Source organism: Nelumbo lutea, chromosome 1 (genome assembly GCF_056320005.1).
Source record: "Nelumbo lutea isolate HS-2025 chromosome 1, American lotus-T2T, whole genome shotgun sequence".
In the NCBI taxonomy this organism is placed as follows: domain Eukaryota; kingdom Viridiplantae; phylum Streptophyta; class Magnoliopsida; order Proteales; family Nelumbonaceae; genus Nelumbo; species Nelumbo lutea.
The window spans coordinates 4,917,690-4,989,778 of NC_142684.1; the positions used below are offsets into that span (position 1 = coordinate 4,917,690).

Here is a 72,089-nt window from a genome sequence, read left to right on the forward strand (position 1 = left end):
CATTGAAGCGCTTAATGTAGCTTCTGATCAACTCTCCTTCTCTGTGAACCACATTGAGAAGGATTTCCTGCGACCTCAGGCACTTCTTGTTGGTGATGAAGTGCGAGGTAAACAAATCTACGAATTACAACCAGCTTTTGATTTATCCCAGTGCGAGGTTCTGATATCAGGTTCGAACTACCCCTTTAAAGGTAGTGGAGAAGGCCACACACATACAAGACTCATCAACCCCAGCTAGGTGCATCCGGGACTGGAAAGAGTCCACATGGTCATTAGGACCGAAGGACCCGTCGTACTTGTCTAAGGGAGGCATCTTGAAGTCCTTAGGCATCGGGGTCGCTAAGAGCTCGGGAGACAGAAGAGACGACCTGGAAAGTAGGGGAGGAGCAGACTCTGTAGCTACTGAGCTCGCTTCTTCCTTACCTTTGGCTTGCCCTTCTTGCTGGTTCGGCTTTGCTAGCTGGCTGTTCTGAGCCGAGGTATGGTGTGCCTTGCGACGTCTCCGTTGTTTCCTCTTTACTGGCTCGACATTGTTGCTGCTGATTTCGGTGTGCTCCGGTACCGCTCTGTCGCGAGGTAACTCCTAATTCCTTGTGGGATTCTGGGGCTGGCTATTACGGACAGAGAGGCCCTGTCTCGAGTTCGTACCTTGAACCCTGAACTGGTTACCTACTAGGGAACCATCATTTTACTGCATTGAATGCCGAAGAAGATTGGTCCTGTGAGGTTGAGTATCCCTGGACCTGTTTGTGAGGCAGGTGGAGTAAGCTGCTCGCCTCTTCTCCCACGGGGTGAGGCCAGACTCCTAGGAGGAATCGAGACTTGGGAGGTCTCTTCGCCTCGGTGGGGAGATCGAATGATATTCTGGTTAACCCGAGGCTAGTTCTGGTTCTGATGGCCCCTGGGTGTCAAGGTGGAACCAGCTATTGGTTCTGCGGCAGTGGAGGCAATTGATGCTGGTACTACTAGTAGAAGAAATACTGCTGGTACTATTGGAATTACTGAACCTGCTAAATCTGGATCTAGATAGCTTGGACGCACTGCACCAGGTCGTTGAACTGGGACTATCCGACTCTGGGGGGAACCACAGAAAGCTAAAAAAAAGTTGTGCCTACCATTGAGGGAAGTAGGGCGCTCACCTGTGTGGTGTTTGGTGGCACGGTCAGCGTTGGAACTCCAGTCACAGTAAACAGGATGGTGAACTGGCCGATGCACACCGAAGGGAGTTAGGGTTGTCCCCCGGAGACGTTCATCTCGCTGATTTTTCCGGTGTGACTGGAAGATGCCATTGACGTAGAAGTAAGGTTGATAACTATAAAAAATGGAGATGACTTCTTGGTCGTTTACCACAAACGACGCCAATTGATGTAGCACGATCTAGCTACTCCCAATTGGAGGGTGATCTGGCTTCCAATCGAGTAGTGAGCTGGATCAATCTACAAGACAATGGATCAGAGAACCCGGGGTGGCTAACCCAGCGAGGTCACTCCGATGCTTAAGTTAGTATCTGCGAGCTGAATGCTTTGAGAACTTGAGAGTTTGAGAGCTAGAGAGTAGAGTGATCACGTGTACCTGGGCCCTGGAGGGGTTGTTGCTCTTATATAGTTGAGCTCTCGTGGGTTTCACGGATCGGTTCCAAGATCTTCGTCCTGAGGAAATCCATTTTCTCTTTAATCGGTGAGTAACATATCAGTCAATAAAGTCTATCATTTTCGTCTGATCCGGGCGGGGAGAAGATAAGGCCTACCGTTACGCGGCATGATCCCGTGAGGTTTGGAGTCTGCTGGCGAAACTTCCAGAGTCGTTATGTGGCAGTTCGGTTCTTTAGTTCCTAGCTGGATTGAATGCCGAGGTGCCCCGACGCTGAGGTGACCCTGTGCCGAGGTGACTCTAGGCCGAGGTGACTGAACACCCGAGCTCAAACGTTGCGAAATAGGCTTGCCAAGCTGAGCTGTCATCCCTTAATCAGGTCGTGTCGACGTGTCCCCTTCTCGCTAGGTCGCGCCAAATCACCCTTCATCAGGACCCGATACCTTCATCCCCTGGCGCAGTAGTCCAGTCTCCGACCGGCCCTGGTTCTCAGTCTGACTATGAGATTTCAATCAAGAACGGCCTCATCAAGCAGGCTGCCTGTGCTTACCTCTTGCCTATGTCTTCGCTCGTGGACTCCTCTGGCCGGCATTTCTTCCGGCGGATATAGACCAGGTTTTCCGGCGAGTACTTGAGGAATGCGGTCAGTGCATGTATTGGGTTCATTAATCGGAAATTTATCCCAAGGATCACGCGAGTCTTTGATCGGTTGCTCGACAACATTTGGGTAGGATGGAGACATGAAGGGCGACTTTAGTAATGGTAGCTACCTACCTCGCTGACGGTGATCGGTGATGGTAAAGGTGATTGTTACGAGCCTTAGTGTAATTGACAAAATAGATTTTGTTTTCAGTGTGAATTTAATACTTATACTTTTGTTCAAACTTCCGTTTTTTAGGTGGAGAGAGATGCAAACTAATGAGAAAAAAAATGAAGAATTAACTGTAATTAATTGGAATAGAAAGAAGAAAATAACAATCTTTGGGTTACAATTTTGTGTTTTTCTTTCTACATTTTCTTTCAGTTTTCCTTCTGGGTTTAGCGTGGCCGTCTACGAAGAGTTTCATCCATAGTTGTTTGATGAATGGTGTTAGCGTCTTGTCTATAACCGGACTCTGAGCTGGTGTCGGAACCCAGTTTTGGGAACCATGCGCGAATCGCGAAACACCGGCAGCGATGATGTCGAACAGTCGAAAATGAGATGGGCATTTGCGTCTTTTTATGCCTTAACCGTTGGTGAATTAACGCTTGGTACTGGATTGTCGCAAATTGAAAGTTTGTGAGTACTAGATTATTGCATTTTAAAGTTAAGGGACCAAATTATCTCTCAAGTCAAAGTACATGGTACTGATTGGGAATTTTTCCTAAAAAGTATCTCAACCAATGAAAATCTTATATAAAAGGCACTTGGGTGCTTAATGGCATTTTAGTCATAAAAATATATTTAATAAGGCTGATTCTCCCTCAAAGATCACTAACGGTGCTCTAACGAATGGTGAATTTTAGAAAACAAAACCTCACTGATATAGGGTTTGCTGGATGTTTTGAAAGGTTATGGTGAATTTAAGAGAATTGTTAAAAAGTTATGATGAGTTTTAGACAATTTTCAAAAAATTAATAATTTAAACATGTTCTTAAAAAATCAAGGGAAATTGTTTAAAATTCACCATGAGTTTTCAGCATTTTTCTTAAACTCACCACAACTTTTCAAAATGTCTAAAACTCACCATGTAACTTGACGTTAAACAGACTAATGGGCGTTAATATATTACGATTTTAACCTTTATAGAAAAATATAAGATATATACAAAATAACTTAACAGTTGCTAATATATTACCATTTTAATATTTAGACACGAAAAAAGGAAAAAGTTCAAAAAATATTTTTAAATATAAAATACATAAAAACATAAAAATTACAAAAAATATAAAAAAATATAGAAATTGCAAACAAAATAAAAAATTATTTATAGAAACTATAGAAATTGAAAAGCAAAATCTGAAAATAAAAAAAAAATTGTAAAAAAAACACCAAAAATTTATAGATTGTAGAAAATAGAAAATGTAAAAAAAAACAGAAATTATAACAAAACATTAAAAATGCAAAAAAAAACAATAAATTTGAAAACTGAAAAGATCATTTTTCCTCTAACTCACCATTCAAGGGTAATTTGGTCATTAAAATTGTTATTTATGTGGACACCTCTATTCAGAAGCATTAACGATGCACTAACGGGAGGTGAGTTTTGGAAAATAAAAACTTAATGACATGGTGAGTTTTAGACATTTTGAAAAATTGTGGTGAGTTTAAGATAAATGTTGAAAACTCATAGTGAGTTTTAGACAATTTCCCAAAAATCAAGGATAAAATACTTATAGAGTTATACCTCCCCTAACAGTTTCTGATTACTTAAAACCTCCCCTCACCTTTAAATGTTGCAAAGAGCTCCCCTAACAAGTGTAAAATATGCTTATTGACCCCCTTTTGTTAATTCTTGTGGATAATGCTTTTGAACCATCGTTGACCCGGACGGTCGGACAGTTCAGCCCGGAAATCGTTTGGACAATAGGTTCCATTTCACCCATAACCCGTTATTGTGTCAAAACCCGTTGACTTCGTCAGAAAACCACTGACACAGGCAATCGAACCGTTGACTCGTTCGACCCGGTCAGTGGTTTGCAATATAAAGTTACAGAGAGAACTCGATGATTTCGAACTCATATCTGGGATCTAGCATGACGACGATGACGAAGAAGAAGAAGAAGAAGAAGAAGAAGAAGAAGAAGAAGAAGAAGACACGAACTCAAATCTTCCCAAATCTCAGATCTGAGATTCAAGAAGAAAAAGAAGAAGACACACGAGCTCAGATATGAGATCTGAGATCCAAGAACTCAGATCTCATATTTGTATTTGTTGTCGTCACCGGTGAGCATCCAATCATCCTCATCCTCTTCATTCTTCTTCCCTCCTTCTCTCCTTCCTTCTTCTTCTTTCTTTTTTTCTATCTCAAACAACATTTATCTTTCTACTCTCAGCCAACATCTCTTATGAGGAACCGTCCGAACCATTCGACCCGAATGGTTGAACCACTGACCCGAAAACCGGTAGTTAGAATGGTTCGATTTCTAGGTCGGTTTTTAAAACCTTGCTTGTGGATGAAGAGTGAAAATTTCCCGAATTACCATTTACTTATCATTACTTATGAAATCATTCCCGTTGTGTTCCTGTTTTCAAGTTCCGTCCAACTCACTTCTTTTCAAGGATTTTGCAAAAAAATCCTTTATGCAAAGAACAAAGAAAACCTATTAGTTGCAATAAGTATATTTTAGGGAGAATGATAGTTCAGCCTAGGGGCAGATTAGTACAGTTGGGGTAGATGCTAGCTCGTAATTGATGCCAATTCACGGGTGGGCATTGGTGTATAAAATGGGAATTTTTGACATTTTGAATATTTATAAATTTGTAGTGGAATTCAGAAATCTGCATTGGGCTTATATCTATAGTTTTTTGTATATTTTACACCAAAGGTTAGGGGAGGTCTTTGTAACATTTAAAGTAAAGGGAGAGGTTTAAGTATTCATCAAAAACGTGAAGGGACTACCCAAAAATTAATAACATGTGAACCTAGTCTTCAAAAAATTAATAACTTTAACCTTCACCTTTGAAAAAAAAAATAATAAGCTAAATGATAATGATACGATCACATGGTTATTACTAAACAATAATTCTATCATTCAACCTAGGGGTGAGCAAATGAGTAGGTTCTACCCAGAATTGAATGGAATCGACCTCGAACTTGCCTTGAACCAATCCTAGAATTCGTTACAGGATAGGGTCTAGTTTCAAATTTTTGGAACCAACCCTTACCTAAGTTAGTTATAGGGTCTAAGGGTTTACCCTACTTGAACCAACCCGATGAACCAGCCTTGGAACCGAATTTGCCTTGAAATAAACTCCAAATATTTTTTAAGAATGTGAAGGTTTGAATTCAAGCACTCATTGTTACAAAAATCACGGTCTCACTTGACCATTGAGTTACTTAAGTAATTTGATCATTTGTTTTTATTTTAATATTTGAATGTGTATAATAAATAATGTAAAAAATAATATTTATAAAATTTAAATTATAATATGATAAATTTGGAAACATGTGTTAATATATTTACATATTAAGTTACTCAATTTAATCAATAAACATAAAATAAGTTTTAAATTATATACATCATTATTAAAAATCAAAATTTTAAAGGACATGTTTTATTTTATTTTTTTAAGATGGAGATTAAACAACGAACAAGTTCTATGGGTAGACCTTGAAATCGACCCCAAAACCACCAAGACTAGAACTGGCCCTAGAACCAATCTTCATAGGGTAGGTTCCAAAAACTTGGAACCGACTCCTATAAGATAGATTCCAAGTTATGCTATAGAACTAAACTGACGGACCCATAATCACCCCTAATTCAACCAATACAATCTAAACTAAGTTGCCTTGTAAAAAAAATTAGAATTCAGAAACCTGCATTGGGCTTGTCCATATTTTTTCGAAAAAATTAAGGCTAGTTCTACGGGTCAAATTGTAGGAATGACAGCGGGCGAGGATCATATTCCCCGTTCCCATCCCTCATTTCCATCTGGGATAAAATTTGTCCTCCATCCCCAATCCTTGACGGGGACCCGAATCCCCAAAAGTTTTTTAAATAATAGTATTTATTTGAAAAAATACTTAAAATAAATAAAAATTTTAAATTATAAATAATTTTTTAAATATGTTTTGATATATATTATATATATAATAATATCTATATATTATAATATATATAGATATATATTATAATACACAATTTTGATGTATATATATAATATATACATATTCGGGTCGGGGACCAAAATCCCATGGGGATTATTAATCCCCGTCCCCGACCCGCCAAAACAATCTCCATGCCCGGCTTTACACAGTCTATAACAGGTAGGGTAATAATATCGGTTCGAGGTTAGTTCCGAGTAAAATCGACCCATTTGCTCACCCTACTGGAATCTCTTCAACACTCTCGAGTCGAGGCCAGGTTGAAACGAACGAACAAAAGTCTGTATTTGTCGGCGCGAACTCCAAAGTTTTTTGTTCGGATCGATATGTCAGTGGAATAGGCAACTATTTCCAGGTCGAAGAAGAAGAATGAAACAATTAGAAAGAAGAAAGATCTTAATTTAATCCAATCATACTTCAGTAAGTTCTCTCTACAACATTCTCTTCTTGTATAGCTTCTACATGTGCACAGACGGTAAAGGAAAAGCTCTCCCCTTCGAAGTTTTTTAGATGCTTCCCTCTTCATCACCTTGTTTTGTTGTTTGAGTAATTTAGGAATGTGTAACTCAGAATTTATGTGAATCTGACAAATAATAATGGAAATGTTATATACAGTGAAGGTATTGTTTCAAAGTAACAAGATTTTGGAGCCTAGAACTGATTTTGAAATTTTTAATACCCTCCGTTTTTAGGGATTTCACTTTAAACTTTAATTTTTGTTTGTAGGGGTTTTACTTGAATTATGAGTTTCGGAAAATTTAATACTCTAAAATTTTAGGGTGTTTTCTTGAATTTCGATTTGTCCTGCTGTCAATTGGGAGAAGATCGATTATGGTGATGTCTATAAAGCTTAATCTTGTTTATCAGTTTAAATGCTCATCAATTTATACTATTTGTGCTCCATTGATTTGCAGAAATGTCTGCAGGCCCAAATCAAAAATCGTCTCCGTCTTGTGGTGGTAGAGAAGGTGGTCTTTTTGATAATTTTCCGGGTTTGGACATTGAAAAGGACCTGGCTGAGGATACCTCAGTGACAGAAGATTCATGTGGGAAGGAGTTCACTTCATCTAACATGGACGTAAATCTAGAGCCATATGTTGGAAAGGAGTTTAAATCTGAACAGGCAGCCAGGGAATTCTATAACGCATATGCCAGATATATGGGGTTTAGTATCCGAAAGGGTGCTATTTATCGATCAGCACGGCAACAAGCTGTTACGTCTCGCATATTTGTGTGTTCGAAAGAGGGATTTAGACCTGAATCCTCTGATGTAAATGAGAAAGGGAATATAAAACGCCGGATGGCAATCACAAGGGTTGGTTGTAAGGCACAGCTATGGGTGAAGAGACAACCATCTGGTATGTGGGTGGTGAAACAGTTTCAGCGGGAACATAATCATGAACTGACTCCGATGAAAGTGCATATCCTTCGGTCCCATAAGAATATATTTAGGAATCTTAAAGAATATGTTGAAACTCTAAAAGGTGCTGGAGTAGATGCTAGCCAGATCCAGAGGTTGCTTCTGGAAGAAGCTCGTGGAATGGGCAACCTTGGTGCCAGAGATAAGAATGCAGAAAGTGTAAGCTGCCATCTTCCTGTGTTTTTTCCACTTTTTTGTGTAGTTTGCATGTTTGGTTTCTTATTTCTCTTTACACTATGAAGATAAAGAACCGTTGGCCAACATGCATCTGAAAAGTATCTTTATTGAAAGAGATGTATAGGTTGATCAACATAGATTCTTTATGGAAAAGAATATGATACAGAGGTTCTAATTTTGCTGTACAATGTTGTGAAACTGTGTTCATTTATTGTAATAAACCGAAACGGGAATGCAACATTAATAGGAAGTTCTCTCTTTCTATAATGTTGGTGTCTGTTCCTCTGTTTCAAAATGGCATTTAAGAATGCAGTGGCACAATAAGCTCTATCAGAGGTGACCTAAATGATATAGTATTGCAAGCTAAATAGCCTGTATTAGAGGGATGCGGGTTATCAGTAAGATGCTTGTGGAAAATTTATTATATAGAAGAAAGGTCATTGAGGGGCTATGTTGGCACCTAGCTATGATTTTGGTAATAGATAAGGTGGCTGTTGAATTAAGAAAAAGTAACAAGTTAACATGAGAGTACAACCCCATCCCCCATCTACAAAAGTTGACATGGAAGCAGTCAAGGCAATCCGGGATTGTCAGGCATTGGAAGGGTCTTGAGAACTGGGGAGAGCAATATCTTATCACTGTTTTCAGGCCCGATGGGAGTAGGTGATTCTACAAGGACTGAGTTGCTGGCTGCAGTACAAGGAATTCAGATTGCCAACCAACTTGGGGTGGAGAAATTATTGATTGAAGGGGACTCTAAGGTGATTGGGGGTTGGTTGCTGAACCCAAATTCAGTTATTTGGAGCTATAGGGATCTCATAAAAAAGTCAAATGGTTAACAAGACACGGCAATTAGAGTCGTCCAATGGGTGGGTTGGTTGGCAGATGCTTTTGCTGACTATCTTGCCAAACAAGGGTATCTAGGGAAGAGCTATTTTGGGAAGTTTGTAATTTTTTTCTTGCTTTTCTTTGGTTAATTAAATTATCTTTCAATTATCGGGAGGGGGGCGGGGGGTTTCTGCCTGGCCACATATTGGGATGGTAAGCTTACTAGTGTATACACAGAATTCTTTTAGTGTATGACCATGGATGACTACCAACACACCTGGATTCTTTTCTTGTGCATTCCATAAAATTGGTATGAATCTGAAGTCTCACTTACCCATATAGACTTACCAAAAAACATAATGAAAAAAAAAAGGACTGGAAGAAGGGATTGTCCTCTAATTATAAGAAACTGGGGAAGATTGAATAATCTGTTGAAGTTTCATCCTTATATTATCAAAGGTGATAGCTCTACACTCCTTAGAGCTATCAAAAGCTGACTTTGTGCTTTTTGTGTTTTTTGTACTTTTACTTTGTGTTTTCTAAAAATAAAAAAAAAAACACAAACAAACGTGTTCTAGTACTTTTTGTACTTTCATACTTCAGAGAAAGAGACCCAACTATTGTCTATTTCCTAACAGATGTGCCCTTTGTAAAGTTGATGGGGAATCTGGCTACCACCTCATGGTCTCTTGTAAGGTTACTAAAATTGTTTGGGAGTGGGTTTTCTCCCGTTTTGGGTGTTCTTGGTATCCTCCAGAGACTGTCCAAGGTTTGTTTTCTCATTCTTTTTTCAGTTGGCCTAAGAAACGAGGGAAGACTATGTGGAGGTGTATTAGGGCAGCGGTATGCTAGTCTTTGTGGGAAGAAAGAAACTCACGCATTTTTTCTGACAAGGAAAGAACATTGGAAGATTTGTTAGATCGAATCCTTTTAAGAGCTAAAATCTTTGGAGTTGTTTTCAGATTTTCCTATGGATGACTTGCTAAGAAAGTGGAAAGAGATTGCTTCCACTGTTAGATGCAAGAGGACTTTTTGTCCGTTCTGGTCCCCTCCCCCCTCGGGCTTTATAAAGCTGAATTTTGATGGCATCAGCATAAGGAATCCAGGGCCCTTTGGGATTGGAGGAGTCTTCAGGAATGAGAAAGGGATTGTTACTGCTTTATTCTCTGGCCCTATTGGAGAAGGTGACTCTCTTAGGGCTGAGATCCTTGCAGCACTTGAAGGTATTCGAAGAGCAAAGGAATTAAATATTAGTCGCTTGATTCTGGAAGGTGATTCGAAGGTGGTGGTTAGTTGGTTGAAGACAGAGGACAGTGGTTTGTGGAACTTTAACAATGAAAAAAAAAAACAGTTCTTATGGCTGGGTAGGGACATTGAGATTCAGTACAACTGGGTGAAGAGGAGTGCCAACTCATTTGCGGATGGGTTGGCCAAGCAAGGAGTGAATAGGGAGGCTGTTTTTTGGGCTATCTTTTAATATTTTTCTTTGCATTCCCAGTGTTTTCTGTTTTTGGGGAGCTAAGTTATTTCATCTCCCCCTTTGTATACTTATTCCTTCTCGTCTCTTAATTTAATGAAGATGATGTTATTGATAAAAAAAAAAGATGTGTGGTCTCGATGTTTTAAAAGGTGTGCCTCAGGCATGTCTAGGCGCATCGGTGTGCACCTTAAGGGGGACACACCTAGCGTGCCTTGCACCTTAGCCTAGGCACATGCTTTTTTGGATGTGCTTTTTTTGTAGATTTTTATGTGCTCAAGTAAAATCACAATATATGCCCAAAAAAGTAAAATCACAATAACATGTTTATATTGTATAAATATATAAGGCCATTACCCAATGTAGCTGCTCTCATACTCAAATCTGCATTCTCACACTTGCTAGCCCAAGATTTTACCAATACACCAAGTGATGGCTCCTAACTCTTTTTATGTACAAGCCAAAAATTAAGGACATGGGTGTTGCCCTAAACCTCTATGTGGACTTGTTTGGGCTTTTTGAAGGGATGAGATATCCATCGTATGGACGCCCGAATCTTGCGGAATAGAATGGGCGAATTTCAAAAAATTTCTCTCCATCCTACTGGGAATTGTATTCCCTATTTTAGAAAAATCATATTTTTCAAGGATCAATCTTGAACCATGAACCGAACTTGATCTGAACAAAAGCAGTAGGAAAGGGATATACCTGATACAGAGAAATAGTATCTCCCAATGGAGGTGTTCACGCCCAAGGAACCAAAAACTGATCCCACTGAAGATGGCATAGTGCAGGATGGAGCAGAATCAACAACATTCTTTAAAAAAGCCAGATCCTTCGCAAGAATCAGTTGGACGACATGTGAGCACTACTTTCAATCAGCCCTATCACAAAGGACTGATATCAAGATCCAATCTTGATCACTGCTACTGAGAATAGAAGATCGAACTGGCAGATATGGCGGCGGCAAGAAAGAATTTTCGCAGAGGTGCTGAATTCTTTCTTCTGTGATTTCAGCTCTAAAGAGAATGTGAATATGGATATCTCTAAAGGCTGCCGCCCCCTCCTCCTTTTATAAGCTTAAAGGGATCAACTCCTAATCCCATTAGGAGTTGTTGATCCAAATCATATTTGGATCAGAATTCCCTTTAAATAACAAGGGTAAACCCTTATCTTATCTGCTGATTAGATCAGCCCTCTTCTAATCCCATTAGGAGGCTTCTGTAATATAATCTCAGAATTCGCCCCTTATTTAATTGATCAAATCAGCCCAGTTCGAAATGGGCTTTAGGCCCAATAAGGTTATGTGCTCACTTAGCCTTCCAAACTGTTGCCCAGTTGGGCTTCCTTGTATGGCGTGGGACCCAAACATTGATCTACACATTAGTCACATGGGTTCAGCCCAACCTTTGTTACAAGGCCTGGCCGAATACACTGTTATGGATAGTGCACCCTCTGAAATCCATCACATGGGCTCTACAGGCCCAACACTTATCCTAAGTGGTCATTGGGCCAAACCACTTTGTAACACCCAGGGACTGGGGGCAGATGCAAGATTAGCCCATCAGGTATTATCCTCAATGGTCTTACACTTAACCTCTCAGCCCATAATGATCAAACACTACCTGACAAGAGAGGACCTCTCCCTCGACTGCAAGGAATAGTGTTGCACTCTCTACTCACATGGATCTCGGGAATTAAAACCTTTTTGCAAAACGCTTGGAAAACGTAATATATATATGTATATCAGTATATAAATATATTTTGCAAAACAAAATTTCAACGATTGAAATCGGCTACTGGCAGTCTTGGTTTCCATCAGAGAGAGAGCATCCCCGATCATTACCTTTGTCCGACAAAGGGGCTGATCTTGTCACTATGATCACCCACTCAGATGAATTCTCAGACTGTCCCAACATACCCAGGTTTTGACCCCCGTTGAGGATCTCACTGACTGGCATATCAAAGACTGCCCAATCCGACACCTAGTGCAGTATCATAATCGAGTCTAGGGATTAGGTGTAACTTTCCAGTTTTGCTCATCATTCTCCAATGCCCAGGACAATACTGGAAATCTGGTCCGGTTCAAAGATTCAATTAATCCTACACTGCATGTGCCTTGGGTCTCACCTTGGCGGATAAGACAGGCCACCCCAACATTTGGTAGCACACCAGTGTCAGCCTTGGCAGGATAAATCTCCCCAGACTTATCCAATGGCTGTGAACATTCTAAACTAACACGAGTCTCATAACTGTCCAGTTTAAGGGTATTACACAGAAACACACCATAGGAACATGAATCAAATATGTACTTTATTCATTTACAATAAATTCATAATGTACATCATTCTGATTGGAGCTAAGGGCATACAACTGTCTAACACTTTTTGCCTCAAGGGGCCTTTGTGGACACTGAGGGTCAATGGATTAGGAATGCAAGATATTGAGCATCATGCTAGCTACTGGAAGTAATGCAACCATCTTCGCAGAAAGAAATGGAACTCTGATATAAATAACCAAATAGAAAATTTCACATGTTTGAATTGTTGAATGCTTGGAACTCTTTGGTACGATCCACATGTTTTTGCTTAAATATGTATTTTAGTTTGATCCAATAGGCTTTTTATAACATCCAATTTCTTCTAAAATTCAAGTTTGTATTTTTTATGTATCATTTTTCCTACGATTTTTTCAGAAATTTGTGCCTTATTTTGAAAATGCATGAACCTCACCTTGCATCTTTTGCCTTGGCTGCCAAAAGGCCCTTGCACTTCTAAAAACTGAATGGTTTGCAAAAATCAGGTTTTTAAAATATATTAACCTACAGGAACAGAGATTCACTTGACAAATAGTGAAGAATCAATTTTGAGGAAGCTCAAATTACTTGTATGTGGTAGAAAAAATATTGTCATGCCCAATTTGAATATGAAAATCTCTCTCTCTCTCTCCCTCTCTCTCTCTCTCTCACACACACACACACACACACACACACACATATATATATATATATATATATATATATATATATATATATATATATATATATAAGTTTTTTGGTTTTTGGGTTGTGTTTGGTAACATTGCCGTTTCTACCTGAAACATTTTGGGTTGATTGATAGAGATGCGTACACTTATTTGAGGCTAAACAGTGATACCTTAAAATGCATGTATGGGAGACTGATTGATGGGAGAGCATTGGTGATGATACGGGTTTTGGAAGGTATTTTTAGCAATCATCTCTGCATTCCTAAAAGGGATTGTTTTTCTGTCCCTATTGGGTTGTGATCCATAGTCCACTGGGTTTTCTACTAGGTGCAAAGCTCATATTCTTTGATGGACATTTCATACCAATTAGTGTACCACCAAGTGGATTTCTTTGAACCAAAAGCTACTGCTTCAACTGAACAATCTAATGATTGTCTATGCTTTTAAATTTTTGTAGGATGATAAAAGGAAAATCAAGGAGCTCTCAGCTGAACTTAGACGTGAAAGGAGGCGATCTGCCACATATCGAGAACAGCTGCAAATGGTTTTGAAACATATGGAAGACCATGCTCATCACCTGTCAAAGCAAATTGAAGACATAGTTAACAACATGAAGGAAGTTGAACATCAAGGAAGCTAAGCTCTCTCAGCATACAATTTTTTGTCAACTTACCGTGAATATTTTCCCAGCATTGCTTTATGCTGGGACGGATCAGTTCCTGGGGATCCCTTTTATTTTTAATCAAAACCTTCATATCTGGGCTGTATATATTTCAAAATATATAAGGATGTCCAAGTTTACCAGTGTTTTATTGCGTCCAAGAAATATTTCTTCATGTATCTTCATGTGGTTGTAAAGCGACTGTGCTAGCGGTCTTTTTAGTTTTTAGGAGAGTTCAAGGGAGCACTTGGGGCCTTAGTGATGGAAAATAACATTACAAGGTTATAGGAGGGATCATAGTTGTAGATGCCTGTCATTTTCTATTTCAGGGCTTTTTATTTTTTATTTTTTTGGAGCTTCATGTCCTTCGAGACTTGGCTGTGGATCACAGGAGGTTGTATTTGGGGTGGCCTCTTGAAGCCCGTGGATTAACTTAAATTGGCTTTATGTGGAGGATGGTGAAAGAAAATTTATGGCTTTCTGGTAGCAACTAAAGGAAAGATGGCATCAAATCGTTGACGGGGCATTAGGCACATACCAGGGACGGATATATTGCCATCTCGTTTCTGTATTTTTTGATTTTTGAAAAGAGTAAACTCAAGTATCAAATAATGTATAGGCCTGGTTTTGCACTTGAAACCAGACACCCATTCTAGCTTCTCCTGATTGTTAACTGATTATTCAATTCATTTATTATTACTCTTATGGCCTCCATAGGCAGAAATGTAGACAAGAGCTGGCCTTTGGGAAAAATCTATGATGCCAGAAAGACATGGTATCAACCCTTTTGTAAATGGACATGTGTCCTTCCTTGAGTGGGAGGACACCTGAGGGTACACACACAATAACAGAAACAGACGATCCTACTCCAAAGACTACAGCCTAGTCAAGCAATTAAGCAGAAGGCAGCTTCTTAATTGTTAATTGACATGTTGGGGAGTTGGGGTTGGGTTGATCACTCACTCCACCCCAAATTGTTTGAACCCAATAAATCCCTTAAGCACCCCAACCCATACATCATCCAGCCCACCCTGACTACAATAGGATCACTGAACTTGCCCGACTTGTGAACTGATCAAGCCGGCTTTACCATTTAACCTAACCCATTGACATCCCTATTGGCTATTTATATGATTATTGTACTTACCAAAAGACAAATCCATCAGGAAACTATTTTTTCCCAAATCACCCGGTTCCAGGTTTCAACTAAGAAAGTGCCACCTAAATCTTGATCTGGGCGTCCGAACTCTAGATTGGGATTTGGGGGTCTCTTCTCTTGTCCATGTTTTGATTTTTGAATACAGGGGTTTGGTTTACAGTTGGAATTGGGCTGGGCCATCATAAACACTCCGTATTCTCCTTTGGGCCATCCATTATCCATATACGCGTATTAAGAGTTAAGACAGTCCGTATTCTCCTTTGAAAAAGTTCAGGGCTTCAGCCGTCCGCTGTCGTTTATCCAACCACTAGATAAAGGCAAAGATTCTTTTCTACTGCTGCTTCCTCTCCCTTGACAAAAAAGCAAAAGCCCTAGATGAAAATCATATACATCGCCCAAATAATGCTGCAGATCAATTCATGGAAGAAGAGTAGGTCTCCGTCTCTCGCTCTCTCTTGCCCAAAAGCGCTCAAGGACGACTAGATCTAATCATGGCGGAGTAAGTTCCCATCGTCTCTTTCTCCATCTATCTACTTACCTCTTATTAAAATGGAGATTTTTCATTCCCCAATCTCAGATTCGTAGAATACCCAAAAGAATATGACGATCGAGTAACCAGAAGAACCAGCTCAATTTCACAGTCGTCGTCGTCATCATCATCGACCAGCGTTCATGTCACAGCACTGGATGGTCTCGTGAACGTCAACTCCCTCTTCACCATAGCCGTCTTCGTTGGGTTATCCTTTACCACACCAGGCCAGCACAGCCTAGAGAACACAAACGTATGCGATGCGGGACTCGACATAGAGAAGAAGCTCCTGGTCTTCGAGGTGGTTTCTTTCAGTTTCTTCCTCTTCTCAAGCTTGGTGGCTCAGGGTTTGAAGCTTGCACTGAATCTTCTCAACAGTAAGGACGTTGATGAAGTCTTCAAGGCACACATAAATCTCAAGGTTCTGAGGTTTGGGATGCTGGGATCTGCAGTGGGTTCGGTGATGGGGTGCCTTTTCTTGATGTTGTCTATAGTTAATGTGATTCAGATCAGGCTGGGGATGCTGTCCTGTGGCAGCAAGCATGCGGTTAATTCAGTGGCTGCTTTGGTCACATTGGTCTCTACGGGTCTGATCGTCTATATTTCCACAGCTATATATGCTTTCACACATTAGTATACTAATTTGGTAGACTCTCTCAGAGACTCCTCAAGAGTGTAATTTTTTCTTCTATTCTGCTTATGTGTTGCATTCTAAAGTTTGATTTGTTTTCAGAACTCAGAAGAGGAGGGTGATGAACGCTTTGCTTGGCTCGAGGGTTCTGTTTGTCATATGGAGGAATTTGCTAAGCATCAGATGAGGATTCTTTTCATTGGCTGTATGATCCTAAAGAACCTGCATTTTGCCAGCTGGCAAAATCTTGTGTCTGGGGTGAACAAGATCCTTAAACCCTATTTCTGCCCACATAATTTGTCACTTGCCTATTGTTTGGAGGTTAGGGTCAACATTTGGTAATGACTAGGATGGTTTTTTTTTTTTTTTGTTGAAACTTGAAAGACTTGTGAATGGAAAAGTTGGACATGTAAATCAAATGAAGGATGAATGTTTTACTTGCACGAAGGGTTTTTTATTTTTCTTTGTAATCTGAGGATTTATTTGCCAAGCATCAGATGAGGGTGCTTTTCAGTAGTTGTAATTTGTAAATCTAAAGAGAACGTGCATTTTGCTTGTGGCTGCGGTGAAGATCCTTAAACTCCATTCCTTGTTGGTAAGTGGCCCGAGGCCCTCAATTGGAATAACTTGATGTATGGATAAATCTTATGGCCAAGAAGGAGCAATTGAAAGTGTCTTTACTGTATATTAATGTTAAATTGCCTATTAGTATCTTCTATTTGGGGTTAGTCTCAATTTAGTTCTTGAATTTCAAAAGGGCTCAATGTAATATCTTAACTTTAGGAAACTATTGATTTTTGAATAAACAATAGATACAAATACCTTTTGATTTTTGAATAAACAATAGAAGCATAATTTTTATGACTAACTGGCCTTTAAGCGCCCAACTATCTTATATATAAGATTTTTTTTTCATTGAGAGGCGTGCTCTCATTGTACTGTTTGAGGAATTGAAAAATGGGTTTTTGGTTACATGATAAGACGAGTATTTTTAAAATATTGAAAAATGGGTCGAATATAACAAAGAGTAAAATGGTAATCTAATAACACCTATTAGTATATTTAACATCAAGTTACCACATGGGGTTCCCTAGACATTTTGACAAGTTATAGTCAATTTAAGAGAAATGCTAAAAAGTCATGATGAATTTTAGACAAATTTTCTTAATTAATTATTAATAATATAAATATTAATGAATAATTAATAACTGGATACAAGTTTAACAATCACATGAACTTGTGAATACATGTCTCAACACAACAATGACCACGACATATTGGATTCCATGCATGCATGATCCTAAAGCTTCATGCCATTGATCTTTATCATGGGTTTATTTTATTTTAAATATCTCGATAAAGCTTTAAATGCAGGAAATAAACATTTGTTGAAGAGGATATAGTTATTGCACAAGAACCGGATAAGTCTTATAATAGAAAAATAATATCTATAGAAGTCTTACAATTATACTTTACCTTTTCTCAAAATAATAAAAAAATCCAGAGAAAATAAAGAAAATAAACATTTTTCAAACACAATATAGTTACTATAAGAACCAGAGAAGTCTTCTAGTAAACAAAGAACCAAAGAAAAGAAAAGCTTGTATGTAATCCTTGATTGCACAAAAGTGAGTATTATTTGTAGTTTCTATTTTTCTTCTTTTTAAGAAATTGTTTTTTTCTTACAATTTGTTGTATATTTTTAATCATTTGGATGGTGAATCTAAATTTGGGTTTAATAGACTCTTCAGGAGGTTCGATTTTGAGCTTTTCCGTGAAATCTGAATATAGGGTTTCTATTCTTCCTCTTTTATCCATCGCTTTATCAATTCTATTTTTAATTGATGCAATGACTAAGAAAGTAGAGTCACATAATCCAAATCCAGGCTCTTTAGATTACTTTCTTCTTCTCTTGGATGTCAAATGATTGCATTGGATTATGGTTGCTTGTAGACTAGTATTAACCCTGCTTCTTTGTCCCGTTCTTGAATCATTTAGGCTTAGTTTGGAAGGAGTACAAATACAAATATGTACGGTTCAAATACATATAAAATAATATAAAATACAAGATTTTGCACTCTACAAATTTACATTTGTACTCATTCCAAACTGAGCCTTAGGAAGAAAAAATTGCGAAGCGGATAGAAGGGATGTTATTCCATAGAAGAGATTTTCCAAGTGGAAAGAGTTCAACAAAACAACTTGATACCATCGGTGATGAAGCAAAAATGAATCAAAAAGCCCCTACCAAAGTCTCAAGAAAGGTTGTTTGAACGACAAATGAGGTCATGGGGAACTAGGTTAGGATTTAGACCGTCGTCGCCGGAGAAGACGAGTTGTCCGTCGTCTCAAGGAAAGGTTGTATGAGAGGCAAAGGACCTGAGAACTCATGCTGTAACTAGGTGTTAGGCAGCAGGCATAGGGAAAGTGGATAGGGATTTAGACCATCGCTACCGGAGTCCTTTACTAGTGATGGAGCAAAAGGAAGTCAAGAATCCATAACAAGGGGGCTTAGAGTGCTGTTTTAGTTCATTGAGATCTATAATTTTAAACCAACTATTATCTCTCAAATGAGGATGCTCAAATGAAATTGAAGCATACAGAGGCTACAAGTATGTTAAAAGGCTTTGGATCTCCTCAAAGTCATCTTATGCTACAACAACTCACCAAGGAGGAAGATTACATTAAGCCATGCTCTAAAGTGTCATATTTCTAGATTCTTGATGTAATCAATTGCACGGATGTACTCTTCATGATACTCGGCAAGACCTAACTTGATTTAGTAAACCTTAAAGACCAATGGTTATAATAGGTTTGGCTTCTAGGTTTTTTTTTTTTTTTTACTTAAATAATGTTTTATATACTTGAAAATCATATTGAAAGCCATAGAAGAATTCCCAAACCTTTGGACAAAAATTTCCAAGGTTTCTAAGCATCGGATTACCATTAGTTGATTAACCAAAATCATATAATTGACTAAGCTTAACAACTAGGGATGAAAATTGCTAATTGTAAGACATAATCGACCACCCAAAAGGCATAGTCGACTACCTATAATAGTTAAAGCATGAAATATAGTTGATTACCCCAAAATGTATAATCGACTAACTCTGTCATGCCAAGTTAGAACACATATTAGTCGACTAAATAGAAGGATTTAACTGAGTTGAGGAGAAAAAAAGAATTCTCCCTTCATCTAGTAGATGACTAATAGATTTTAGTAGTAGAATATTTTGTTGAATTTGACCATTGAAAATCTTAAATGACTACTATGTTTGGTAAACCTTCTATCATGTTGAAGACATTTTGAATGTTTGTTAGGTATGTAAAAACCCTTCCAACAATTAGAAAATGGTCACTTGCTCTCAATTCCTCTATAAATAGAGGTATTTAGCTTAATTAAAGACAAGCAAGTAAAAAACAATCTGAGCTAATATTGTATTTAGTGTAAAGTTATTTTTGTGAGAGCAACTTAGCAAGAGTCTTTTTTCTGACCAGATCTCGAAGTTTTCCATAGTTTTAGATGTGAGAAAATCTTGTACAATTCCACCTATCTATTGTGGGTTTCTTCATTGAGTTGAGCATCTTGAATGTAACTCTTGAAATTGAATAGGTTTAAGCTTGTATTGATTTATTTTCCTATTATAGATGCTTTTTTTTTATAAATCTTGCCACTAGGCTACATTAACAATATCTTTGAGTGTTAGTAAGTGTTTTAGTCTAAACACCGTTTAAGAGTTCTTAGGCATCGATAAGCAATACCAAGTTAGGTTGGGTAAGCAACTATAAGTCCTATCAAGGTATTGGAGGTACTTGAAAGTCCTACTAGTTGTAAGGCTTTGCTAGCACTAGCAAAATCCAATTGGCCCGTTATTTAAAATCCTCAAAGGGTGTTTAAGGTAGAAGATGTAGGTAAGGGTTTCTATGAACATCTATAAAAATCTCGTGCCTCTTTTTTATTTGTGCCTTTTTGTTTTCTTTTTGCTTACTTTTCAAGTTTTTGTAATTATTGTGCTATCCGCAAGATACAAATTTCTTGATGTTGTTATGTAACTACTAATTTTACTAACCTTACTAATTGCATTAGCATAACTCCTTAGGCTTAACCAAGGTTTAAAATTTCAATACGATACGCCCGATACGGGGCGTATCGTATCGTATCTTTGAAAAGCAGATACATGATACACATGGAAATCAGGTGTCTCGCCATTTTTTCATGCGTATCAAACCTGTATCGGACTGTATTGGAGGTGTATCGGGGGTGTACTGGGGCGTATCAGTAGTGTATCAACGAAAAAGATATGGCCAAAAACTAAAAAAATAAAGGGGGAAAGCAAGTTTCTTTTCCATAAAATGAGCCTTCTTTCACCCCCAAATGTCTCTAAAACTCCAAACCTCATCCATAGAGTGCTAGATTTGCAAAAATTTGCAAGAAACAAGTGTGGACCATTAATTTTTTTGGAGATTTTTCAAATTTTGAAAAAATATGGCAAAAATAGGTATATTTTTTTCAATTTTTATAATATCTTGTGATTTTTTTCTTGCATATTTAAATTTATGTTGATCTACATTTCTTACATTCAAAATCACAATTTTTTTTGTTATCAGTAGATTTATGGAAATTTCATGAAGATATTTGGGAAAACTATAAATTAACACAAATTTTGAAAATGTATTTTTTTCTCTACCCATAAGACTAAATATGTTTTAGATCTATGGATTTATCTATCATATCAATAGAGGAATTGAAATTTCTTTTTTATTTCTTTTTTATATTTTTAGAATTAAAAAATAAATAATAATTAATTACATTTTATCATGCGATCGCAACAATTGAATATATTATAATTCTATGGATGACCTATCACATCCACCGGCCAATTGAAATTTATTCTTTAATAATTACTTTTTTATTTTTTAAATTAAAAAATAAATAAATAAATAATTATATTTTATTATTTGATCACAATGATTGAATATATTATAATTCTATGAATGATGTATCATATTCACAAAGCAATTGAAATTTATTCTTTAATAACTATTTTTGAATATATTACATAATGTTTATTTATTTTTGATATTTTTGGAAATAAATAACAAATAATAATGATTTAAATAATAAATAATTATTAATTATAATTTCACTTAGAAGTTGTGCGAATGCATGTTTTATGGTTGGATAGGATAGTTGGGTTTTTCTATCCCATAAAACATTAAAACTTAAGAATTATAATTCATAAATTGTAATTAAGCATAGGATTTTTAATGAAATTATAATTAACTACTATATATTTCTTCATAAAACCATTAAAATATATTAATTTAATGTATATACACCTCATTGAGGTCTTATATTTATTGTTATTGATGTATTTTATGATTTATTAAAGTATTTATAATATTTTCAAGCATATTTATGCATATCTTAGTTTTTCTCCGATACACGTGTGTCCAAGGTGTATCTCAATACGTCTTTTAAAATTACCCTTCCGATACACTTGATGTTTCGGATACTTTGAACATTGGGCTCAATGTATCCGATAAAACTTTTTAATGAAATACAATTTGTAACTTCAGCTAGACATACAGGCGGCAAAGCGAGAGATCTAAATTTTGCACAATGGATTAGTAGAAAGCTCCTTGAGAACAGAAGCCCCTCAAACTTGATCAAAGGCGGCAGATATCAGTATGGCACCGTTTCAAGATCTTCAATGCTGACACCTCAACACCATCGGGCACCATATTGGATAATTTTCAAGATGAAGCATCAAATTCTGTAAAGGAAAGATTTGAGAAAGACACTTTGAAGACGAAGAATTTAGTTGCTTGCTTCAGACGCAGGCGAATTGTCATTTGTTATAGCCATGGATTTTAAAGGACGCCTAGCTCTTCAATTTTCCGACAGGAGCTGGGCCATTCACATTTGTTATACTTTGGTTTTGGCGACTTTACACGAACTTAATTCAGGACTGAAGTAGTTAGACCAGAAATGCGACAATTGTTTCTATCTAACAAACGGACAAGTGATACACAACTCATCTCAGTTTCAATCTTGGTTCAAAGTATCACAATGTATCGTAACATATTGTACAATACGCATCGATTTCTAAACTGAAGAATACAGCTACAGTAGGAATTGGGGGCACTGGTCAAATTTAAACAATTACAGTAAATATGAAACAATTGCAGTCTGATGGGTGTTCACTGCGAAAAAAACAATACACAGAATATCAATTACTTGAATCGTTCGATGTGTGATTTTTCAGTATTCATATCAATACTTGAATTTGTACCATTATTTCAATCTGATTGGGTAGTTCTGAGATTGATGTTTCCTCCAGATGAAAATCAACTATATATATTAAACCTCTAACAGAAACCAATAATTTGCGAAGAAATTCAGTTACCACCTCCAAAAGTGATGGTGGACATCCGGAAGCGGAAAGGATGGCAAGAATCTTCAGTAAAACTAAATTTACTAATTTCCAACTCACTTCAGCTCACATTTATATTCAGCAAAGAGATGGTGGATGATATAAGCATTGTTCGATGTGTGGCAAATTCCTTTCAAGTCCAAACACACCAGACGTTGATCCGAAGTAAAAAATTAACTTTCCTTTTATTCCTCTTCGAGAAAAAATTTAACTGTTTTAATTTTTAAACCCACATCTGATACGTTCAAGGTGCCTTTCTCAAAAGATCCTAACAGAAAAATGTTGAGGAAGCAACACATCAGGCATACAGTAAAATTTTAAAAACCTCCATTCCAAAAACTTCTATTTGGATCCGTGGAAAAACAGCTCATCCATAACTACGTCCTATAAAATGGACATACCTGATAAGAGTTGAGGCTTGGGAATCCACCGATCCAGTCGATGACAATCTTCTGACTAAACCAATGATTTGCAGCGGCTACCATTTGAATCAATTCCCGATCTATTTATGATCAAATCTAATAACAAATTACCAGCACCTGAATCTAGTCTAAAATTCAATAGCATCACATCTCATTCAACAGTACCATGTAATTCTTTAGAAGCTTATGATTACTATAACATTTGGGTGATGAAAAATCCAAGATGTGGTCCAATTAGACCAATGAAACCAAAAGATGTCCATCAATGTGATGTCAAATTAGATCATGTATAGAAATTCATAATGTACCGGATCAATACAGCCTCTTAGCAATTCCCTCATTAACATTAGAAAAAGAAAAGAAAAGAAAAAAAAAACGTTAGTATACTCTTTCCTCATACCAGCGGAAGGTAAAATGCCGCATCTTTGAGTCATTCTTGAAATGTGACCAAGTAAACAAAAAGAGAGTTGATGTAGCTCCGCATTCTCTAACTCATTGCAAGCCAACAACTGTAGTAAAAGCCCTCTCCCTGGTTAAGCCTGACTAAACAGGGGCTACCTAGAGCCTAATATCACCTGAATGTCAGACATCTATCAGTATAGATGAATACAGAAAAATGTGAGGGGGTGGGAAGAAGAAAAAAGAAACATGACTGGAAGAGTCTAATTTAGTATTGCATGGAAAAGGAAAAAAATAATTAATGATTGTGAGGGAAGCATGATGGGAGTTAAAAATTGCCAGTAAATTAGAAAAATATGAACAGAATGGATGGAACCATAAAGTTTCTTTTCTTTTTTTCTAGGTTACTTGGTTATTATTTCAAAATAGGTACTTCAAAACAGGTACTTCATAGAGTATAAAAGCGCAATAAACTCAACCACAGCAATGAGAAATTAAAGAAACATAATGAGAATTTCACTAGTTCCAAAACAATGAAGGAATAATAGAAAATTACCCACCTATGTACTAAAAACCTCCATGATATGAACGATCATGATCCTCAGATTCAAGTATCCTCACGTTTTCAACTATGTCTTGAACACTTTTCGTAAGATGGTTTGTGTGCCGCTCAATATCCTGAAGCACCATGTCCAGTTGTTGCCGACACTCAGCCAATCGTTGGTTTGCACGGTGAAGCTCAGAGGAAAGTTCCCGAATTTTCTTATCCTTCTCATCCTACAAACAAGATATGCACAAAGCTAAATGATAGTCGCAAAAAATAAAATAAATTGACTAATAGCACTTACAATTTGAAAGGCTTTCAGCACATAAAAGTCAATGAGAGAAATATATGATAGATATTGAAATATGGTAGAATAAAGGTTGTTGAGATCAACAAAAAAAGCCATAAGAAAAAGAAAAAGATCTAGTCCATCAACTCAGCTGAATGAACAAAAAATGTAGCAGGCAATCTAGGAATAGGTCTTATGAGATTGCTCTCGAAGTACACAACAACCCTACTACACCAGTAAGCATGTAGATGTTCTAAAATAAGTTAAGAGCAAGCATTTTTTCTTTGATCCACAATCAACCACATGATAGAAAAGAAAAACTATTATTTTGCAGTCATTATGGAGAATGACACCAATATACAACATCAGCAGAGACTCCAAACAAAGACAATATCTACAATGCTGGAAAATGACTAGAGACATGGTTCATAATTTCGATGTCAATGGGGGGATATCACCATGTAGAGATATGTCACTAAGATATTTAGAAAATCTAAAAAAGTCAGGAAAATTATGTAGAAACTCAGAATTAGTTAATAAACCTTCAAAGATATCATTAGAAGAAATACAATTGCATATTTTAAGGCTCAAAATACCATAGCAAAGAATTCTATAAATAAAATACAAGAAAATTAAGACTTTAATAGGTAACTTTCTTTATCTCCTTTTCAGTCACTTAGCCATCTTTTTTTCATTAAATATGCTAATTACTTGCCATTTTGACTTTGTCTTTTTAACCTTCTGTTTTGATTAGATTTAAAATACACTTTTGTAGTTATTTGCATTTTTCTTTTTTTCCTTTAAATTATACTGATTTAGTAAGTGAATTATATCAAAATAGTAAGTCAATTATCAAATAAAAAATTACCCATAACAACAAATTATGATGATTTTAAAGTGTTTAATAATATTCTAAAATTTTAAACCTTAAATGTATAGTCTATCAATGAAATCAAAAATATCGCCAGCATATCAACAAAATATTGGAGATATTTTGAAAAAAAAAAAGGTTCACAGAACATTTCGTATCACCACCTAAAAAAATGGGGATAGTTTGGGGAAATTTCACGAAATATTGCCAATAATATGAACCTTAACTAGAAGGAACCATCCAGATCCCCAACCACCTACCCAAGACAAAACCAGAAACTAAAGCTCCTCAAAAGCAAAACCCTCAAAAACTAATAACTTCAGTCCTACCATTTCTTAATATGCCCCTTCCAAAGTTCCTCCTTCCTATATCTTTGGCAATAAATGGTTCTGACATTTTCAACTCCAATAGACTCTTTGTGGTTCTCAGTGTAATCGGTAACTCCACATGAAGCTCTTGTATTGGATGTGTTACCGTCCTAAATGTTAATGTGCTCGGCTTGATGCATTTCATCAGTCTTAAGGCATTTGGTGTATTGGTCAAGCACACAACATTTGGCAATAGAGCTGCAGGATGCCTGCCTCATGATCGGCTACACTAAATGACAGATTGACAAGATTGAAGTCAACCTACACTAGGTTGTGGCTGAACTGAAGGAGATCAAGGAAGCTCTATTGGTTGTCAGTTCAGAGCAATCAAAGATTAATTCCAATTGACCAAAGGGTGACCAAGAAGTATCAAGTTTTGGAGGATTCCGTTTTGGAGGGACCTTTTCATGGCAAAGTTACCAAATTGGATTTCCCAAATTACTTAGGAGGAGATCCCATTCCATGGATCTTCAAAGGCGGAGAGGTACTTTGAGTACCAAGAAACTCCGGGCCATCAAAGAGTCTCCATTGTAGCGATTCACCTAGATGGAGATGCAATCGTGGTTTCAGTGGTAGCACAGGTTTCATACTCGGTGACATGGACAGTTCATAGACACCCTTGCATCAGATTTGGGCCAACAAGGTATGAAGACTATGATGAACAATTAGTCTAGGCTGAAGCAAACGGGCACTGCCTCTGTACATGACAACCAGAATGAGTTCAATAAGCTAGCAACTAAGGTGTTTGACTGGCTAGAAAAGGCTTTAGTTGGGTGCTTTGTCAGAGGGCTTCGAAATGATATTCGCTTGGAGTCTGACTTGCACTCAGAAGCTCCATCTCCAAATCACCTTGCCGAACAGGATCTTTGCATGGAACCATTCGGCACTTCTCAGAAGCAAGATAGGGACACAATGGTGAGGCACAAACAGGAGGGTAAGAGAAGAGATCTCTGTTTAACAAAGGAGGCGGAAAGGCTAACTATTCAGAATCGAGCCTTGGAGTTAGATGAACCCCACAGTCCTTGTCAGAGCCTGACTGGGTCCGTTTCCAATTCCAGCAATCCCATCCTACCCCAACACAACCCAGGTAACTGTGTCCTTTCGATTTGTGATACTAATGTTTGCTCTTTGTCCTGTGTGCCAAATACAGATCCCAACCTAAAGGATGCAGCTCTTGAAGGAAGGGAAGGAGTAAGAGAAAACAGAAGGGACAGGGAGGGTCAGGAGAGAGAAGTAGGGATTGAAGGAGAAGCAAAAAGAAGGAAAAGAATTCTGGAAATCCTTGAGTGTTTGTTAAATGAAGCAGTGGTGAATAACATTCAAAAGGAAGGACCAGAGGGAGTTAGAATAGAAGGAGTTGAGGAAGGAGGAGATAGAGGTGGGGAAGCAGAACAAGGAGAGAGAAATAGGAAGTCAAATGAAAGAGACTTGACTAGTGAGGACTCTGTGGCGGTTTTTGTACAGAAATTGGGATGTGAATTGAAAGATCCAAATATTTATCAAAAAAAAAAATTGAAAGATCCAAATGACCTCAAAATGTTTTTGGAAAAAAAAAAAGAAAGAAGAAACAAAGATTAAAAGGAGAAAATTGAGTGACGCTGAAAGGTTGATGAAGGATGTGGGAGGAGATAGAAGCATGGAGGTCAAAGGGGAAAGGAGGAAAAGGAACAAGTAAGGGTAGGAAGGTAAAGGGTAAAGAATATAGATAGATGAGGATCATAAGCTGGAATATCAGAGGTTGGGAAGTGCTAGGAAGAGAGCATTGATAAAAGAGGCCATTAGGAAAATAGACCCAGATGTAGTACTTTTGCAGGAGACCAAAAGAGCAGATTTTGACATTAAGTGGGCAAGGAGTGTATGGAGAGGTAGGGAGATTAGTTGGGCAGCCATGCCTTCTTGGGGGTCTGCAGGGGGTGTTGTCACAATGTAGAAGAATGAAGTACTTGTAGGTCAGGAAGAGTTGATAGGCTAATTTTTAGTTTCCTTGAAGGGCCTGGGTATATAGGAGGTGCTAACCAATGTATATGGACCAAATGGGTGCTAACCAATGTATATGGACTGAATGACTATAGAGAGTGGAGGAAGTTATGGGAAGAACTGGCTGATATAAGGGGACTGTGGGAAGGGCCTGGGTGTATAGGAGGTGATTTCAATGTAATAAGATTCCTAGAAGAAACAAATAGTCCTGGGCGGAGGTCGACCATGAGTATGAGGAAATTCAATCAATTTGTGGATGCCTACGAACTTAAAGAGATCCCATTATCACACAGTTGTTTTACTTGGTCCAATCTCCAAGTGAACCCGATTTGCTCCAAGTTGAACAGATTTTTATTCTCAAATGACTGGGAAGAACACTGGGGGAATTTGAATTCTAAGCACTTCCAAGGGTGACATCTGAACACTAGCCTATTGTAATCTTTAGGGAGGAGGTGAGAAATGCGGTCCCGCTCCTTTTAGGTTTGAAAATATGTGGCTAGGACACCCGGGTTTCATTAAGAAAGTCAAAGAATGGTGGCTAGAGAGCAATCCAACAGTGAAGTGGAGTGGAATGCGGTTTCATAAAAAGCTCCAATATCTGAAAGGTAGAATCAAGGAGTGGAATTTGTTAAGAGTTTGGGAGACTAGAGGAAAGGAAGCAAATGGTGACAGCACAAATTGAGGACTTGGATGGCAAGGAAGGAAGGGGTTGTCTTACAGAAGAAGATAAGGAGCAAAGATGGAAATTGAGTAAACAGCTAGAGGACTATTCTATAGGAGGAAATAAGTTGGAGACAAAAATCAAGGTGTAAGTGGCTAATGGAGGGGGATAGGAATACCAAGGTTTTTCATACAGTGGCAAGTGGAAGACGGAGAAGAAATTATATCTCAAGTTTGGAGATTGAAGGGGCAACAATTTCCAACCAAAGAAAAATCGCAAGGGCCTTTGCAGATTATTTTAGGTCTATTTTTAGAAGATCCCTAAACAATAGGGTGTGGATTGAGGGATTGGAATGGCCAACATTGCAGCTAGAGGATAGGGAATGGTTGGAAAGGAAATTTGAAGTGGAAGAGATAAAGGAGCAGTATTCTCTATGGATAGATCGAAGGCACCAGGCCTAGATGGTTTTACCATGGCTTTTTATTAGGATTGTCGGGAGATATTGAAAGAGGATTTGTGGCTTGTGTTTGATGAATTCCATTCTAGAGAAATGCAAATCACCAAGGGACTTTAGGCCGATCAGCCTAGTTTACAGCCTCTATAAGATGATCACTAAAGTGTTGTCCATTAGAATTAGGAAAGTGCTCCCAGCAATCATAGCAGATAACCAAGGAGTATTTGTGAAGGGGAGACAGATAACAGATCAGATTTTGATAGCAAATGAGAGTTTGGAGGAGTTCAAGAGATCCAAGAAAAAAGGGGTGGTTTGCAAATTAGACTTGGAAAAGGCTTATGATTTGTGGATTGGTCTTTCTTGATGAAGGTGATGATCAATTTTGGGTTCGGAGATAATTGGTGCAAATGGGTGTTGGGCTGCATCAGGAACTGCCATTACTCAATATTGGTAAATGAGACAATGGTAGATTTCTTTCTAGCATTGAGAGGGATTAGACAAGGAGACCCCCTTTCCCCTTTTTTATTTACATTGGTTGCTGAATAAGAGGTTGGAGAGTTGGGAGGGAGAACGTACCACTCACACATTTATAATTTGCAGATGATACTAAAATCTTTTGTGAAACAGGGGATCTTGACAAGATCAGAAACCTGAAGCTCACTATACAACTCTTTGAGCAAATGTCAAACATTAAGGTGGATTTTGAGAAAAGCAGTATAGTTGGGGTAAATATGGGGGAGGGGGAGACATCTGAGTGTGCAGAAAGGTGAGTTTTGGGTTCCGGTTATGGAAAGATTTGAAAAGAAACTAGCAACTTGGAAGAAGAATTATTTGTCTCTTGGAAGGAGAATCACTCTAATTAGGTCTACATTAGCTAACCTTCCTGTCTACTTTTTGTCAATTTTTAAGATTCTGGTTAGTGTGGCTAGCAGATTAGAGAAACTAATGAGAGACTTTCTCTGGGAGCCGGGGGAGGAGAAGAAGGACCATATGGTGAGGTGGGCGATGGTTTGTAGAAGAAAGAGAGAGGGAGGTTTGGGTATTGGGAACACAAGGAAAAGGAACTTGGCACTACTAGGGAAATGGTTATGGAGATTCTTAATGGAGAAAGACAAACTTTGGGTGAAGATAGTGGGTAGTATTCATGGGGTTGCAAACAATGGTTGGGATTCTGGCATTCTGGCAAGGACTACAAGAGCATCTCCCTGGAAAGCTATTCAAGCTATTCTGCCTTTGTTCTCTCCATGGATCAGGTATAACTTGCACTTAGGCAATCTAATTAATTTTTGGGAACATGTTTGGATTGAGGATTCTCCCTTAAAAGACCAGTTCCTAAGTCTTTTTGCTCTTTCCACATTTAAAAATGAATCGGTTTCCTCATTCTTTGTTCCTTCTAATTCTGCTTCTGGGGTCGGCTGGAACTTGGGCCCGAGAAGAGATATCAGGGACATAGAGCTTGCTTATATTTTATCCTTGTTATCCATTCTTGAAGGGGTTATCCTAGAGCCAACAAAGGCAGACAGTAGAATTTGGACACTCACTCCCTCGAGTTCTTTCACTTGTGCCTCTTTTTTTAAAGCTCTAACACAATCTTCCTCCTCTGGCTTGTCATTCCCTATTAAAGAGGTGTGGTGTCATCCTATACCTCCTAAGGTTAGGAGTTTCTGTTGGGAAGCCTTTCTAGAAAGAGTTAATACAGCATATTTACTTCAAAGAAAAAGACCCAATAGTTATTTTTGTCCTCACTGGTGTGTTCTCTATAAAGCTGATGGTGAGTCCGGATATCACTTACTAATTTCCTGTCAATTCACAAAGTCATTTGGGAATGGTGTACTTTGTTTGGGTGCAGGTGGACCCCCCTTCGAATGTGCAAAGCTTATTCAATTCTATGCTGAATTGGCCAATAAAAAGGGCCAAGATTATGTGGAGGAGTATGAGGGCAGCAATTTGTTGGACTATTTGGAAAAAGAGAAATTCACGGATCTTCTCAGATAAGGAGAGAAGTTTGGAAGTAATATTGGAGGTCATCCATATTAGGGTTATAGTCTGGCTAAAAAACTTGGCTTTGTTTGCAAAATTCTCAGTTGATGAGTTGCAAAGAAAATGCAAGGAGATAGCAGAACTTGCTCCAGTAAGGAAGGCCTCAAACTCTTGTTGGCTCCCTCCACCTCATGGCTTTACTAAACTGACCTTTGATGGCAGCAGCATGGGTAATCCAGGGCCATCCAGAATAGGGGGAGTAATAAGAGATGAACAGGGGAATCTGTTAGCTATGTTTTCTGGACCAATTGGGGTGGGAGATTCCTTGAGGGTTGAGATACTTGCAGCTGTAGAAGGGGTACAAAGGATCAAGGATATGCAAATTAACAAGTTGATCATAGAAGGAGATTCTAAAGTGGTGGTAAACTGGCTAAAAGAGGATAACTCTAGACTTTGGAATTACAACAATGAAAAGAGGAAATTTAAATGGCTAACAGATTCATTCGCAGATGGTCTAGCTAGACAAGGGGTGAACAGAAATTCTATATTTTGGGTTGTATTGTAATCGTGTTTTTGGTGTTCAATGGTTGTTCTCGGGAGCTAAAATTGTTTAGCTCCCTTGCTCTATAACTTCTCTTAATATTAATACAATTCATAGTTATTGATAAAAAAAAATTGATATTCGCTTGGAGGTGAAAGCCCTTCAACCGACAACTGTGATTGCCACTATGGGCATGGCTAGGTTACAATATGAGCAACTCACCTAGCCCACGGACCCATCCTCAAAACACCCCCGGCTCGAAGTCCTCCCCAATAAGTCGGTAGGAGAAGAGGCCAAAGTTCACAACTAAAAGTAGGGGTGCTCACGAGTCAGGTTGGGTCAGTTTAAGACATTTTGATCAACCAACCTCACCTGGTCAGGTTACTAAGGCAGCAAACCGAAACCGACTGACTGTCCAGGAAGACCCAAACATGAAGGGTCGGTTTAATTGGTCACTTTATCCAGTCTAATCTATATCTAAATATTTGTTTATATTTTAGATTATTTCTTTTCAGTTTTTATGCAAAACCGAAATATCTATTTTTGATTGTTTTAAATATAAAATATATATTTAAATAGATTAATTTTTTTATACAAAACTGAAATTTTTTGTACAAATATATATTTAAATTTATACAAAACTGAATTAAGTATTGTACCAATGTATAATATTTGTATTGGTTTAATTTTTTTATTTTTTATCATAACTAACCAGATTTTTTTTCAAAGCTTAAACTAAACAAAAAATAAAATATATCAACTTTTAACATGCATTAAAATTTAAAAATATTAAATGAAAAACAAAAGACTAACCTGTGAATGTGATGCTTGAGTCTTGAGAAGTTGAGACTTGAGAGAATGAGAGTTGAGAAGAGGGGAGGAAAACAATTGCACTTGTAGTTGTAATGTTGGTGGATGAAACTTGAAAGAAACCTTGAGAGTGCTTGATGCGGACCAGGCAAGGATGAAGATGAATTGATGAAGATTGGAATTTGGAAGAGCCAAAGAGAAATCAAGACTCATAACTCTAGGACTCCTATTTGCCTATTTGGTGTAAAGAGAGTAGAACCTCTCTTTGACTCTTTCCAAAATTTCCAAACTCCAACGTGTCCACTCTCCAAGGCTCCATTGAGTGCAATTTTCTAAGTTTGGCAAATCTAAAGGTGTAGGGATCTTGCTTGCAATGCTTGCTAATCCCAAAAAGGTTTTTGAAAGTGACTCAAATCATGTCTTTTCCCCCCATATTCGATGCTTCCTATTTGGTGTAAAGTTTACAATTCAAAAAAGAATAACAATCCCAAAGATAAAACTAATTCCCATTCAGCTAATGCTTTATTATTATTCTATGTTAAAGATAAGTAGCTAACTAAAAAGTAAAAACTAAGATAGAGAATTAGGGGATTACTAGATTAGGGAAAGACTATAAAGTTAGAAAGTAGCTAGCTCGGTTCAGTTTCGGTTTTTACACACGAAAACCAAAACCGAACCAAACTAGGTTTATTTACCTATACAAACCGAAACTGACCGGTGGGTTGAAAAACCAACCAAGGGCCGGTTTGGTCGGTTTGAAATCAAATATGAACACCCCTAACTGAAAGGCCCACAACTCAAATGACTTTTCTTGGGTCGAGATGCAAGCCTAACATGAGAAAGGAATGTGCTACACTAATGATGACAAACCTGGGTTGGGTCATAAGTTTAAGACCCAAGTCACAAATTTGGGTCAAAGCACCTAGAATTGGAGAGAATTGTAGATGGGCCAAGTTTAGATAATCCAGAGATTTCTCTTGAAGCCTTCATGGGCCTTCACTCCTTATAGTCCATGAGGGTGCAAGGAACAATTCTAGGCCATCTAGTATCCATCCTAATCAAAGTGGCACCACTTTGAATTTCATCACTATGTTTTTGGCCCACCAGCTAGGTATGGCGATTCATCACACCCCTTCCTATTCAGCTCACGTAGTTAATGGCCATTGGATTTCCTATGATGGGATATGTAAGAATAAGAGCCTCGTAATAGAAGGCCATAATTTACTGATGGACATCCACTCAAGTTCAGTAGACTTGAAAGTCTTGGGCGAAAGATGGTTACACCAATTGGGCCTTGTCATTCAGGATTGGGCCCAGAGATGACTACGGGTTTTACCATGGATGGCTCACCATGTCATTTACAGGGGCAATAACCCAAATCACCTAAGCCTAAAAGCCTCTAGGCCATCATGCATATTTCACGTGCATCAAGACAGCCTAGCCCTAGCTACCTTTGAAATCAGCCCAACAAAAGCAGGCCTTGAAGTTGTTATTGGACAAATATGAGGATGTTATTCAAGAGCCCACTCAGTTACCCCCTAAACAAGCTCAAGACCATCGAATACCCTTACTAACTGGCTCGTTACCAACCAATGTCTGAACCTATTGGTATCCATATTTTCAGAAGTAAGAGATTTAGAAAATAGTGGGTGACTTGCCGAGTAAAGGACTAATTCAAGCCAGCACAAACCCTTTATCCCCCCTAGCCCTTCTAGTCAAAGGACGGATAATGGCAGTTTTGTCGATTATGGAGACCTGAATTAGATTGCTATAGACAGCTACCATGTTCCCCTCACAAATGAGCTTATGAATGAGTTACGGAAGGCTACCTTTTTCTCAAAAATGGACCTAAGGTTGGGATACTATTAGGTCAGTGTACATCATGAAGATGCCTCTAAGACAGTGTTTAGAGAATCATCTTTGGCAATTTATTCAATGCACCATCCACGACAATTTATTCTCGTGCTTTTTTATGACATGCTTGTCTATAGCTATGACTGCCCACCCACTTACGACATTTGGAGATAGCCTTAGAATTGTTAAGGAAGCATAAACTCGTTGTCAAGCTTTCTAAGTATGCCTTTGGGACACAGATACATTACCTTGGGCACATTGTCCTTGCGAGTAAGGTGATGGCAGACCTGGAGAAGACTATGGTTATGAGATATTGGCCCAGGCCCAACTCAATTAAGGCCTTCCGTGGTTTCCTTGGTCTAACCGATAATTATCGATGATTTATTAAGGAGCCATGAGATGTTGGCTGCTCCTCCCACACTCCATTGTTTTGAATCGAGATCCTTAGCCAATTTTGGAAAGAATACTTCAGGTTACAAGGAACACAACTGAATAGGTCTACCAACTACCATCCCCAATCCGATAGGCAAACCAAAGTTCTGAATCAGTGCCTGGAGACATACCTAAGTTGTTTTGCAAGTGAGCAGCCTTGATAGTGGGCCCAATTACCCTAAGCCAAATATTGGTGTAATACCCCTTCCACTCAATGGCTGGGCAACCACATTCAAGGCAGTTTATGGTAGAGGTCCCCCCCCTTCTTCCTTATGAGAAAGGGTCCACAATGGTGGCCTCAGTGGATGTCCAGTTATTGGCCCGTGATGAAGTACTACAGTCACTCAAGGATAAATTGTCAAAGGCCCAACAAAGGATGAAGGCCCACTATGGTTCACACTAGGGCTTGGCACAATCATCCCCCTGATACTTGGCCCATTTAAGGTGCAAGAGAAAGTTGGCAAGGTGGCTTACAAGTTGGACCTTCCAGCAACCTCTTGGCTACACCTGGTTTTTCATGTCTCTCTCCTTAAGAAGGTTGTTGGGCCAATACTACCATAGAATCAAGGAATGGAACCTTTTAGAGTTTGGGAGACTAGAGGAAAGGAAGCAATCTGTGATTACACAAATTGAAGTCCTAGATATCAAAGAAGAGAAGGGATGCCTTACAGAAGAGGATAAGGAATAAAGATGAAAATTGCACAAACAGATAGAAGACTATCTGCTCAAGGAGGAAATAAGTTGGAGGCAAAAATCAAGATGTAAGTGGCTGAAAGAGGGGGATAGAAATACTAAGTTTTTTCATGTTGTGGCAAATGGAAGAAGGAATTTTATCTCAAGTCCGGAATTATGGCATGTGGCTGGAGGGGTTGGAGTGGCCAAATTTGAAGTTAGAGGATAGGGAGTGGCTGGAGAGGAAATTTGACTTGGAAGAGATAAAGGAGGCAGTCTTCTCTATGGATAGATCAAAGGCACCAGAGCTGGATGGTTTCACAATGGCTTTCTATCAAGATTGTTGGGAAATACTAAAAGAGGATCTAATGAGGGTATTTGATGAATTCCATAGGATGATTAACCCTGGGTTGAATTCCACATTCATTGTCTTGGTGCCCAAGAAAGATATGCAAACCATCTGAAGGACTACAGACCAATTAGTTTAGTTAATAGCCTTTATAATATTATCACTAAGGTGTTGTCCATCAGGATTAGGAAAGTGCTCCTAGCAATTATAGCAAATAGCCAAGGCGTTTTTCTGAAGGGGAGGCACATAACAGACTGAAATACTTATAGCTAATGAGAGTTTGGAAGATTTCAAGAGATCCAAGAAAAAGGGGATGGTCTGCAAATTGGATTTAGAAAAGGCTTATGACTTGGTTGATTGGTCTTTCCTGTTGAAGGTGAAGATCAATTTTGGGTTTGGAGACAATTGGTGTAAGTGGGTGATGGGTTGCTTTAGGACTTGTCACTACTCTATATTGGTGAATAGGACAATGGTGGATTTCTTTCCAGCTTTGAGAGGGATTAGACAAGGACATCTCTCATTTCTAATTTACTTTGGTTGCAGAGGTGTTGGGGCGACTAATTTCTAGAGTAGATTCCAAGGAGTTAATAAGGGGGTGGAGAGTTGGAAGGGAGAATAATACTACTCACACACTTGCAGTTTGCAGATGACACAATCTTGTTTTGTGAAGGAGGGAATCCCAATAGGATTAGGAAGTTGAAGCTCACTATATAACTCTTTGAACAAATGTCAAGCCTTAAAGTGAACTTTGTTGTATAGTAAGAGTTAATTTGGGGGAGGTGGAGATATCCGAATGTGCAAACATTTTGGAGAGCGCAGTCTAATTGGCCCTTAAACTACCTTGGTTTGCCATTGGGAGATAATCCTCAGAAAGGAGAGTTTTGGATCCAGTTGTGGAGAGGTTTGAGAAGAGGCTTGCCACATGGACGAAAAATTATCTATCTCTAGGAGGGAGAATCACCCTAATTAGGTTTACATTGGCTAATCTTATGGTTTATTTTTTGTTAGCCTTTAAGGTCCTAGCTGGGGTGGCTAGTAGGTTGGAAAAACTAATGAGAGACTTCCTTTGGGAATCGGAGGAGGAGAAGAAGGACCATAGGGTTAGGTGGGAGGTGGTGTGTAGAAGCAAGAAGGAGGTTTGGGTATTGGGAACATAAGGAATAGAAACTTGGCACTACTAGGGAAATGGCTGTGAAGATTCTCATTGGAGAAAGAAAAGCTTTGGGTTAAGATAGTGGGTAGCAATCATGGGATTGCAGACAATGGATGGGACTCTAGGATTCTGACAAGGACTACAATAGCATCGCCTTGGAAAACCATTCAATCTATTTTGCCTTTGTTCTCTCCCTGGATCAGGAATGATTTGCACTCAGGCAATCTCACTAAATTTTGGGAACATGTTTGGGTTGGAAATTCTCCCTTAAAAGACCAATTTCCGGCTCTTTTTGCTATGACTACCCTTAAAAATGCACTGGTTTCTACCTTCCTTGTACCTTCCAACTCAACTTCTGGGTTTGGTTGGAACTTGGGTTTGAGAAGAGGCATAAGGAACTCAAAGTTAGATTGTACCTTATCGTTACTATCCATCCTTGATGGGGTTTTCCTAGATCCAACAAAGGCAAACAGTAGAATTTGGGCATACACTCCCTCGGGTTCCTTCACTTGTGACTCATTCTTTAAAGTCCTATTACAACCATCTTCTGTTGGATTGTCCTTTCCTGTTAAAGAGGTGTGGTGTCAACCTATACCTCCAAAGGTTGGGAGTTTCTGTTGGGATGCCTTTTTGGAAAGAGTTAATACAAGAGATTTGCTTCAAAGGAAAAGACCCAATAGTTGTTTGTCTCCTCACTAGCATGTCCTCTGTAAAGCCGATGGTGAGTCTGGATACTGCTTACTAATTTCTTGTCAATTTGCTAAATTCATTTGGTAATGGTTTACTTCTCTGTTTGGGTGCAGGTGGACACCCCCATTGGATGTGCAAAGCTTATTCACTTCCACTCCTAACTGGTCCACAAAAGGGGTAAGACTATGTGGCGATGTGTTAGGGCTACAGTTTGTTGGACTATCTGGGAAGAGAGAAACCCACAGATCTTTTCAGAAAAGGAGAGAAGTTTGGAAGCAATAGTGAAGGGTACTCATATTAGGGTGATATATTGGCTGAAAACCTTGGACTTGTTTGCAGATTTGTCTGTAGATGAGTTGCTAAGAAAGTGAAAGGAGATTGCATAATCAATTTCAGGCTACTTTCAGCTATGAAGGCTTCAAATTCTTGTTGGACCCCTCCATCGCAAGGTTTTACTAAACTGAACTTCGATGGCAGCAATATAGGCAATCCAGGGCCCTCTGAAATTGGGGGAGTTATAAGAGATGAAAAAGGGAATCTGCTAGCCATGCATTCTGGTCCAATTGGGGTGGGAAATTCCTTGATGGCTGAGATACCAGCGGCTCTTGAAGGGGTACAAAGGGCTAAAGACATGAATATCAAGAAATTGATCATTGAAGGAGATTCTAAAATTGTGGTGAACTGGCTAAAAGAGGACAACTCTAGGCTTTGGAAGTACAGCAATGAAAAGAGAAGATTTAAGTGGCTGACTTAGGAACTTGAAATTCAATGTACATGGGTAATGAGAAGGGCAAATTTATTCGCAAATAGATGGTCTAGCTAGGCAAGGGGTGAACAGAAACTCTATGTTTTGGGTTGTGTTGTAATTGCTTTTTAATTTGGGTGTACCTTGGTTGTTTCTGAGAGTTAAGATTGTTTAGCTCTCTTGCTTTGTAACTTTTTATTCCATTAAAAAAATTCATTGTTATCGATCCAAAAAACAACACTACCATACCATAGACACTCCCTAGGTTTATTGAAGATATGGACTTGGACACAAAGCCCATAAGCATTGTGGACTATCAATGGATTCATAGGGGCAATCAAGTCATACTGAAGGCAAGATCCATCTCAAGTGGGGAGGATCTATTGGGAGTAGCTTGACCCATGCAAACCTTCAACCGAACGAAGAGGACCACCATCGCGTCTCAAGTTCAAAGCACGGAGAGGGCTACCTAGAGCAGAGTGAAAGCTACCTCAAAAAGGACTACTTGGAGTAGACTGTGAACCGTCATGCAAAAGGACTACTTGCTACTGGAGTGAGAGCTGCCTAGAGTGAAGTCACTAGATGTCAATTGCGGAAATGTGGTGGTATGATACAGTCCTAAATGTTAAAGTGTTTAGCCTAACGCGTTCCATCAATCTTAAGGCTTTTGGTGTATTGATCAAGCACAACAATATGGACCTTACTCTTTTATTTTTTGAAAAGATAAAAATGTCATTTAGTAATAAAAGAAGTAGAAAAATGAGATAGTATATATAAATATATAAAACCCAGCCTCTCAAGAAAACCATCTCGGTAAAGTGTCGTTGTTATACAAATTAGCCCTCCCAACCCCAAAATTTACAAGCCCAACAACTATAGAATTGTTGGAATCCATTACTTTTTACCTGAACCATCACTAATAAATTCTCATTTCATTTAGGAAGTTAGTAATCTCCATTTCCATTGATTGCATCCAACAACCATATTCCATCTGATTTCATCGGTCCTTTTATAGCCAAAGAGAATAATTGAGTTGCACTCATTTTGCTACATGGACTCTCATAAGTGGATGAAGTGTCCGTGTTAGATACATCATGTTTTGACACTCTAATCGATTCCTAGTACACACTTCAACATAATATTTTCATTTATCTACTTGATTATTTGACATCAATGAATAGTGAGTATATACAATGAATCCTTGTGTCTTGTGTGTACTTTTCTATAGAGATGTATTCACAATGATTTAAAAGGCATGCCTAGGCACACAGGTGAGGCGTGCATTTTAGGGTTTGTACCTCACCTAGGTCTCAGGCGTAGCACTTTCAAAAGGTTTGTGCCTGGTGTGCCTTGCGCTTTAGCCGAGGCACGCACCTTTTGAAAATGTGTGCATTCATTTATCCTAATAAAAGATATTTCTAAAAAAGAAAGGCAAGGAACCCTCAAATCATCAGCTCCATCTCTAATCTTCTTTATTGGCTCAAAAGAAAGGCAAGGAAGCCTCGAATTCATAGCAACCTCTTGAGACAAAAACCCAACTTCAACCACCCTTGGCTGACCACTAAAAGGTCCCATGGAACTTACCATTAGCTTACAAGAATCTAAAGATTGAACAAAGAAAAACTCATTGAGGTTCGTATCCTTCAATTTCTCTTTCAATTGGTAAGAGCTCACGTACGTGGAAATCACCCAAATCCACCCTGAACCCCTTCTCTTTCGACCAGCAAATGCACCATTTCTTCTCCTCAATATCTCTATTTTCTTAAATCAGCAAAGGACTTGGCCCCCAAACCTCTTCTAAAAGAACTTCTTTCCTCAACTACTTGAAGGCTGCCTTGGTACTCATAATTCCTCCTTAAGAGAGTGGTCCTCAGTCCCCACTCAGCCTTCTAAACCCTTAGAAAAAAGGAGAAAAATGTCCACCTCCCTCTCCCATTAAACTCTTCAGCCTCTCCCCTCTCCTCAAAATCTTAAACCATATGACCACCATCAAATAAAATTATCTCATCTCCTTTCGAAATTACCTTCTTGCCCCCATTGACCTTCCAATTCCATTGTCTTCAAACTTTGGATGACCCTTCGCCTTCCCATCAAACAACTCACCGCAAGAGAGGGCCTCATCCGTTTGAGCCTTCATTTCTCTTTTCGAAAGTCCAAGCAGAACACGAAAGCAATGGACATCTTTGCTGCCCTCGAAAACGCCTAGTCTTCCCCTTCTATAAACAAGCATAAGTCATAAGTTTGAGCCTTCCCATCAAACAACTCACTGCAAGAGAGGGCCCCATCCGTTTGAGCCTTCATTTCTCTTTTCGAAAGTCCAAGCAGCACACAAAAGCAATGGAGATCTTTGCTGCCCTCGAAAACGCCTAGTCTTCCCCTTCTATAAACAAGCATAAGTCGTAAGTTTCCCCTGTAAAAAGTAACTCCAAGGAGATTGGAATTTCGTCTACTTCTTCCATTTCCACTAAGATTCTTGCAAAATCAATCTTCTTCCAACTTCAATTTGTATTATCAAAGCTTAGAAACTTTCCACACCTATCTTCGATCTTTTTGAATGACGATGAACCCTAAGCATGCAAGGGAATACCCACCACACCTATCCACACCACTCTTTTCTCCTTCCATTAAAAATCACACCTACCGTTTGGAACCACTAACCTAATCTCAAATCAAACTCCATTTTCTACCTTTCTGAATCCAACACCCATTCTGCATCATCCCTAGTCTGAAACATAAACAAAAGAAGACCCTACCAAATCTCTGACACCCACAACTCTTTCTTCACCCCATTCAAGCTTTGCCCATGCTTCAATCGACTCCTTCAATTCGCATCCAGAAAACCTACCAATGAGACAAGCATTCAAGAGTTGTTTCAACCTCTCATTCAAATCCTCTACTTGATTCGCCTCGATCTGAAGCCTTAACCTCAATGTGGCCTTTTTTTGCACTTATGGCATTATACATTTGAATAATAGTTTTCTCATGTGGTAGTAACAACAAATACAGTCTTGACCTCTCATTTTCTTTCTAGAGTAGCCTTGGTGATTTCAGTCTCTTCCTGAAGTAGTTCTCCAAGAACTGGATTCATACAGAAGTGTCTCCCCGTTTATAATGCTAGCTAACTTTCACCGGTTCATATTCAGTTTGCGATTTCATAAGAAAATGCATAACCTTTCTGTAATTGTTTACTTTTTTATGAATAGCTTAACTTTACCAAAAAGAGTAAAATATTAGTAGTATTTACAATGAAAACCCCTGTCAAGGCTGGTGAAGCCCTTCTCCCCACCCTTTTTTCCTACTCCCTAGCCTGATATCAACACAAATTCCCAAAAACATCAACTCCCTACCATCACCCTGCCATGCCAATACATCAGACATGTTGTTGGCTGATCTATGCAACCATTTATAGGCTATAACTCTATCCCTCCCTGGTTCCTCTTTCATCATGTTTCGATACTCCAAAGGAAGCTGTCATTTGCACCCCAACCAGCGCACAATATCCTTGAGTTACCTTTCTATCATTGTTGATTTTCCAAAACTTCTCATTGAAGGAAAATCATCCATATAGTACATTATCTCCAATTACGTCCAAATAGAAATAAAACCAGCATAATACTCATTAATTTTCCATTCTCTTTGCAAATAATGAAAGTATCATGCTCTATTTGAAATGGTATATACTCCAACCTTTGAGTCACCTTCTACAACATACTCCAACATTTCGAGCTATATCTTTTTTTTATCAGCAACATAAACATTGATTCATTAAATTAAATTGGAGATATACGACAAGTTGTGGGCAGAAACAACAAGGCCAAGAAGAAGACCATTCCAATATTTACAAATAAGCCTAGAACATGGATTGTCTCTGAATTACTTGTTTAGCTAAACCATCGGCCATACTGTTTGCAGATCTCCTAATTTAATTTATCTGGATCAGCATTTCTTTAGATAGCTGTTTGAAGTGCCTAAACTCATTCCTTAGCTGCCATATTACCCCTTCCCCCTTTTTCAGACAACCCATAACTATTTTCGAGTCACCTTCAATGATCAGCCTATCAATGCCCATTTCTTTACCTTTCTCTACTCCATAAACAGCTGCCATCAGTTCTGATTTCACCACATCTCCATGCTGAGCAGGACCGTAGTACATGGTTAGAATGTTTCCATCTTCTTCCCTGATTACCCCACCAATACCCAATGGGCAAGGATTGCCCATGCAGCTACTATCAAAGTTCAATTTCTTCCACCCAGGACATGGAGGTGACCAGGCCTCATGTACCTTTTGTCTTTTGGAGGAAGAGTCAATTAGTCCCTACAAGCTCAAAAAAAAATCTTCAACCCTTAAAGTCAATAAAGAGATTTATAGTTTTCACCCAATGTGCCACCCTTAAGGCTATAACCTCTATCACAGCTTCCTTACCCCTGTCTTTGTCTTCAAAGATTCTTAAGTTCCTTTCTTCCCAATTTGTCCAAACCACTGCTGCTCTGATGCATCACATTTCAAGCTACATCTTTTTGTTGGTACGTCCACTCCATGTAATCCCACATTGCTTTTAAAGATTGAAAGACATGAAGTTGATATACCACGGTTGTGTCCATAGAGCCCAACAGCCAAGAGACAATTTTAGCATTATCCACTTCCCACTGCACAAGATCTTCAGCGAACTTATCATCTGGTTTCAGTTTGGAACCTCCACACACTATAGTTGGTTCCATCAAAATGTGCAGATATGAAATCTGACTTAACTGATGCCATCATGATGAGAATAATCAAAAAACACTAGATATCAAGCAGAATGAAAATCCAAGAAAAAACAATAGTGAGCACTGAAAAATAGAGTGATAGATGGTCCTCTGTCAGACCCCCCATAAGATCTAGGGGAACCAACCAGAAAGGCTTCAAGAAACCAAAAAAAGAAGACCAGGAATCTAAGATTTCGTGACCAGACTTTAAATAGACAAGAAGAAAGGAGAATTACCATATCTGCACCTCAGTTTTTCCAGATTTCAGCCAAGGCAAACAATGAGAATTTCACCTCTCTGATGGTCCAGAAACTTGCAGAAAAATGAGCATTTAGATTCTTAAAATACCTCGGATTGAACTATTAGAAGATTCCTCAGGCCCCCTTGAGCTTGTAGAGTTAAGTTGAAGAGAATTCCATAAATATCTAGACAAAGAATCCCTTCCAATCAACCTACGATCTTCAGCATTGAGAGATAAATTGGCACCCCATTCTGATGCCATGATAGTGGAGGAGATCAGAACTCCCAAGGGTTTTTCCATGCCATTCATAAGAGAGCAGAAAGACACAGATTATAGAATGTATCAAATGAATATCCTAGCCCTTAAAGAATATCTTTTAGCAAGAGGGAAACAAGTACTTACAATTGCAAAGCTACCCCTGGGCAATACAAATAGAAAAGAGTGCAACAAACCTATAGTAACACAATAGGACGGAAACTAAAAAACAGAATTAAATCAATCCCTCTGTCTACAAGCAACTGCTATCTAGCTCATGCATTGCCTATTACAAACAATCAATGGGAGGTGACACCCAAATATAACTGATTTCTGAACACTCTTTGTTTGAATAGTGCATCAGACAAACCCCATTTTCTGATCTCTAAACCCATGTGAAAGTTGCACCTATTTCCCTTTCCAACTGTCCAGCATTATTTATAACATGTCTATTGCCAGGAAGCTAAACTATTACCCTTGAACCAGCTCCACAACAACACTGAGAGCCCCCTTCCACCACTACATTTCTGTAGTTAAGATACTAGGTTTCGGTCCCTGCAACACTGCCACCAGCCTGCCTCTCATTCATTCGCATTGACCTACTGGTAGATTCTCCTTCCATCCTGCATTACCTCAGATCTTATCAAATTAATTGATAGCATCAAACTTATTCAAATCGACCCTAGCCAAACTCATTAAATGAATTTTTCAAACTCTAAGCAGTTAACCTGAGTACTGGATCTCTTGCTCAGTGGACAGTGTTTTAATTATTTGATAGCGATCATTGAGGATTTTGCCTTTTTTTTGATAAATGAAGATGATTTTATTAATGAACAGATCAAGAGGTTAAAAACATTACAGGCTACTCATGGAGAGGCATGAGCTGTTAACTCTCCTAACAAAGTATTACATCAAACTAAACCAAAAAATTACAGGGCTGCCCAAAATAATTGTTCCCTTGGAGACCCTTGCTTAGCTAACCCATCTGCTAAGGTATTTGCTGTTCTGCCCACCCAAAGTGAGGTAATAGTCATACTCCTTGAACACCAATTAACTTTCCTCAAAAGGTCCCTGTATCGCCATATAACTGAGCCTGGATTTGTCAACCATCTCACAACAACTTTGGAGCCTCCTTCAATTACCAGATTATGAACTTCTAGTTGGTCTGCAATCTGAATACCTTGTACAGCTGCTAATAACTCAGCTCCGTTAGAGTCTCCTATTCCCACGGGACCTGAAAACAAGGATAAAATGCTGTCGCCATTATCTCTCAGCACCCCTCCTATCCCCGAAGGGCTTGGATTGCCTTGGCTACTACCATCAAAATTCAACTTAACCCAACCTTCAGGAGGCACCCACGCTGCTGGTATCCTGTCATTCCTGGTATGACTCTTAGCCACAACTATCCAGTTTCTCCAAATATCGTCAAAAGAAAAGATGTGAAAGGAGTCCAGAGTTCTCAACCAGTGTATCGCCCTAGTCAAAATGCATTCCTCTACAGCCTGAATGCTTCTTTCCTTCTCTTGAAATAACCTCGCATTTCTTTCTTCCCAAATTGTCCACAAGGCTGCTGCTCTAATACATCTCCACATAGTTCTACCTTTTTTCTAGGCCACACAAAAAAGAAAGGACCAAATAGTTGACTTACTTCTATGGGCAGATTCCGCCTGCACCCAAACAAAGCAAAGATCCAACCTCAAATAGCAACAAAAAAAGAATAGGATAAAGTGAGAGCAATCCTCACCACTAGCCTTGCAAAGTAGTCACCAATTACAGGACAAACACATGAAAGGCCTTCTCTTCTACAAGCTATCCAAGGTATTGACCTTTTTATGAAACACTTCCCAATAGAAAAAAATAATTTTATGTGCAACAGGTCTAGACTCTAGACAATATCTCCTTAGCCAGAAAACCCAACTATCCCAGGGAAGACCAAAGGCTCTTAAAATAGGAGGCATAAGTGAAGGAACCTTTTGGATGAGGGGACCATAATCTCACATCCGATCTAAGAGGGTCCAAAAAAAACACTGCCAAGAAGCAACAAGAGAGCTGAAACACAAATAAGTTAGCGATCCCTCAATCCCCTATAAAATCCAAAGTCCTAGCTCAAGGAGGAAGGTGAGACAGGTGTTGGAAGAAAATGAGAGATAGCTTTTTCCTTGTAGAGGGAAAGGGAATAGAGGGATGGAAAACGATCCTTAGGAGTAGAGATACCCACCCAAATGTCTTCCCAAAACAAAACAGAATTACCAAAGCAGACATCATACCTGACAAAATTGAGGAATTGAGGGAGGACACTCTGAATTTCTTTCTAAGGAATTCCCAACGTAGCTCAACACGATACACCAACATCCCATCCAAATTCCAATCTGCCATGTATGCTAGCTATCACTTCATGCAACAGCCTCTTCCTTTCTATGGGCCACCTCCACAGCCATTTTCCCAAGAGAGCTTTGTTCCTTTTTTTTTTAATTTCCTGTCCTTTTGCTAACTTCATTTGGGAGTGGTTTTCCTCTCAGTTTGGCTGCAGCTGGACTCCCGTTAATTTGGATGGATTCTTTAGTTCTCATTCTTTCTGGTGCTCTAAAAGAAAAGGAAGAATCATGGGAAGGTGCACTAGAGCAGCAGTGGTCTGGACAATTTGGGAAGAAAGAAACCTAAGGATTTTTAATGACAAGGAAAGAAGCAAAGAAACTGTGATCGAAGTGGTAACTCTAAGGGTGGCACATAGGGTGAAAACATTAAAGTATTTTGCTGACTTTAAGACGGAAGGTTTTTTCATATCCTAGGGAACAATTGCTAATACTACTTCTAGAAAATCTAAAACAAATGAGGTTTGGTCCCCTCCTATGGCTGGATGGAGGAAATTAAACTTTGATGATAGCTATATGGGAAATCCTGGCCCATCGAGTATTGGTGGGGTGATAAGGGAAGAGAATGGGAATATTTTAGCCATGTACTCAGGTCCTATTCAGCATGGTGGTGTGGTGAGATCAGAACTGATTGCAGCAGTGTATGGTGTTGAAAAGCCAAAGAAATGGGGATTAACAGGCTGGTTATTGAATGGGACTCAAAGATTGTTGTAAACTGGCTAAAAAGGGGGAAGGAGTAATATGGAAGCTAAGAACTGAGGTGCTTCAAGCAGATATCCAAAGACATGTTTATACAAATTAGATGGGTTAGGAGATCAGCTAACAGTATGGCTGATGGACTAGCTAAACAAGGGATTCAAAGACAATCTATATTCTGGGCTTGTTTGTAATTAGTGGTTTTTTCTCTCGGGCCTCTCCTTCTGCCACAACTTCTTGTTATATATGCTTTTGTTATTTAATCAATTAATAAATTCTGAGTTGCTGATAAAAAAAAAAAAAGAACTAACTTTCTTAAACCAGTCCACCTTCCTCTTTACTCCTACAAACTATTTCCCAATTAATTTGATGATCCTTTTTTCCTCCCCTGGCTCCCAAAGAAAATTTCTCATTAATCTCTCCAACTTCTTAGCCTCCCTAAATTGAGGATTTTGCCATTCACAACTTCATTGCCTGACCTGTAGCTACTTCTCTATCAGTTGGCATATGCCACTACTGCCTCCTGTACATGGGTTCTTCATGTGTATTTAATGTGTAATTCACTTATCCTAGACATTAGCTAGACTCAGTGTCCAGCATCAACCATCAATAGTAATTTTACAAAACAAGTCTCCAATTGACAGCCCACCAGTGAGAATTGCAGGTCAACTATGTTTCCTAGTGTCAACCCAATCAACATATCTCAATTGACCACTAACTTGGAATGGTCTGAAATGAGTTCTCAACTATTCCCTAATTGAAGTTACCAACAGCAGATAATGGAGGTGCCAGAGACACCTTATTTCCCTTGAATGTGTGAATCTAAACTCATAGACTATCAAAATGACAATTCTTGTTATAGCTGATGGAATCAAGATTGCTATACTCTCCTAAGGCCCAGGAATATAAATGTACAATAGAATTCCCCACACCTTTAAAAGGTTCAACTTCAAGAAATTTCATTCCTAAAAAATTTATATCATAGCTAAGCCCACACTGCCAAAATTTCCTTGCTTGAAATTTTAAGATTTCACATGAGGAATTTCAGCATATCATTATATCTAAACCTTTCCAAGCCCAATTGTTAACAAATTCATAAATAGTCCCACGAGAAGAAAAATTAAATCACAAAACATGCACTTCAATCCACACATGCAGTAAGAAGGTATGCTCTTATCCTTGTAAAAATCAGATCACATGTGCAGAGACCTACGAAATGAAGCCTATAAAAATATTAAAAAAATACAAAAGAAAATACCCTACCTTTATTTTCCCATGTACCCCACCCCTAAGGAAGAACTGAAGAAACCAGAACCCCCGGTTTCTATAAAATTCCACCCTTACAGATGACCACAGCACATCCTCCATCATTCATGTCTCAATTTTGAATGAAGATAGATATTATAGTAAGGACTAAAGCAGAAGCGGCTATTGCAGTTAGAAGAACCTGGTTCAAATTCAACTGCTTTGTTTACATCTTGAAAGCACAGATTCAAAACTAAGGTAGTTAAGAAGAACTTGAAACCTTGTTGAGAGACAAGAGAATTAAAAAAACAAAACAAAGTCTTCACTAATAGAGGTACTAGAGGTACTCAAAGTCTTAACTAGGAAGAGGTTTTTTTTCTTTTCTTGAGAAAAGGTAACTTTCATTTCAAAAGGAAAAGGGAAAGATGTAAATGAGATGTAAAAAGGAACAGGCAACAACTTCATTAATATAAACAGAAAATATGTACACAATAGGGTCCCAAGGAGAGGTAGAAGATCTACCTTTCGACAATACAACTAATTACAAGATAGCCCAATACAACCGTTCCCTAATGACCTCTTATTGGCCAACAAATCAGCCAAATTATTTGAACCCCTTGGAACCCAATGCAGTCTTTACAATCATATCCTGTATTAACCATTTAACCATCTTTAAAGCATCTCTATGAGTCCAAGCTGCTTCCGTTTCGTTCCTAAGCCAGCCTATCACTATTTGAGAGTTCCCTTCCATAACCAGCCTCTCTATGTTCATCTCTTTTGCTTTTTGAACCTCTTGTAGGATGCAAGCATTTCGGCGCTTGTATAAAGGAACAGGCAACAACTTCATTAATATAAACAGAAAATATGTATACAATAGGGTCCCAAGGAGAGGTAGAAGATCTACTTTTCGACAATACAACTAATTACAAGATAAGCCCAGTACAACTGTCCCCTAATGATCTCTTGTTGGCCAACAAATCAGCCAAATTATTTGAACCCCTTGGAACCCAATGTAGTCTTACAATCATATCCCTTATTAACCATTTAACCATCTCTGTAGCATATCTATGAGTCCAAGCTGCTTACATTTCATTCCTCAGCCAGCCTTTCACTATTTGAGAACCACCTTACAAAACCAGCCTCTCTATGTTCATCTCTTTTGCTTTTTGAACCTCTTGTAAGACCGCAAGCATTTCAGCGCTTGTTGAGTCTCCAACTCCAACTGGACCAGAAAATAAGGCTACTATATTCCCTTCTTTGTTCTCAAACACTCCTCCAATCCCCAAGGGGGTTGCAAAATCTGCTACCTTCAAAGTATAGCTTTAAGAAACTCTCTTCAGGTGGTTCCCACTCTTTGTAACCGCTAATTTTCCTTGTTGAAGATGCAGCTACATCCCTCTAGTTCCTTCCCAAATCATCATAAGAGTAGGGTAAGAACAAATGTGGAGCTTTGACCCAATGAATCACCATTTAAGATACACATCAATACTGATTGCAAGCTTCGCTCTTCCTCCTTGAAAAATTCTAGCATTTCTTTCTTCCCACACCATCCATAAAACAGCAGCCCTAGTACATCACAAATTCTCCCTCTCTTTCTCGGCCATCTAAAAGTTCCAACCTCAGACAAGCTAGTTAAGCTCGTGGGTAGAGTCCACTTGCACCCAAATAGTGAAGAACCAATCCCAAATAGAAGAAATGGAAAATCAAGATATTGAAATGTGAAAAGCATATTCACCATTAGCCTTACAGAGTATTCACAAATTTGGAGATATGCAAGTATTCCTTCTCTTTTGCAATATGTCTAGAGAATTGATCTTTCCATGAAAAACCTCCTAACAGAAAGCTTCAATTATTAAGGGTACCAGCTTAGGCCAAACTTCATGAACAAGGAAGGTGGAGGGAAGAGTGGTAGGAGAAACCAAGACCCAGAAAAAATAAGCATGAGAGGAAAGACCCTTAGGATTGGGTGTCCAAATCCACCCATCTGGCTTGATTGAGTTAATCACAACTTCCTCAAGGGTTTGCAAAAGCCGAACAACAAAAGAACACTCATTTGCCTTACCAAAATAAAATTTTATTTCTAAAATAAACATCATACCTGATATGACTTAGGAATTGTGGGAGGACTGCTTGAATAGCCTTCCAAGGGGGAGCCAAAGTAGCTCAAGGAGATACACCAGCATTCCAACCATTGCCACCATTCCATGGACACTTGCCACCTCTTTATGCCAAAGTTTATGGTTTTTAATGGGTACTCTCCACAACCGTTTTCCTAACAAGGCTACATTCTTTGACATAGCATTCCCTAATCCTAACCCGCCTTGATCCATACTGCAGACTAACTCCCATTTCACCAACTGGTCTTTCTTTTCTTCCCCCATCTCCTAAAGAAAATCCCTCATCGATTTTTCCATTTTATTAGCAATTCTTCCACCCATGGAAACATAGTTGTGTTTCTACACTGCTAGCCTTTTCCCAAATCTTCCTAAAATTGGAGTCCAAAAACTATCAATCCTCGGGTCCCCCCCAAGGAAGACCTAAGTAATTCATAGGCCACAGTCACACACTAATTAAACAACCTAAGACATCCAGTAGAACTCCTACTTCAACATCCTCCATATTCACCAAGGGGTGTCAACGGTATTTGAAAATCCATTTTCAAATTCGACATTCGACATTCGACTTAATCGAATCGAATTCAGATACTTCGAATATATAATCGGTCAAATTCGAATATCCTATTCATACCGAATAGTTAATCGGACTCGAATTCGAATATGACCTTATTCGATTCGATAAATATCCAAATTTAACCAATTATTTATTCTTATATATAATATATAAAATTGTTTATATAATTTATATATAATAATTAAGTTATATAAATAACTTATATAATTATATACTTCATATCAATAAAATATTTATTTTATATATTTATTAATTATCTAAAATAATTAATTAATCAAATTCGAATCGAATCGGATATTCAAATATTTAATCAGATTCGAATTCGGATATCGGGTTTTCTAATTGGATTCGGATTCATATATTGCCTGACCCAATTCGAATTCGATCCGCTTACACCCTATATTCACCCCAGCTATGCAGCTTTTTTCTAAGTTGTAAATCCATTCAAACAGCCTAACTAACATTCTTTTTTTGGGTAAAAAATTAAAATTTATTAAAAAATGAAGTCGATACAAGGAAAGTGACCAACGATCACCTTAGAGAAAAAGAAAGAAAATCCAACCCCCATCAAATTCTTCCTGGCGAAAAACAGCCAACCAGTTAAGAGGTATACTAATGGTAATTAAGCAATGTATGAAAATAAGAGGTCATGGGTTCAAATCTTATCAAACACATTTTAAATTATCAAAAAAACAGCCAACCAAGAACAAACAAGAGTCAAAACTCCCCATCCAAAGAAAACAAAAACAACCCAAAAACCCTGACCTTAAGTAAGCATAAGGGATTATCAAAATAAAAGTAAATAAGCCTCAAGACAATGAGCTCCATGATGGCACCCAACCCCAAATTGAGACAAACCAGAATCCCTTACAGCCAATAAGCGCCAATGAAACAGATGCACCACCAGCATCCAAATAAGGCAAACCAGAAACTCTCTACTTCTTTATGGCCCTACTAGGCTTCAACAGCTTCTTGTTTGGTCCAATCCCAAATAGACCCCTTTTCTATCTAGCAAAAACACTTGAAACCAAAATGTCTCGATGCTTCTTGTTCCTCTGCCAACTGTTAGAGAATTCTCCTTAAACTTCTTTGCATTTTTATATTCCCCATTAATTCTTTCCAATTCTAGCACCGAATTCTTCTCAAACAATTGGCTTGCATCTTTATCCTCATTCTTTTTCTTGACAGCTTAGTCAAAATCAGACAATCTCTACATATCATGACTTGCTTCTGAACTTGAGAAATTTTCTTCAAGGAGATAAGGACTACCTCAAATTCTTCCCCCCAGCATAGGACATTTCTCTTCCAACTCTTGAGCATCTTCCTAATGCAATCCTCACCCCCTTGATCAAGTAAACCCAAAGATTTGCAAACTTCAGCCTCTACATTCACCACATTCTCCAAATCAACTGATTTTTCGATTTCATGGGTTCCATCCAATGCAACCTCTTTCGCTTGAATCACCATCATTTTCTTCCTCCTCTTTTCCTCCCTCCTTTTCTTCTACCACTGTAATCTCATTTTCCTCTAAAGCTGAAAACGTTCTGTAATTTACTTTTCTTTTCTTTTTTTTTTTCTTTTCTTCTCCCGTTCCCACTTCTGAGTCCTTCAACCTCACCCCATTGCTTTTACCCCCACAATTCCTCCATAATTTCCTCATTACCGTGGTTACCTTTTTCACAATAACTCCACCTTCTTTACCATCAATACATTCTATGGGCACCACTAAATTCTCCTTTTCTAATGTAAAAATCTGTGTCATCCCATTTAAATCCTTGACTAAACCCTCTTCAGTTTCTCCAGTAGTTTCATCTATCACTTCCTCTTCAGCATCTCATCATCATCATCATCACCATCCATGTCTTATCTCAACTATATGGGGTCAGCTACATGAATCCTGTTTCGCCAATCTGCTCTATTTAAAACCATATCCACTGTTAAACTATTAGTGCTTAAATCATTTCTCATTACTACCCATATCCTTTTTGATCTACTCCTAGCTCTTCTAGCCCTTTCCACTTGTAACAAAAAACACTTCTTCTAACTGGAGCTGTTGGTGGTCTTCTATGCACATGACCAAACCATCATAGTCTACTCTCTCTCATTTTATCACTTATTGGAGATACTTTTAGGTTTCTACAGATAGCTTCATTCCTGATCCTATCCTTTCTACTTTTTTCACTCATCCATCTTAGAATTCACCTTTCTGTCACACTCATTTTCTGAACAAGTTGTTTCTTGGCCGTCCAAAACTCTGCCCCATACAATAATAGCACTTCCTCTTCAGCATCTGCACCACCATATTTGGACTGGAAAGAGCTCAGTCTGAAAACTTCACATCTTCCATTTGCTTTTTTTTCTGAACCTTTATTCTTATAACTAAAAGACTTGCACCAGATGAATCCATCCTTACCTTTTGTCAAGAACCTCTGGACTTCTGTAAACTCTCTTCCATTCTCAACCAATTTCTTACAGATCAGCTCTTGCAAGGGATAGACAATAATGGACCCAGTTCTCGATCTATTGTCCCGCTTAAGTTCAGTATACTTACAAGTGGTGTGACCATGTCATGTGAACTTTTAAAATGGTCACTTATCTACTCTAATGGTTCACCCGATGAATGGGTCTTGTTAGCCTGCTTAGTCTGTTTAGCCTTTAATTCTTCTTCATTTCTCCAAAGGAACTCCTGCAAAGTTTCCACAAATAAAAGCCATGTCATGTGAGGGGATGAAAATAATATGTTTTCTGCCCTCCCCAAACCACTCTATTAACATGATGAACCAGCCTTTACTGTTAAAACTTAACTCAGCTACAAACAACTTCCATTCCTCTTCAATGTGTTCTTCCAACTCTGCATTGTCCTCAACACTAAAGCCACATCCATAAAACCTTTCAGCCAAGTTACTGGTTCTCTCTGGACGTAAACAGTATTTCTTTTCTCTTCTCTGATCTTCAGTTTAACTAGGTTCCTTGCTTTCTCCTCTTTGAACTTGAATATTTTTGCTTTGATTGAGATTACCTTTCTCCACCTACCCATAGGTCTAAACTTGCTATCTTCCATTTTTTTATCAGCAACACAAGAAAATTTTATTATTAATTATAAAAACGAGTACAGTAAGGAGTTGTGGGCAAAGATCAAACCCAAAACCACTTTCAATATTTACAAAACAGCCCAAAACATGGACTGTCTCTGAATTCCACGTTTAGCTAACCCATCTGCCACACTGTTTGCAGATCTTCTAATCCACTTTACTTGGATTATCATATCCTTAGAAACCTGCTTGAAACGTCTGAATTCATTCTTTAACTGCCATATTACTCCTTCCCCCTTTTTCAGCCAGTCCACAACAATTTTGGAATCACCTTCAATATCCAATCTGCCGATCCCTAATTCTTTAGCTTTCTCCACCCCATACACAGCAGCCAGCAGTTCTGATCTCACCACATTTCCATTCTGAATAGGTTCTGAAAACATAGCTACAATATTTCCATTTCCCCCTTCTTACCGATTTATTACCTATTCAAACTGATGTAAAATAATTGAAACAATTTTCCCAGTTGTTTTTCTTTACTTCAATTGCTAATATCTTGTAAATCTGCAAATGTCGTCAAGAAGCGCTTGGGGAAGAAGGCAGTTTTTCTTGTAAACTTGCCATTAAAAAAAAAAAAAAAAAAAAACAGTATCATTCTTCATTAGCCAGCTTATTACAACTTTTGAGTTTCCTAAATTGTAAGTTTCTCCACCCCCAATTCCATTGCATTTTGTATCCTAAAACCTGCAGCCATTAGCTCTGCGCTCATCGAATTCCCTTCACCTATTGGTCTTGAAAATATTGCATATATCTCTATATTCCCATTCCTTAACACCTCTCATATTCCAGATGGTCCCAGGTTTTACCAAAGTTGCAACTGTCAAAATTCAATTTTAAATACCCTCTTCCCGGTGGTAACCAACTCCTTGCTACCCTTTGTTTTTCGATACAACCATGTCAATCTGAACCCACTCTCAGTCAATAACATTGCAAAAAGATCTAAAATGAATTACTTTGAACCAGGGAGATTATTCAAAATACAAAACTCAACCCAACTCAGCCTTTTTTTTAATGAATGAATGGTATTTTATTAAATAGAGATAGAAATAGTACAAGCATGAAGCACCCTAAGAGGAGACACGAGGTGTTGCCTCCCCTTAAAGGTGGTTCCAAACCCAATTCTTTTCAGATCCCAACTCAGCCTTAATACCAACCATTCAAATTTGGCTACACGAATCATGTCTCATCATTCTGTTCCATCAAAAACCACGTTTCCTGTCAAAATGTACATCTTCATGTGATTTCTCAGCACTTCAACCCACATTTTCATTACTCTTCTCTTCACCTTGCTCCCTAGAGCTTTCTACCAGTCAACTGATGAAACCATTCGTTATCTATGCACATGACCAATCTCAATTGACTTTCCCCCATTTTGTCACCAATTGGGACTGTCCTAGGTCCTCTCTAATGTGTTTATTTCTAATTCCATCCTTTTTTAGCTTTGCCACTCATCCATCTCATCATCCTCATCTCAGATATACTTTTTTAACATAGTGTTTATTGGCTGTACAGCACAGAGGAAGATTATTCAAAACTCGTATCGATTCTTTATGGAAAAACAGATATACTATAGTTTCCAACTTTCCATTAATCACTTAGCAACTTAATTTCTAGTTTAGTAGTGCATGATTAACATGTAAGTGTACTAAAACTGTGTAAAGTTGTATTAAATACAATAATGCATATAGGTTATAATGAATTAACAGTATAACTTTTCTGCCCAACACATAGCTATCACTATGTCACCATTATTTTCATCTTTTTTGGTGGGTGGTGGTTGCCAGGTTGGAGGTACCTAGAACCAGATAGAGGAGCTAGTTCCCATCAAGGAAAATGGTTAGCTAGGTATTGCCTAAAAATCCTTATTGGAAAGCAATAAAATAAAGAAAGAAAAAACAACATTTTCTACTAAGATATTTCAAACAATACTTAGTAAGATTAGATCATTAGAAATAGATTAACAAACAGACTTGGAAATCTCAGGTTCTTCCTCTGAGAGTCAATAAGATAGTGAATCAATAGTGAGAATATAATTATTCTGGGCATATAAATTATCCAACAAACCATAGTCACCTCCAATGCTCAAGGATATAAAAGAGTTTAGAATTTAGACACACCATTCACATAGCGTATCTGACTATGCAATACATACAGAAACAAAAGGCATTATCATCTTTAAGTGCTTGGAAAAAAAAACATGTGCATCAAGAGACTTCACATAGGGAACCGCAAACATTAGGCATGAGGGTGTGAATATGAGGGAGCAGAACAGAAAAGAAGTGAAGGAATAAATATGAACAATAGAAAAAGTAGAAAATTAAGCAACTATTAAACAAAAAGAAATACACTGACCTGAGGTCGAGCTTGAACTGTGCCCCGACGACCTTTACCAGCAGGAATACCCAAAGGATGAGTATGCTCAGTTTCAAGTTTTGTAACAACCCATTTCCCAGACTTCTCTTTTCGTACCATTATCATTGCCTTGCAACCTTCCCTGGTAATTGCACGTGGCTTCCGGACTTCAAGGCGCTTTGTTTTCTTATTATCCACACGGAAACCTTCTTTGTTACAAAGAAATCTCCGACTAATAACAGAACCATCCCGACCTGAACGATGGCAATTGCCAACACGGATGATAAAACCCACACGCCTAGCATATGCATCATAGTATATCATTGCAGCCTCTTCTGATTCAAACTCCATACCAATATATGGGTCTATATTTCCATCTAGATCAGCTAATTCCCTTCCATTAGAAACATTTAACTCCCTCCCGATAGGAATTTCAACCATTGCTCCAGTCTCAGCTCCACCAGCTTCCCTACCAAGTGAACTTTCTATCATCTTGGTGTCCTCATCTGCATCAGGCTCCATTCTAACAGAACTTTCTGCGATTCTGTCATCATCACTTGCATATACTCCAAAATTCACTGTCACACTCAACAGCAACACCTATTATCCTCCATGCCAAATAAGACTTGCAAATAATTAATTCAATAAATAAATAAACAGATAACCTTTTCTTCCTCGTCGGCCAAATTGCCCTCCCCAAACCGCCAAAAGCTATATCAAAAACTACAAAATACTAATACTTTCCCCTAGCAAAAAAAAAAAAGGCACATCGTTCTTATTTTCATAAGTGATGAAATATATTCATCTAAAACACAACGTGAATAGTTCATAAAGGCAATCTTCCAAGCACCCATGCATGTAAGCAAAATTCTATCCTCATCAATTATTTTACAGTGGTTATTGCTTTCAGCAACTATATCAAACACATATGTATTAGACACCATTTACCGATTCCACTCAGAAAACAAATAATAAAACACCCAAATGTGTATAAAGCTCTCAGCTTTTATGATAACCGTAAAACAAAATACTTGTAAAAAAAACACTTCCGGCAACTGAAAGACATATTCAACCTACCTAACAAGTCTGTTCCGTTCATACTCAAAGCCTTTCAATGGCGAATAATATTCAACAACATGCCTGCAAAACTTCTCAGTTTTGCATGAACAAATCTCTCGTCTTTGAAATCCCAAAGTCCCAAACTACAAATTCAAATATTCGAACAAATAAGTAAAAATGGGTTTTGTTTTTTAGTTCTCTATTAACCGACGTTTCAATCGTTTGAAGATTAAACAACTCGTAACCTCTCTAGGGTTTCTGTTTTCCTTTTTTATATTAGAAAAAATCGTCTGTTTAAAAAGAGTTTAATATTAAATTAAGGACGAGAAAATAAAAATAAAAACTTACTTGATTCTTCTTTTGATGCTCACCCTCTTCCCTCTCCTCTCTCCCTCCTTCCTGGCTGTGAAATTTTGGAGGTTATTCACTTACCGAGAGAAAAAATTATCAAAGACGGTGGTGATACGGTATGTGGAGATCGTTGCTTTTGATCCATCAGTGGCCCACTGATCCGATGGTTGTGATTGGTTCCATTTTGAGCCTGTAGGGTTGATGAAACACGATATACCACTGAGCGGTCTTCCAATGATTAAGAGACGGTGAAATGGTTTGTGGAAGTCGTTGTTTTCTTCATCCCACTGATCCGACGGTTGTTATTGTTCCATTTTTAGCCTGTAGTGTTGATGAAAACACAAGATACCAAGTGAGTGGTCCTTAATCTTTCCATGTATAAAAGACGGTTATATGGTTTATGGAGGCCTTGTTTGTATTCAGGATCGTCTGATAACGATGTCACATAATATGGACTTAAGTTAGAACCGTTCGATGGGCACATTCAATCCTTGATTGACACTTAGGCTATAAAGGTTTTTACACCTTTTCCTTTCTTTTCCTACCTTTTTCATCAAACCAAACATAATCTTATATTAGAGAATGACTTTGCCCCGTGCTAAGTAGGGCTAAGGGGGCTAGTAAACGGTATTTTGATAAATTTTAGTTTACATTGATTCTTATCGTGTGAATTAGTTTATTATTTTGTTTATATATAAATTTATTTAATTTAAAGATCAAATCAAATTTTATTTCTAAATAATATCCCACTTTATAAATCCTCCTTAAGTTGAATTTCATACTTTTTATTTTGAGTGGATAAGCACGTGTCTAACAATGAAGCTTTTGTTTGACAATGGGAGTAACTAATTTTGATATATATAATAGAAATTGACCCCATATTAAGTATGATGTTAGTATTTTTTTTATTTATGTATTTTGATAAATTTTATTTGACGCCCATTTTCTAGGTTGTAAAGTTTAGGTTATTATTTTAATGGATTTTTATACATCAATTTGTTATTTAATTTAAGAGATCAAAACAAATTTGATTTCTAAATAGACCCCCCACTTTGTCACTTATCATTTAAATTGAGATTTTGTTTTTTTATAGTGGACAACCAACTTTTTTAATAGTGGAAGGAATAACCACTTTTGAGATGTTACTTCTTAAAAAAACAAGATGTCACACTTATTTGAGAAATAAGCTCTTTGAGACCCCACCCCCCCAATAAAAAAAAAAAATCTCATTTAGAATGTCAAGGAATGTTCTCTAACACTCTAATGCCTCTCCACTTAACTCCTAAAATTAAAAATATATATATTTAATTAATTTTCTCTCACAAAAAAAAGTCATAATAGACCCATAACTCTCTTTCACTATTTCTCTCTAAGCCCTAACTCTTTTACTCCTTGTTTTTTGCCAATAATATAGACCATGGGAAAAATAAATCAATTACGTTGAGAATCAAGAGAAAAGTTGAATATTCATTTGTTATAGATTAATTATCAAGAAACTTAATCTCTTCAAGTGTTGTAACCCATTTATTATTGTACATTCTCTTGCATTTGAATAGTTTAGTTTGTATTTGCATATCAACCTTATAAAGGTATTACATCACTTATCATTTGAATTTATCATTGATAGACTTGTTGTATTTGATCAACTAGTGATTTTCTAGTCTAGTGTTATTGGGTGTTTTAAGATTGAACATTGTAAGGTTTTGTTAGCACTTATAAGTTCAACTAATGAAATGTCTTGTTGGTACTCTTAGGTTTAATTACTATAAAGGTATTGTTGGCATCTAGAAGTCTAACTGTTGTAAAAGTTTTGTTGGCACCCAAAGTCCGTGCCATATATATAATGATATTCTCAAGAAGTTGCTTGAGAAAAATGTTGTAGGTTAAATTTGGTTGAACTTCTATAATGTGTGTGATTCCTATTACTCTTGTTGTTGATTGTTGGCTTTCATTTCTTGCACAAACAACACTTTACACCATTGCTTACAATTAATTTCATCTTGCATTTATCTTAACTAGTAAGCATACATGTGATTTGCACGTAGCAATTATAGATGATGATAATGATGGTAATAATGTATCAAAAATATTCTATAAATGTGTATTTTTATGTATTTGTTTATATATATTTATGTTTTTATTATTAATTAAGCACAAATTGCAAAATCCAAATATGATTACATAAACACATCATCCAAATATGTAATAATTGGATTGAGTTGTGAAGTTTCAAATATCATTGACAAGCCTACCTATTTGGCTAGACACTTCTTTTTGTAATGTTTATATCTCTTTGGTGTATTTTTTTCATTTATCAAAAAAAGTAAGGTTAAAATCGAGGAATTGAATGAGCTGAAAAGTAGTTGTTCAATTTATAATTTAAACATCACAATTAAATAGGGACTAAATTAAAAAATAAATATTTTAACCAAAACAAAGTTCAATAACCTTATTGATATTTTTTAATGGTAGTGTAAATATAGAAATATAGATGTGTTCATTTTTTTTTCTATCATTTTTTGTATTTCATTTTGTAAAAATAAATTTGATATGTCACACTTACTTTTTGTTTAATATGATAATTATATGATATTATACATGTGCCTAAATGTTTTTTTTCTTTTTTGCAAAATTTATGTCTTTTTTATATTTTATTAAATTTTATTGTTTATTTATAAAATTAAATGTAAACACACTTAACCAAAAAGTTGAACCATTGATTTTTGCCAAACAATAGAATAGTTTCATTTTTGGCCAATTATAAATTATGTATTTCATTTTCATTGTCAAATAAAAATAATTATTGTTTATTACACTTATTGTTTAATTTGATTAATAAAAATATCATAAATGTGTCTAATTTTTTCTACATTTTTGTAATTTTCTTTATTTATTCATATTTTAAAAATTTTATTATCTAACTATGACTTCATAGGTTGATCAATTTAATTGAGATGATTTATTTTCTTAGCCACCACTTGGACGAAGAATGATTTTGTTTTTTAGTCAATTTTAAAATATATGGGTTTATGTTGTTAAAAATAATGACATAGATCTAATTAATAGCATTTATTAGTAAAAATAACTTAAATGTAAGATTTAATAAGAGAATATGGAAGTTAATAATTTAAGAATAAAATTTAATGAGGGGATAAAATGAGTTGTGAAGTAATAATTGAAGTTATATTTTCAACCCTTACCATTAGAGATGGACTAAATACACAATCATGGGCATTTTAGTAGCTATTAAAGTTATAATAAAATGGCTTCTATACCCTTTTCTCAAACAAAGAAGTAGAGGGTAATTTTATTCCAAAAAGGTTTCACATTGCATTCCCACTTTTATATATCTAACTAGTAAATGTGCCAATAATAGATTATGATAATTATAATAATAATAAATTAATAATTTTCTATAAACTTTATGTATATATTATATATAAAAATAAAAAATATTTATTATATATATTTATATGTATATGTATTTGTATGTATGTATGTACGTATATAATAAAAAATTATTTATTTATTATAATAGGCTCACGAGTCGAGCTCGAATAGCTCGTGAGAAGCTCGGCTTGTGGCCTCCCCTAGTTTATACCCAATGGCCAAAATTAGTTCAGACTTTTAGTTTTTCCATTTTGATTTTGAGTTTTTTTTTTTTTTTCTACAATCCTTTTTAAGTTGTAACAACATAAAAATGTAAACTCCAATGAAGAGATTGAAAGATGGATACAAGAAATGAGAGATTAAACACCAATCTTATATTAGAAATATAAAATACATCAATGAAGCAACCGATATGGGACCTAAGAGAGATTTAGATAGATGAGATAAATGTAAAAAGATGGTAAATGATGTTGTAGTGGCAGTGATGATGAACATGGACATAGCCACTGTTGGTGATTTCTTATCTCTTTCTTTTTTCTCACTTCTTAGGTTTTAACCAATTACCTATTTCTCAAAGTCTCACATTCCCCTTACATACTAACGTATTTATATGGTGGACTTCATTCTAATCCTAATATAATGATCAAAATAAAAATTATATTATATTTTACATCTTATCAGTTTGACCCACCCAAAATAGACCGTTGAACTACTGACCCATAAATCGAAAGCCAAAGCGATTCTATTTCCAATTGATTTCTAAAACCTTGATTTTAGTTAGAAGAAAGTTTCACAATCTTAATTATATTTTTAATAGCAATGTAAATATAGAATTATAGATGTGTTTGATTTTTTCTATAATTTCTTTTTGTATTTTTTGTGTGTAAAAATAATAATGATATGTCACACTTAATTTTTCTTTAATGTGATAAATATATGATATTATACATGTGCCTAAATGTTTTTTACAAAATTTATGTGTTTTTCATTTTTATATTTTTATTATTTATTTATGACATTAAATGTTAACACATTTAACCCAAAAGCTGAACTACTTATAATTAGTGTTTATATTTCATTTTTGGTCAGTTCTAAATTATGTATTTCATTTTCATTATCAATAAAAATAACTCTTGTTTATTACACTTATTTTTTTAACTTGATTAATAAAATATCATAAATTTGCATTTTTCTATATTTTTTGAAATTTTTGTATTTAAAAAATTTATTACCTAACTATGACTTCATAGGTTGATCTTTTTGATATGGATGGTTAAATTGCTTAGCCACCACTTGGATAAAAAATGGTTTTGTTTTTTGGTCAGTTTTAAAATATATAGATTTATATTGTTATTAAAAAATATTTATATAGATTTAATTAGTAGCATTTATTAGTGAAAAAATAACTTTAAAATATTAAAGTTACATTTTCAACACTTACAATTAGAAATATATTAAATATACAAATATGATAATTTTAGTAGCCATTAAAGCTAACATTAAAGTTATAATAAAGTGACTTTTATCCTTTCTTAAACAAAGAAATAGATGGTAATTTTAGTCCAACAAAAAGTTCCACAATGCATTCACACTTTTATATATATTATAGATATAGATAAGGCAATATTTAGGCAAAAAACTTGTAAAAGTAGAACCATGGTTTTCAAAACCGGATCGGACTGGAAAGTTGGATTGGTTCCGATTTTGCCGAAAACCGGATTTTTGCCAAAAAAAATGTTGATTGGCCAGAATACACCTGACCCAGTCAATTGAACTGTTCAATGGTTTTGACCATTTTTTAATTTTTAATTTTAATTGTTTTTTGTTATAATGAGTCATTCATTTGGTTCGAACGGTCGTTGTCCAGATCGATCTTAAAAACCTTGGGTAGAACCCAATTCACCCTCTCTTGGGCTAGGCTACCTGACAACAAGTGGATCCTTTCTTTAGCCATTTTCTACCCTAATTCTCTTGATGACTTCCCCTTCTCTAGCTTTCCAACCTTTGTCTCTTCTTCTATCCTTTGGCATCTTAGTCTCTACTTCAAGACCTATAGACCATCCAGATCATCTGAATGGTTTGCAGGGCCCAAAGTGAACTTACTTGTAACTCTTTTCTATTAGTTAATTTTACTTTTATAGTGACAATTAATATTACTATTAGTAATATATGGTATCATATGTATGCAGTACATACTTTGTGATTGACAATCTTGTTCCCTAACCCTAATGAAGGCGATACTGGATCCCAATTCTCTACTACAACCATTAAGAGACCTTAAGCCAATTGTCACCTTGTATATGAACAACATCCCTTTTCTCCTTCTTTTTTGTTCCTAAAAATGTTAATTCTCTCCTCAAATGAAACCAATGTTTAGAGAACCATACCATACATAAATTTGGAAAAGGAAGAGGTTAATGAGTTAGGGGTTCAATCGGGGTTGAACCAGAGTTTAAACCATTATTATGTGGCATATACATATACATACAATAAATACTGTATATAATATATTTTACCAATTTTATCATATATATACATATATATTTATATAAAATAAGACATACCATGTGAGCATGCCTTTATTTTCAAGATAGCTATTCATCTATTTTCTCATTTTTTTACATTTTTCTTCTTTTTCTTTGCTTTAAAAATATAGAAAAATAATCATTACTAATTTTGATTGGACAAATTAAATCATGTCATCAATAAAGTTGTACACTATTATAGAAAGACAATTAAGAGAGAGTGTGAACGAGAGAAAAAGAAACACATGTTTGAAGCCATTTAAGATAATGTGTGAATGAAATAAATAAATATTATATTACTAAAGAGGGGAAAGAGAGTGTGTGAGGGTGGGAATAGTAATACAACATAATAAATAAAATATTAATAAACCAAACAATCTAAATAGGGTGAAGTTAAACAATCAGATATAAAACAACAAAAATAAAAACATTATTCTAAAACAATTATTAATTTAAAAACCCACTAATCGCCCACTTAAAAGTAATAGCTATTAATAAAACATAGTAAAAATTAAAATACTTAAAAAGTTAATAAAATATGATATTTGGTCTCCTTAAAATGTTAATTAAAAACATTTCAATTCGCTTAAAATTCAAACTCAATAAACACTAATAAAAAAATAAGAAATTTAAATACAAAAAATACTAATTGATAGTTTTAATAATATTACAATTTGAGAATCCATTGCACATAATAAACATGGGTTTAATATATTGCACATAGAACCCATGTTCTATTGTTGTTGTTTTTTTTTAATTCTTTTTTTATTAGATAACATTGTATAAATGCATTTTAAATTAATTAATAAAATTATTAAAGTTAATAATTTTTATGAGTTGAGACCTTTTATTATGCACGGTGCACATACTACATAAGGGATTTTAATAAAACAGAGGACCCACTAAAAATGATATAAAATAGATGTAATTAAAATTTAAAACACATAACTCATTGAGTGAAAAAGATGAGCTAAACAGGTCTACATTGACCCATTTTCATAAACAGTTCGGTTCGTCTAGAAACCTATACACGACACAACATATTTTAACACATATGAAAAAATAATGATAATATATTAATATATTAAATAACATATAAAACAACAACAACAACAACAACAATAATAATAATAATAATAATAATGATGATCTATATAGATCGTGTCAACATAGCTCTCCTTTCTCCCTACGAATTCTCTTTAATACTCAAATTCTTTTTAATTTCTTAATTGATAAAAAATTACAAATTGGAACCTAATAACTAAAAATAATAAAAATATTACATTTTAGCAAGTTTTTATCTAGAAACTATTAAAAATTAATAAATTAATAAAATTAAAAGTTCATAAATTAAAAATTAAAATACAATTTAATTCTATTCAAAATAATTAATATTAATAGGACAATTAAAATTAATAGTACAAGTAAAATACTATTAAAATAATAAAATAAACCATTTGCACTCCAAATAAAATTATAAAAATTAATTAAAATAATAAAACTAATAATGACCTAATTAGAAATGTCATAAGACTCATTCTACAGTTCTACTTAGGGATGATCATAGCCCGAGTAGCTCACCTAGACCTAGAAATTTCTAGGCTCAAGCAACTATTTTCTTCTAATCTAGATCTAATTCATATATACACCAAGCCCACACATAATACAGGCAGTAGGGTTGTTAATTGGTTGGATTTAGATAAGATCCAACTGCATTAGCATCCAAGTCTAAATCCAATTTAAGATATATCTAGATCTACATCTATATTTGAACATTGTATCAAAATTTGGATCAGAAGTGGATTTAATATGCAACCGACTTATTCTGTTTAAAATTATGAACAAATTAAAAAAGTTTAAAAAACTAAGTATTTTTAAAGCAGATATGTATAATAAATGTATATAAATATGAAATATTAAATTTATCAATTATAAAGTTTATATATATGTACACATAATTACTAAAAATATGCATAAAATAGTATTATTTTATTGGGCTGGAAATTTAATTGGATTTGATGAGGTTAAATTCACATCAAATCTAATTATTAATCGAATGCAAGTTCTAACATCCAAATTAGGTATCAAACTTTTTTAGAGTCATTGACAACCCTAGCGAATAGAACCAAGCTAAGCAATTCCCAAGCTTGACTTAGAAGTCATATACATATATATTTAGATAACAAATTTTATATTAATGCACAAATGAACATTATATATATATAAATAATAGATTAAAATTGAATAAAAATTTAATTTATAAAAAAAATCATAGTTTTATAATTAACACGGGCAATCTTGTCCCAGTCCTATGCCTAGACAAATATTATTACACTTGGGGTGTGGGTCAAGCTGGGCCAAGCAACCTTAAAAACTATTAATACATTATCAAAATATGGATCATGATCTTTTTTTTATTTTTATTCATTAGGCTACACAATGGGGGTAGCCCATCCCCCTATAGCTCATTTTGTTTCAATATTAACAATTTTATCTAAAAATAGTTAAAAACCCAAAAAATAATGCATGCAAGGGTTGTAATCAATTTGTTTCAATCTAATTACAAATGCCACATTGCTCTTAGGGGTGTAACTTGGTGGGTTAGGTCATGTTGAGTATTAACCAAAGCCCAACCCGAAGTCTTATACCTCAAGCTTGGGCTTAGATTAATTTAATTATGACTACAACTTAATTTTATATACTTACCAATATTATGCATTTTAAATAATTAAGTAATATTTAAAAAAGTATAACATTTAATCATTAATAAAATAAAATAAATAAAATAGAACACTAACAAATAATATGGAAAAATAATTATTTTATTAAGTAATTAGTAATAATTTATTATCTTTATAAAAAAAATTTAATATAATTAATCAAATTACTAAGTTACTAAATTATTTATTGTAACAAATTGCTAAAATAAAGTTAATTATTTTAACCAACATTGATTTTCTTTTTTGTAATAATTAGTGGTTTTTGTTGTTTCACTTTCTCTTAACAAATAGTTAATACTAAAATACGGTGGATGGATGGCAAGTTCCTTAATTTTTAAAGAAAATGACTAGGGTTCAAGTCTCTTAGTTTACATTTTCTCCAAAATATGTGTCTAATAAAGTAACATATACGATACAATCATTAATTAACATGAATAAAGAAGTGGACTAATGGTAATTAAGCAATGCATAAAAATAAGAGATAATGGGTTCAATTTCTGCCACATGCATTTTGAAATTTCAATCATTTAATGACCTTGGTGGTTTCATTAAATTGGGATCGGTTCATCGATTTTCTGGTTAAACTATCTAGTGAGTCAGTTTTAATTGGGTTTTAAGCAATTCTGGTTCTTGGAGTGTGACCCAACTTGCTAAGGCTCTAGGTCATGGTTTAATTGGTCTAAACGACCGGTCTAGTCTGGTTTCCTAAACACTAATGAAAACCCTTCAACCGGGTGGTTTCAAAGAAATATGGGTTGTATGATCTCCAATCCTTTTGGTGCAGTTAGATCTTTGGCAATGGGAGGTTGTTGTTCTAAATTCTTCCTCTGCTGGTGGCAATCTAATCTCAAATCGACCACCCTCAAATCCTTAAATGATAGTAAGTGCTTTCTATTTCAACTCTCAAGATCTTCTTTTTCTTTACGTTGAAACTTCTTTAGTTTTATATTTTTGTTCCATATGGCAATTGTTTGAAGAGTGTGGGGGTAAAATGAGTAGGATTCATTGCTTGGTCTTAGTGAGTTTTCAGCTTGGAATTGGTAAGGTCTGCCACCACTATTTCTTCTCCACGTCTGGATCGGGCAGAATTGATAATCTTTATTAATTGATACGTTACTCCCCAATTAAAGCGGAAATGGATCCCCTCAGGACGAAGATCCCAGAACCGATCCGCAAAACCCACAAGGGCTCAACTATATAAAGGCACCAACCCCAATGACACAAGGTACACATGATTTTTCTACTCTCTAGCTCTCTAGCTCTCCAACTCTCAAAGCTTTCAGCTCTCACCACAATTTACTAACTTAAGCATCGGAACGACCTTGCTAGGTTAGCCACCCCGGGTTCTCTGATTCGTGTATTTCAGATTCACCTACCTCGCTGCTCGACTGGAAACCATATCATCCTCTAACAGGGAGTAGTCAGATCGTGCTACATCACAAACAAACCTTCATCTTTCTCTCTCTATTACTTCCTCCAATTCTAAAACACTAGAATTATATTATATATAATTTTTTGTTTTAGCAAACAATCAAACATTAACAAGTGAAATTGATGTTTTAAATTAAAAACTTAGGTTAAAACAATATTTTAAAGGTAAATCAATAATAGAAATAATTTAAAAGTTATATTAATCAAAATAAAAGTTTAAAAGTTAAAGCTCATTTTATAAAGAATATTTTAGAGTACAAATTTATATTTATAGTCCCTCCAAAATGAGCCTAAGTGACAAAACCGTAAAACAACAATAAAGTACAACTTTCAATCTAAGTATAAAATATATAAAATGTTAAACTCGAGAATACATAGAGATCAAAAGGTGCAGACAAAGATTAGATCATAGTATTAAATAAACCAAAGACCTTGATTATTAATGCGTCTTTCATTCTCCATCATTTTAAATTAATGCGTACAAGTTTCTTTCTACGATGCATACAAGAACAAGATTATCAATGAAATTAAGAAACAAGTGAGTAGTTCATGTATGTATGTATGTCAAAATTAAAGATAAAATTTGAGTCATTTCTTGATTCGTCCCTTTGGACAAGAAGATTACACGTATTAAGAGAAGGAATGATACTTTGTCTCCTTCAAAAATACTTGTAGATTAACTCACAACGTTATATAGTCCCCCTCTAGGGCTCTAGGTCGAGGCCGCGGGTGGGGAGGCCGCGGGAGTGGAGGTCGCTGCAGGAGTGGCGGAGGCCGCGGGAGTGGAGGCCGCTGCAGGAGTGGCGGAGGCCGCGGGAGTGGAGGCCGCTGCAGGAGTGGAGGCCGCGGGAGTGGGAAGGGCGGCCGCGGCCGCGGCCGCGGGACCGGACATGAGGCCCGGAACATATGGAATTCCCAGAGGCTTCACCCAATCATCAGCTTGGATGTATGGGGCGGCAGTGTACTCCTGAGCCTGTTCCGGGGTGAGTGGTGTCTTGATTCCAGGCCACTTCACTCTGTTGGTCAGCACAGCTCCTGGACCTCTGTTGTTGAATTCGGCATAGTAGCAAGTTTGGAGGCCAAAGTCACCCATCCATGGCATCCACCCATCTGGACTGATGGAATCATCGATATCGGTCTCCATGATTATGGTTCTGGAGAACTCCTTCCATGGGCGACCCAGGTATGATTTGAATACGTTCTTCTCAGGCACCAGCGATGGATCGGCGCTGATGGTGCAACCCTGCAGCACGATTGCAGACACCTCGCGCTCGGTTTTCCGACCTTGGGCTGTCACAATGTTGGCCTGGTTCACCATTGGCTTCCTTATCACCATCTTACAGTTCTGGAAAATGCTCTCTCCGTTCCCGAAGATGTAGTCTATTGTGCCGCTGATGGTGCAATCGCGGAAGAAGTGACGGCCGGAGTGAGCATACAGGGTGTCTTGGTATCCATCCATCTGGCAGTTGAAGAACACAACCATGTCGGCGACGACTTTCAGAGCCACCGCCTGATGCTTTTCAGCACCGGCGGCGTTCTCAATTCCGATGTCCTTGCAAATGAACCCATGTGCATTCACAGCTGCAAGAAGAAGAAGATATTACATGAATCAATCAGACAATTATACAGTGTAAAATACCCAACAGAATTATATAACTTCCTACATACAAACTGTTGCAGTCTTGAATGTGGGAGTTCCATCAATAAAGTTGAGGCTCCCGGTGATTTTGGTCCTCGTAGGACCGTCTCCGTACATAATAAAGCTGCCGGTTAGGTTCCTGCTGATTTCCACGATCTCAGAATAGACTCCCTCCTTGATGTACATGATGATGGTCTTGTTTTCCTTGGTCTTGGGTAGAGACTCAAGTGCTTCAAGGATGGTGGCGAAATTTCCAGTTCCATCTTTAGCGACGACGAGGTCGGGCTTGAGGGCATCCAGAGGACCGGTGAAGAGGAGCTTGCGATGCTCATTCGGGATCCACGCCGGGATGTCATCTTCGGCGGTAGTGGGAGTTTCTGATGATTCTGCTGATTCCTTGGTAGAAAAAAGCCGACGACGATTCAATGCGGGGATCTGCAACTGGTTAAGGATGGAGGAGATCTCATCTACCATGGCGAGGGCATTTTCGGTGAGCTCCCCGGATGTCTTTAGTGCTTTCTTCATGCGCTCCCCGGCATCTCCAGTCGTGTTTTCAAACCCATCCGTGCATGTTACCTGGTAGGTATTCACAGAAGTAAGCCAAACCTTTAGATCGGCGAGTATGTTATCAACCTTGGAGATGTCAAAGGCACCCAGCTTATCGAACGAGTTCTTTAGGTCATCAATGGCATAGTCCATTAACTCTTGGCATGACAGAAGTGCCTGCTTTGCTCTTGGGTCCTTCTCCACTTCTTTCAGCGTCTCCGACTGACTGAGGGCCTCGCGTATATGCTTCATGGCCACCTGGAATCCGACCCTGACGAGTTCCTTGGGGTCAGTAGTATTTCCGGCAGCCGACGACAGACTCTGAACGCATGTTTCTTTGTAATCAGTGGGTTGACATATGGCCTTGATTGCCTTCATCGATGACTGTATGTCACCACCCGAATCTTTGCTCACACTCTCCCCATCACCACTGGCGTCAGAAGTGTTGTGATTGACGCCAACCGCCACGGCCACAACCATGGCCACCAGGATCAAGGAAGATGCACTAATAACGGCGATCCTCTTCTTCTTCTCTGCATCATTGTTTGCATCTCCGTATGGCATTTTTTGAACAAACAGCTGCGTACTCTACAATTTCTCAGTTTTTCCTTTAATGAAACAAGATGAGCTAATCTCTGCTACAACATTGAGATTTGCCAGGAGGATTCGTTTTATAGCATGGGAAATGAACAAATGAAGCAAATTTCAGTTGAAGAAATGTGACAAAATAGACGGTAGTTAGTGTTTCTGGCCAGTTTGTAGTCATGTTTTCAACTGTTTTTCCTACTTTAATGGTTTGAGAAATGCACACCAACCAGCTTCTTCCTTAGGAGTTAAAATCTGTTATTAGAACTAGCTATACCAAATTAACCAGCAATATTTAATGGACACATGTAGCAAACTGCATTGTTTCACAGTCCAACAAAAGCGTTCCATGTCGTGAAAGTGGGACCGGATCTACTAGGCACAGTATAGTAAGCACGTCAATGAGCAATTTGAAAAATATTGTGACAAGAATTTTAATTGGAATCTGGGGTAAGTGGGGGGTATTTGAAGGGGTAGGTCTTAAAATTTTTTTAAGTGATCATTCAACGTGCTTACAACTTTATGCCTATCAGATCTGGACTGGTTTGAAAGTGTCCATTTGTTGCTATTAATTTTTATTAATTCAAATGAAATTGAAATAGATTTCAAATTATTATAAATTAATTATAAAAATGAATAATTCATATTTTTATTATTGATATTTAAGTTTTATTCATTTTTCATTGTAACTATTATTAATTACTTTTAAAATGGATTTTAAATTAATAAAAAGTAACTGTAAAACTAATGTTTTTATTAATTTTACTATTTTTATTAATGTATTTGTATTATTTTTATATGTTTTTATTGGAATTTAAATGGATTCCCATGTGGTTCAACTACTTGATGGACAATGGACAACTAAATGCATGTATTTGGATGATAGATAGATAGATAGATAGAGAGAGAGAGAGAGAGAGAGAGAGAGAGAGAGAGAGAGAGAGAAAAGAGAGAGAATCAAAATTTTAGAATAGAAGGGTAAATGGTGTTATTAGCTATGAATTAATGAGATAGTTTTGAAGAGGGAGATGTTCTAGGAAGAAGTTTTGGGTGGTTAATTAGGAATATGAGAATGAGAAAATCTCAAAACTTATCTCTTCAACTCAACCTTTGTAGAGATAGAAGAAAACAGAAGGACTATAATGCACCACATGCCATCTGATGAGAGGTAAATAGGAATAAAAGGAACCAACAACTTTTAATAGACCGTGGTGTACAAGGAACCTCCAAGGAAGATGGACCGGGCAAGGTTTGGCAAGAGGGGGGATACTAGGAAGGCGCCATGTCCACTTACAAGCTAGTAAGTGAGCAAGCATTTATGAGGGGCATGGCAGTGCCAAAGCGAGGTCTTCAAGCAAGGGGAAAAGGATAAGGGAGCTACCAAAGTGATCTCCAAGTCAAGTAAGATCCTAGGCAAATAGGAATGGTGAAAAACTAGGGTCCTACCCAAGCAAAAGCTGGAGCAATCGTATAAAAAGGCCTAGGATGGGAGAAAAGGGGACAACAAGATAGAAAAAGTATAAAGGGAAGACAATCCTAGTGTAGAGACTGATCTATGCCTCTTACATCTTCTTTCCTTTTTTGGCCCTTGGGACCACATCTGCTAATTCTTGTTTTCATCTACCTAAAACTTTCTTTGTTCTTAAATTTACAATTAATTTGATCTCAGTCGGTCAGTTACTTGAGGATGGTAACATTATTTCCTTTTCACATGATGGCTATTTGATACAGGGCCAACGCACTGGGATGGTGAAAGGGAAGGAGTGTAGACTGGATCGGCTATTTGCCTTGGAATTTGAAAAGACACCGGGACATTTATCCACATCATGTTTACTTACTACCAATCTTAGTACTGAGGTTATTTGTAGAAAAAATGTATGGCACTTGTGTCATAGGCGTTTTGGGCACCCCCTATGCAAATAAACTTGAGTCTTTGTTTTGCAATGGCTATTTATCTTCTAAAGCTACTTCTTTTAATAATGTTGATAAGGCTTGCATTTCTTGTTGCTTGAGTAAAAGCCATGTTTTACCATTTCCTTCAGTTGTTGAACATGCTTCTATTCATTTTAAAATAATACATAGTGATGTTTGGTCGTCTCGAGTTATTTCCAAATTGGGATTTAAATATTTTGTTACATTTATTGATGACTGCACCCACTTTACATGGATATATTTCTTGAGAAACAAATATGAAGTTTTTTTCTACCTTTAAATCCTTAATAGCAAAAGTTAAAAACCAA

At 37.0% G+C, this 72,089-nt stretch overlaps 4 protein-coding genes across 9 annotated transcripts; 2 read left to right on the forward strand and 2 right to left on the reverse strand.

Annotated features, from left to right (window-relative positions):
- The first annotated feature begins 6,553 nt into the window (after nucleotides 1-6,553).
- LOC148873276 (protein FAR1-RELATED SEQUENCE 5-like) lies at nucleotides 6,554-14,111 on the forward strand. Of its 2 annotated transcripts, none has more exons than XM_088961445.1 (3): nucleotides 6,554-6,818; nucleotides 7,313-7,977; nucleotides 13,743-14,111. In XM_088961445.1, the coding sequence occupies exons 2-3, from the start codon at nucleotides 7,315-7,317 to the stop codon at nucleotides 13,923-13,925; spliced, it is 846 nt and encodes a 281-aa protein (XP_088817571.1). In that variant the 5' UTR covers nucleotides 6,554-6,818; nucleotides 7,313-7,314; the 3' UTR covers nucleotides 13,926-14,111. The 2 variants fall into 2 exon arrangements, with proteins under 2 accessions (XP_088817571.1, XP_088817572.1); XM_088961446.1 differs by having other exon boundaries at nucleotides 6,589-6,818; nucleotides 7,325-7,977.
- A 1,096-nt stretch (nucleotides 14,112-15,207) lies between these two features.
- On the forward strand, nucleotides 15,208-16,708 carry LOC148873277 (maternal effect embryo arrest protein). The gene is made up of 3 exons (XM_088961447.1): nucleotides 15,208-15,604; nucleotides 15,683-16,280; nucleotides 16,368-16,708. Exons 1-2 carry the CDS (start codon nucleotides 15,597-15,599, stop codon nucleotides 16,266-16,268), a joined length of 594 nt encoding a protein of 197 aa, XP_088817573.1. The 5' UTR covers nucleotides 15,208-15,596; the 3' UTR covers nucleotides 16,269-16,280; nucleotides 16,368-16,708.
- A 6,588-nt stretch (nucleotides 16,709-23,296) lies between these two features.
- LOC148873278 (protein FAR-RED IMPAIRED RESPONSE 1-like) lies at nucleotides 23,297-57,222 on the reverse strand. Of its 5 annotated transcripts, none has more exons than XM_088961449.1 (5): nucleotides 57,011-57,090; nucleotides 56,681-56,805; nucleotides 55,604-56,181; nucleotides 24,084-24,300; nucleotides 23,297-23,699 (listed from the first exon to the last, which is right to left on the reverse strand). In XM_088961449.1, the coding sequence occupies exons 2-4, from the start codon at nucleotides 56,700-56,702 to the stop codon at nucleotides 24,091-24,093; spliced, it is 810 nt and encodes a 269-aa protein (XP_088817575.1). In that variant the 5' UTR covers nucleotides 56,703-56,805; nucleotides 57,011-57,090; the 3' UTR covers nucleotides 23,297-23,699; nucleotides 24,084-24,090. The 5 variants fall into 5 exon arrangements, with proteins under 5 accessions (XP_088817575.1, XP_088817579.1, XP_088817578.1 ...); XM_088961453.1 differs by lacking the exon at nucleotides 56,681-56,805 and adding an exon at nucleotides 56,269-56,349 and having other exon boundaries at nucleotides 57,011-57,071; XM_088961452.1 differs by lacking the exon at nucleotides 57,011-57,090 and adding an exon at nucleotides 56,269-56,349 and having other exon boundaries at nucleotides 56,681-56,900.
- A 10,427-nt stretch (nucleotides 57,223-67,649) lies between these two features.
- LOC148873279 (putative pectinesterase/pectinesterase inhibitor 28) lies at nucleotides 67,650-69,950 on the reverse strand. The gene is made up of 2 exons (XM_088964275.1): nucleotides 68,748-69,950; nucleotides 67,650-68,660 (listed from the first exon to the last, which is right to left on the reverse strand). The coding sequence occupies exons 1-2, from the start codon at nucleotides 69,826-69,828 to the stop codon at nucleotides 67,792-67,794; spliced, it is 1,950 nt and encodes a 649-aa protein (XP_088820401.1). The 5' UTR covers nucleotides 69,829-69,950; the 3' UTR covers nucleotides 67,650-67,791.
- Between the last annotated feature and the right edge of the window lie 2,139 nt (nucleotides 69,951-72,089).

Bases quoted from the DNA above. Each gene is read 5' to 3' on its own strand.
- LOC148873276 (XM_088961445.1), top strand. From the start codon at position 7,315: ATGTCTGCAGGCCCAAATCAAAAATCGTCTCCGTCTTGTGGTGGTAGA. The intron at 7,978-13,742 runs GTAAGCTGCCAT...AAATTTTTGTAG, and splicing joins GAGATAAGAATGCAGAAAGT to GATGATAAAAGGAAAATCAA.
- LOC148873278 (XM_088961449.1), bottom strand. From the start codon at position 56,702: ATGAACGGAACAGACTTGTTAG. The intron at 56,182-56,680 runs GTAGGTTGAATA...TGAGTGTGACAG, and splicing joins GAACGGAACAGACTTGTTAG to TGAATTTTGGAGTATATGCA. The intron at 24,301-55,603 runs GTCAGTGTATTT...TCTTGTTTGTAG, and splicing joins CAGTTCAAGCTCGACCTCAG to GATGAGAAGGATAAGAAAAT.
- LOC148873279 (XM_088964275.1), bottom strand. From the start codon at position 69,828: ATGCCATACGGAGATGCAAACAATGATGCAGAGAAGAAGAAGAGGATC. The intron at 68,661-68,747 runs GTATGTAGGAAG...TTCTTCTTGCAG, and splicing joins ATTCAAGACTGCAACAGTTT to CTGTGAATGCACATGGGTTC.